Raw genomic sequence first — 72,089 nt, forward strand, 5'->3', positions numbered from 1 at the left:
ATGCATATCCTGGTAACCTCCAGGCTTGACTACTATAAAGCGCTCTACGTGGGGCTCCCTTTGTACAAAGTCCAATTGTTTTTAAGTATTTTAATTGGCTTTAAATGGGTCTAAATTGTTTTAAAATTGTGTTAATATTGTTTTAAGCAGTGTGTTTTAAATGGTGTTTGTTTTTATGTTTTTTAAACTTGTTGTACACCGCCCAGTCAGACTGGTCTCCGGGACAACACAAAGGGACCACATAATGCCGATTTTAAAAGAACTGCACTAGTTGCTGATATGTTTCCAGGCAAAATACAAAGTGTTGGTTATTACCTATAAAGCCCTTAACGGCTTATGCCCAGGGTTCTTAAGAGAGCGCCTTCTTTGTCATGAACCCTGCCACCTGTTACGATCTTCTGGAGAGGTCCGGTTACAATTGCCACAGGCTGCCCCAGGACTTTAGAATATGCTTCCTGCTTTAATAAGAGCATTTCCTCCTCTGTTTCTTTTCAGGAAGACCCTCAAGATTCACCTGTTCTCACAGGCTTTTATTAGAATTAATTTTAATTATTTGTTTTAATAAACTATTTTATGCTATTGTTTTAATTGTGTTTTGTGGATTTATAATCTGTGACATTGTTTTAAATTTTGTACATCACCTAGAGATGTACTTATCAGGCGATATAAAAATATGACAAATAAATAATCATACATAATTGCATTAAAGCCCTTCTCCTGACAGCAATTGCTCCACTGCCCTCGTAAGAGCTTTGGACCCAAACAGTATTGCATAAAGCACAATTTATGGCAATGGGGGTATGCTGAGGGGCACTATTTTTCTGTTACTCTGGGAAGGGATCATGACTTCCTAGGAGGGAGTATGTATACGAGGGAAGGCAAAGACTTCTGGGGTCTGGTCCACTATGACCAAGGATGCTCTTGCAATGGCAGACCCCAGCAAAGCAGTCCAGGAACACCCAAGCACACTCCTGCCCCTGTGTTGGCTTGCAGGCCAGGGATTTGCCCTCCCATGAGAGGGCAAGTCCACTGGGGAGGACCAGAGGCTCAGTAAGCTTTGGTCCTCTGTTGTACTGCGCTCTCATGAGTTAGGCCATCCAAATCAAAGGGACCCCATTTGTGTAGAGCCCACGTTCTGCCTGGTAAATAATCAAACTTGTACACCATAATCCCCTCCTCTCCAGGCATCCCTTTCATACTCCCAAGGAGTAGTCACTGCTCCATGTGTCCGGGCGGTGTCATGTGGGCAGACTAGGGAAACACCAAGACCAGGGATAGATCTTTACTCTCATTCAACTTTTCTGGGTTTGGACTGGCATTGAGGAATATGCAGATCGGCCACTGCAGGGAATTGCAGGAGAGAGGCACCCCAGTTATCAGCAAATCTAGGAAAGTAGGGTCACCTACATGGATATGTGCCAATGGATGACCAGACTGGTAGAGGGACTGCTTGGACTACTTCATCGCGGCAGTCGCCAAGACAGGGAAAGGTGTTGCTGTGGTTTGCTTGTGTTGAGCAACCAGGCTGGGCAGCATCTCCACATCCATGTCTCCATGGCCTTTCACTCACATGAGAGAGCAGTTCTTGTGAGAAGGGGCATCATCACACATTATTAAAAATTCTGCCCAATCCCTGTGTACCCTAGGACAGTTCTTCTCATGAGTAATGCCATAGAGTGCTGGGGCGGGGGGGGGGCCTTGCCCAATATTAATGTATAAAAAAGAGAGAGAGAAATTCAAGAATTCCTGGGTGGGGCTGCCTTTTAAAGCCGACACTGGGTATCACAATGCCCTGCCGCCATATGTTAGCTTTGCAGCAATCTGATCAGGTTGCCTGGTTTATGGTGCCACTGTGTCTGCATGTGCTTATGAACATACTTCTTTCTCTATTTATTTTTGGTGACCAAAACACAGGGGCGTAACTACCATGAGGCAGGGGGAGGCAGTCGTCTCGGGGCCCCACTGCCTTGAGGGGCCCCCCAGAGACCCCTCACCTGACTCCCCGTTGCCCCCTGCCCAGCCCCCAGACCCTTCAGCCACTGGCCCTCTTGGCCCCCTCTTCTGCTCCTCCTCCTGGTCGGCCATCCCAGCAGCAGGCAGGCTGCTTTTCTCCCGGGCGCCTCTCAGCTGATGGGCGGGTGGGCGGGGCTTGCAGGGAGGCCTCCGTGTAGGCCTCCGTGAAGCCTGGATTCGAGTAGGCTGGCAAGCCCCAGGAAGAAGGCTGGCAGTCCGAGTGGCCGCCACAGCTCTCTGCAGCAGACCCTCTTCCCAGGCCAGACAGCTCAGCCTTGGCCAGGGAGAAGAGGAATCCCTTGAGGTGGTTCCCCCCACCCCCCCACCCCCTACAGGTAGGGATCTGCTTGCCATAGGGCTTGGATGGGGGGTGGGGAGACGGAGAAGTCTCTGGATATTTCATTTAAAACTGATTGGGAAATTTGCTGGCTTAAAAAAAACCCCTCTAAAAAGTCCTATAAGTGGCTTGTTTCATGGCAGGAAATTACAAAAACTTCTGGAACAAATTTATTTATGTATTAATTAATTAATTAATTAATTAATTCATTCATTCATAAATACACTTATGTTCAAGTTGTTTTGCAACCCAGGTCTGAGTGAGAACTGAGACATGAGTGAGCAGAGGCGTAACTAGGGAAAACGGCGCCTGGGGCAAGCATTGAAATGGCGCCCCCCCCGCGCCCCCAGCATACTACATTATACTTAGGATTTTCCTCACAAGCACCCGCCGCCGCCAAGCCAGGCCACTGACTGGCCGCCAGGCGCCAGCAAAGCAATGGGGGGGGGGCGCGGGCGGCGTGGAAGGGACCGCTCGTGGGGGAGGGGGCGCCGACATGCTCCCTTGACTGCTGCAGCGCTGCTGCACTGAGCAGGAAACATTTGTATTAACAAAAAAAATTTAAAAATTAAAAAAAAAATTTTTGTCATGGCAGCGCCCCCCATGTGACCAAAAAAGATGGCGCCCGGGGCACATGCCCCGCCTGCCCCCCCTATAGTTACGCCTCTGTGAGTGAGAACTGTGACGCATGTGTTGTGCTTTTATATTTTTTCCCCTTAGGGTCAATCTGGCCAACATGTGAATGCAGTACCTCTATTCCAGAGGAGATGTGTGTTAAAGGGCTTTAAAAGCCTCTTGTGAAAAACCTCCTGCAATCAAACTTTACTGAATTGGTTCAGAATTCTGAGAAAACAAACATAGGCTCACCCTGCATGGTTGAAAGTCTCCTTTGCTAATCTGCAGCAAGGGGCCCATTTTAATAATTAGTGTTTCTAGTGTCTTCTCATTTGCTCAATTTTGTACATCTGTTTTTTTTATGTTTTGAATGAGGACAGAAATGTGAGAATAAAAGTCCCCTGCTAACTGGGCAAAGAGGCACCTTTTTCTCTTTGTAAACCGCCCTGAGCCATTTTTGGAAGGGCGGTATAGAAATCGAATTATTATTATTATTATTATTATTATTATTATTATTATTATTATTATCATCATCATCATCATCATCATCATCATCATTATCGTTATTGTTATTATTGTTATTATTAAAAAATTTCTCGGCGGGGGGGCCCATTTAAGAATCTTGTCTCAGGGCCCACTCCAACCTAGTTACGCCCCTGCCAAAACACATAGTCCCTGTTCTTCCATCCTGTTCCTTTTCTCTTCTGGTTGCCAGAGAGGGGAACAAGAGACACAGTGGAAAGCAGAAATCCCACAATGCGACTTTTCCCTTTGATAGGCTGAGAAGCTTGGGATGGGACAAAGCAGCATCCCTGTTGCCAGGCAATGGTTTGAGGAATGCGGAGACAGGCGGACAGAGCACGTGCTCAGAGAGGCAGCCATCAAAGAAAAGTGGGAAGGGAGAAAGATTTGAAAGAAGAAAGGGGCTGGGGTGTGTGGTTTTCATTTCAAAAAGATTTTTTTTTAAGGAAATGAGGGTCATCTTTTGGTGCTGTGCTTCAGGCAGCAAAACGTCACGCTGAGGCTGGCACTGAGCAAAAAGCTTTTTATCTTTGAGCAGCCTTATCCCTGCTAACTGGACAAAGACGCACCTTTTAAATGGTAACTCTTATTATATTTTGCAGGGGAACAGCAACTGCCCCTACTCAACCTAACATAGCATTCCAGGGGCTGCTACTGGTGCATTTCTTTTTGGGTTCTTTCCAGATGGCAAATAAACTGGGACCCAGGCTCAGCCACCTTTCGCAGCCTTTCTGCCTTTGCCCCCACCCTTGCTTTCAAGGTGGCAGCGGCGAGGAAGAGGAGCAGGAGGAAGTGGGGCAGGTGAACGATGGGTAACACCCGCCTGCTCGCCCACCCTCCTCACTCACTTTCATGGTGAGTGGAGGCAGCAGCAAGGACAATGGACAAGTGAGCAGGTGCTTGTCATCACCCACCCGCCCGCCCTCCTCACCACCACCAAAGCAGCGGGTAGTGGTGGCACCGGCAGAGAGGGCAGGTGCATGCTCCCCATTGCCTGCCCACCACTTCCGCCACATTAATCATGGCAGAGGCTGTGGCCAGGAGGGTGCCCGAGCAGGCGACAGGGGCGGTGGTGGGGCACCATGGTGGTTTTCACCTGGAGCGCCAGAAGGGTGCCTTAGGCCGGCCCTGGTGGCGATATTCAGTTTAAATGAAAAAGTGGGGAAAGTTCAACTCCAGCTGGTCAGAGGAAAATCTGCGAATTTATTTCCTTTATGAGAGTGTGGTTGCAGAAAACAACACATGACAGATCAGGCTGTTGACTCCTTTCCTCAGAAAACATTTATTTATCAATCAAATTTGTATCCCACCCCAAACTTCTGTTCCTGGGCAGCTGGTGGGTGCGTTTTGTTTGTTTGTTCGCTTGTTTGTTTTGCTTAGGTAATTTCAGGCCAGACAGAGATCTGGGCAGTGAATGCAAAGGCTCAATCATGCACAAGGCCAGATTAACCACAAAGCATATTTGGGTGACTGCCCAGAGGATACCTGCACCCTGGTCTCTCCACTCTTTTGTGAATCTTCCTCTCAAAAATGTGCTTATTCCATTCAAATGTGCAATCCTCCTACCTGCAATATGAAATGGTCCCATCCCAGGGATAATGGAGCACGTGCTTTATCTCAGTATGCAGAGATGCACACATTGGTCCTCTCAATTCTGTCATTTGATAGGCACACTTGTAGAGCACTTTATGTTAGGAAACAATATTCATTTCATCTAGCCAACAAAAAGTTAGAATGTATAAGAAGACTGGTGATACTTCACAGCCTGATCTTTAACATGTTTACTCTGAAGTAAGTTGCACTAAGCTGAATGGTATTTCCTCCTTATTAGGTCACAATCCTATGTACATTTTCTTAGGCATAATCTCCATAACACTGAGTAGGGTTTTCTTCAGAGTAAACATGCATAGGAATTAGGCTGAAGGTATGCTTAGAGTTTCAATCTGACAGCAGAATCCTGTGCATATTTACTCAGAAGTAAGTCCCACTAAGTCCATTGGGCTTAATTCCAAGTAACTGTACATAGAAGCCTAAGAGTCTTGCAAGCCACTGTAGAAGCAGCAACATGAGCTATAATTCAATCTTTCCTTTCATATAGCCAAAATAATATAATTCCACTTTCACACATGAACGCTCCTTATAGCTAACTAGATAAAACATGTGTAAATTAGGTATAGTCAAGCTAGTGCGAAAAGACCACTCAAGGGTCTGGCAAAATTCTTCTCAAAGTGTTCAGAATTTATTCATACCATTTAAGAAAATCCCATTAAATACAAAGTCATCTTGCAAAGTGTATTTTATAGTTTATACATCCCTTAAATACATTGGATAATAAAATAAAGCATATTAAAACTCAGTGACACTGCACAACGGCCCTGTTGACTTTAAATCAATGAAATATTATCATTGCAAGCTTAAAAAAGAGGGTCCAGGTAGTCCATGCAAGGCCTTCTGGGTAGTGTAGTTCTGAAGAGGCTTAGGAGCTGCTCAGAGCCTACTGCATTGGACAGCTGCTGGGAAATAAATTCACGGCCACTGGCAGCAGCCTCTGCAGGGTGATCCTAGTTATTCTAAGGAAAAAATATTCTACACTAGACACTCATGTTACAGAATTCCAATAACAGTGAGAGAGAGAATATGTTAATGCCACTTGGGAACAGAATAATTTTGACAATTGTGGTCAGAAGTCTTTCTTGCTGCTTGATGGTCATTTCTCAACAGTGGAGTGCTTCACTGAGCCAACAACTACCTGAAAAAATAACATGGGGTATGTATATATCTATATCTATATAATATGGGGCATACACACACACACACACACAAACGGGCGTAGCTAGCCCGCCGGCGGCCCGTGTGCGGCCACAGCGGGCACCCCAATAGCCCCGCCCCTGCATCTGACATCAGACGCAGGGGAGAGCCACGCCCCCACATCTGACGTCTGACTCAGGGGGCGTGGTCTGGCTCCCGAACGGAGCCTTGAGGCTCCGTTCGGGAGAAGCAGCTTAACTGCTGAAAGGGCCGCACGGCCCCTTCGTCAGTTAGATGAAGGCTGGTGCTGCGTTCGCAGCGCAGCCCAGGAGCGGCTCTTCCCTGCTAAACTACCACCCCCGCGTCTGACGTCAGATGCGGGGGGCGTGTCAGGGCCGCGAATGGCGGCTCCTGATTGGGCACGGCCCGGGTTCTTTGAACCCATTCGCCCAATTATAGCTCCACCCCTGCACATAAACACACACACACACACACACACACACACAGAGCTAAAAGCATGGTCTTATTTTTTATTTATTTCATTTTATATCATCCATCCTGAAACAGCCTAGGGTGGTTCACAATCTTATGGAACCAATGGGTACCATGAGGTTTGGGGAAATGACCTGGGTAGTGTGGAAATCTATTCACACCCTCCATGCATCATACCTAGCAGCAGCAGCTGGACTGGAAGACCTCTCGGCAAGGCCTAGGTTCCTCCCTGGCATCTGGACCACTGAAACAGCAGCACTCCAGGCCCCAAGGTCCCTGGGAAATATAGTTTCCCTTTGCACTTAAGAATACAATAACCCTACTGATGTCTCAGGTGCCATGAAAGATTGTATGCCCCAGGGCTCAGCAGCATCCTAGCAGCTTGCTCCACAGCATCTCAGGCACAGGGAGCCTTGGGACACAGTTTCCAGGGTGCCCAGTGGTGGTATTGAGTACAAGGTGCCATGGAAAACTACATGTCCTGAGAGACCCAGGACATGTAGTTTTCCATGGCATCCAAGTCTCCTTGCTGAGCTGCATATGCCCAGAAGCTTGGGAACATGATGCTTGATTAGTTAGGCTTCTGGGCAATACAAGCTGAAGAACCTTGTATTCTAAAATGGATTAATATGTAGACCCACCTTTAATTTCCTTACCATGCAAATTCAGCCCTCTCTCTCTTCCTCTGTCGCTGTTTCCCTCTCCTCCCTCACTTTTTTGTACTTTATCTTACTCCTATTCTCTTCTGTTTCCTGGTCACTCTTAACTTTTTAAAAATAAAAAATAAAAAAAGATAAAATGGTGGCGGTTCTTCAGTACAACCTCAAAATGCTTCTTTTCCTCCTTGGTTTATTGAACACCATTCTTCCCCCACTACTAGCCTCTGGCTTGCTTTGTTACTGCAGTGCTTTCCTTTCATCTTAGAAGGACAGCTTCACTGGCTGCTGCACGTCAGATGTCAGCATGGATCAGTGCCAAGTCTCCAACACCGGCTCTCAACAGACATGCGCGGGATGTGGCAAGACTATATAATTGACCTCAGGTCCACATTTGTGTTCTTTTCCAGTGCTGCTGATATGCCATTTGCTGTCTGATCTATTCTCCTGACAAGATCCTTGATGGAATGCTGTATAAATCTCTACGCTGGTCGAGTCATCTTGTGATATTACTGAAACAGAGGAGCATATTTCAGCCTTTAACTTTGGAGACAAGATCATGACACCACATAAAACACTTTGCAGATCAGAGCTTCAGCTTCCATTCCATGGATGGGACACGGAGGGAGTCTCCTCCGACCCCTTGATGTAAATTGGAGCAATTTCAAGGATATGCTGTAGGCTTAGGAAGACAGCAGTGGGCCATGATCAAAGCAGCCTGCTCTTACACCTTCTGGCCTCTGACTTCACTGTTCTGCAGCACTTGCATTCAAGCATAGCTGGGACATCACGCACAAAAAGCAAAAAGGGAGATACAATATTCAAGTATTGACGATATCCCTCAACAGCTGATGAGGAGTTGTTGTTTTTAAGTTTCTCTGAGCTAGAGTGTGGGCAAACTTGGTATCATGCCATGGTTAACGTGGTAAGGCTAGTGGGGCCCAGAGAAGAGGGGCTGCCAGTTGGCTTTATTACTTCCTTCGTTTAATCTATCTAATTAGAGCTTGCTGGGAGGGAGGATACATGAGAGCTGTAAAATGGTTTGTGCCCTGCAACATTGCTGCAAAAGTATTCAACATGCTGTTTTTCTCTCTTTGACCTGAATAGCAATAGGATGGTATCACCTGGGATGTAGCTACTAATGAGTTTGTGAATGATATGCTGACCTGCATATTGGGTAACAAGTCAGCCCCGGAACTGGCTCCAGATGGTCCATCTCCCTGTCCAGGCTTACACTGTCAATGTGACCATTATATTTAAATGTACAAGGTGGAAATGCTACATCATGGTGCAGCATAATTGGGCTAATGAATGGGAGCCACCATCGAACCCTGGAATAAATCCAATTGGATTAGCCATTTAATCACCTCCAAACGACTGTTCACTCATTATGGCTTGAACAAACTGGGATTATTTCCTGCTAATTGCTTAAGATTATGATTAATCACCAGTTTCTTTTAAAGCAATTTTGTATTAATTACAAAGCATAATAACAAAAGATTAAACGTTTCAAGGAGTAATAAATATCCAGCCTGAATTCCTCTGCAGTGACAAGGGAGCAGCTCCATGGATGAGATGGACTGCTAACACTCTCTGCATGAGAACAGGCTGGTTATACTCAGCACCGTTCCCCCGCAAAGCTCTCTTGTTCACAGCTTGTGCACAATTCCCATTCATTGCAATAGGATTTGTATACCAGACTCTCCTAGCAGATTTTACCCAGTATGAATAAACACTTGCCTCTTTAGCTTATATCAAACCAGGCTGAGGATGGTAGAGAAACCCGCTGATGAAAAGGAAGAGGCGGCTCTAAACCCAGGATGTTCCACAAAACATTATCTACTCAAGGTGCTTTACACAATCACACTTAGCCTGCTCTCCCCGCAGACGATCAAACAGCAGGCCTGGGCGACAGGATCGGCCACCCACATGACTGCCGGATCCGTCACGGAGCCGGCAGGGGCTACTGGGATCAGGGACCGCACGGCCCCCAGAAGTTCCAGGATGCCTCGCGTAAGCGCGCAGGGCATCCTGGAGAGACCTCCGAACCTGGAAGCCTGCTTGCAGCCTTCCGGCGGGGGTCTCCTCATGTGGACACCATGGCACAGAGCTTGGCAGCACATGATCAGGAAACCCGGGTTAGCGGAGTGCAGCACACGATCAGGAAACCCGGCACACGTGGTGGCACACAATGGCGGCACACGATCAGGAAACCCGGATTAGCGGAGTGCTTGCTTTGCTAACCTGGGCTAAGGGGAGGGCTGCTTTAGTGGGCTAGCCACCAGGGAACCACTGGACTCTCCTGCTGGTTCTCATGATGGGGAAAAACTGGCCTGGGCTTCTTTAGCCCGGTTTCCCCCCATCATGAGAAGAGCCTCCTCGATTCTTAAGAACTCTGACAGCCCCATACAATAGTTTAGTCCAAGGGTAGGCAATCTCTTCTCAGTCACAATAAATTGTGGCTGGGGATGATGTGAGTTGTCGTTCAACAACATCTGAAGAGCCAAGATTGTGTACTCCTGGTCTAATCAATATGGCCACTAGTACTCCACTGGATTTTATACCGATATAATGTTGTCTTTGCTAGTGTAATGTGCTCAGTTCAAGGGATTTAGTTGCAATCCTGTCTTTTCCCAGCTGGTGTAATTCAGCTAGGATTGTACCTTTTCAAAAGAAAAAAAATGCCTCTGATTGTATAAATTTGTGCTGTCTTCTCTTTATTTATGTGTATGGGCAACTGACAAGTGGCCAAGGAGTTTAAGAAAATAATCTTAATATTCTGTAACGGATAGAAAAAGCTTCCTGATGATGTAGAATCTCTTTCAAGTCTTGTGAAGGTGACACCCCAGCTGGAGGGAAGGGCAAAGAAAGTTTGGAGCCAATTTAGCAGTTAGAAAGAGTCAGGCAGTAAAAGTTAGCTAAAGTTAGGGGGCAACGTCCTGTGGGGCTACAGCAGTGGTTCTCTGAGTGTCTGTTTAAGGAGCAGCTGTTTTGCTGTCTGTTTTTAGAAGCCGCAAATAGGCTTCCATGCCACCTAATGGCACAGCAGGAAATGACTTGACTAGCAAGCCAGAGGTTGCCAGTTCGAATCCCCGCTTGTATGTTGCCCAGACTATGGGAAACTCCTATATTGCGCAGCAGCAATATAGGGAGGTGCTGAAAGGCATCATGTCATACTGAGCAGCAGGAGGCAATGGTAAATCCCTCCTGTATTCTACCAAAGACAACCACAGGACTCTGTGGTCGCCAGGAGTCGACACCGACTCAACGGCACATTTTATCTTTACTTTTATTTGCTTCCATTCTGTTTGCTTGCATATTTGTAAATAAAACAGTCACCAGAAGTCTCCAGGGTTCTCTCATTCAAAGAAATAGGTTGTAATCCTATACACCAGGATGGCCAACCTAAAGGTCTCCAGTTGTCATTGGACTACAACTCCCATCATCCCCAGCTGCTGCAGCAACAACAGCTAGAGAGCCTCAGGTTGGCCACCCTATACACATAAGCTTGGGAGTACTCCCCATTGAATAGAATGGGTCTTACTTCTCACCAAACACACCTAGCATTCCACTGCTCTGCATTGTCTCAGGACTTCTCATGCGTAACAGCATTATTAACCTGAGTGACAGCTTGTTCACTCAATAATTACCCTATAATTTTGAAAATAAAACATTTAATATTTTCATTGCAAAATAGCAGGATTCTTTGCCCTGAACTCTAATAATATTACTGTGGGAGGAGCGAATGCTAAATCATCCAAGGAACTGTTCATAGTCAATTGAAACACCCTCATTGGTGTTTGTTTGATGTGTTTAACACTGTTCCAGATCTTTGCCTTATTGGCATTTAGGGAAATAAACACAATCTAAACTTAATGAACCGTCTCATGACTCATCTCCATTGTACTTGGACTTAGTGAATTAACATTCATATATACAGATGCCATAGCATCCACATGGAGATTCATTCACGTTTGTAAAATGTTTTGGCTACATTATATGTGTACACACACAGACACACACGCACACAGAGGCTCAGTGCAACTCAAGTGAAGCCTTTGAAATCCCATTGACTTCAATGGAAAACACTTCAGTATGTGTTTCATTCTCACAGTGAATTCAATGGGGCGTAAAAGGTGCTTAAGCATAGCCGGATCCTTTTAAAAAACATATATCGTTGCTTTTCATTACTTTTTTGTGCATTTCTTTACAGAGTGATACATCAACACACCTAATTCAGCTCCTCACTTTAGTAAGAGGGTTTTTAGCAGAACTGGCACTCTGGATGAGATGGGCGAGGCCGGCCCCAAATTCCCATGGAAATGCTGCAGGTAAGGTCGTGGAGTCGGAAAGGGGGAACAGCAGACAGGCTTCGTAACCACCTATGGTTCAAAGCTCTGCCACCAGAACTAGCTTTCCTTTCATGAGCACAGAGCAGAGTGCACAGATTAAAATCCAATTAGCAACACTCTCACAGTATAAAAGTACAATTAACAAATTAATCTACCAATTCTGACCTAATTTAAATGAGGGTTTAATTGGGTTATACAAACACAGACAATATAGGCCAATCCCAAAAGCTTTGTAGACATACTCAAAATGCTCAGAGAAATAAATTTGCAACATGATCTCTCTATAAAAGTGTATGTAGCCTTCAGCATGAGTATAAAAGAGAATCTTAGCACCAGTAATGGATTTAATGCTCCTAATTCCCATGTGGGGCAAGGAAGCATTATCCGTTTCCTAAGGAGTGAGAATTAAAGCAAATGATTCATCAAGAGCCTTTGCCAGCAACACCAGTCTGTGGGGCAAACCAAGTTCTACTCAGTTCTTTCCCCAGTTTCTGCCTGTAGGCCATTCTCCTTTTTGTGTTTCCCAAATCTCAACATCCTGTTGATAACCTAATGATTTTGAAATAAGTGCTCATTTCCTCATTCCCACTTCCATATTTTTACCTCTTCTAATAATTTTAACACCTCCTGATAGTCTCACTTCAGAGGAAACCATCAGAGATAGCAGCAAAGGAGACCCACAGAAAAACCAGTGTCAGAACACTGATACCAGCATATCTTATGCCCTCATAATATATTGCGAATCCAGCATCACTTTATTGTGTTTGAAAATCAGGCAGCATGCTAAGCAATACATACAAACAAACCTCTTCTTTCTCAATTATTATTATCTTAGCTTATTCTTACTGCCACACTTGCTGCATTCCACTTTCCCCTCTCCAAGACAGACATCAATCTGAGCACACATCTAAGACAGGAGATGAGTCAGGATGGAAGCAGAGAGAAAGAGCGAGGTATCATATCACAGCGGCAAGGCAGACACCCTTTTCAGATATCCGGTGTAGATATGAATGTGCAGAAGTGGTGGACGGCTCTGCAGTGGCAAGCTTCGCCACTGACCTACATGTGTTCATTTCAGCGTCAGAAATGAGCCCACTTGTACCATAGGTTCATTTCGCATGTTGAAATGAGTGTGTATAGGTCAGGGGTGGATGCCACCCTCCTGCATATGCAAATTCATTTCTGTACTGGATGGATAACATCTTGAAAGGCTTAGAGACATGGCCTGTAGGGATGGAGAACAGATACTGTACATTAGTCCAACCTCAGAGACTTCAGAGGGGATACAAGGCAATCCAAAAACCAAAGCACAAACTGGATGGCAGTTCAAAGTCAGACAAGTTTCGAGAAAAATACAGGCAAGAATTCACACACAAATTATGGGGAATGCTTAAGATCAGTGGTAAAACACATGCTTTGCTTGGAGAAGGTCCCAGGTTCAACTCCTGCAATCTTCATTTAAAAGGATCTCAAGTAGCAAAGCTGGGGAGGATCTCATCCTGAGACCTTAGAGAACCATTCCAGTCAGAGGAAGTAATAATGGACTAGATTTATCAGTGGTCTGCTCTGTAGAAGGCAGCTTCATATAGTGAGATGTTCATGGAGACAGTCTATCTATTCTCCATAGAATAACTCTTAGTAATCATAGTTAAATGGAACGTCTGTATTAAAAGGCAATTTATTTACCCTTGACTATCAGGTGCTGGGGGAGAAACAATGAGGGAGAACTGTTGCCTTCATATCCTTCTCGTGGGCTTTCCAGAAGTACCAGCTGCTAGAAACAGCAGGAGGATGGACTAGATGTTCTAATCAGAAGACAAGCCTTAGTAAAGGAAATGTAAAACCAAGAATCCGCAGGGAAAATCCAAGAACTAAACAAAGTTCTTTCTTTCTTTCTTTCTTTCTTTCTTTCTTTCTTTCTTTCTTTCTTTCTTCCTTCCTTCCTTCCTTCCTTCCTTCCTTCCTTCCTTTCTCTTCTTCTTCTTCTTCTTCTTCTTTGCACTATGGTGGGGGTGGGGGTGGGGGGTGGAATTAACAGAGAAGCACAAAAATGACTTGGGCAAAGCCCCATGACATGAGGTTCTATAGGAGTGTCAGATTGCCCTCCTTGCCACCTGCCTCATCACTACAAGAGGAGGAAGCTGCCAGAGGGCAATGCCTCAGGTTTCTGTGCATTACAAGAGTGCTTAGGAGTCCGGGGGTGGGGGTGGGAGGTTTACAGCCTACTCTTTCATCCCTCCTAACTTTCATTCCTGGATTGGTTAGAAGACAACGGCCACACAGCGGAATTGGAGTGGGGGTGGAGGAAGTCTAATCTGGGGATGTGCAGCATGCCAACTCAGAAAAATGGGCAGTTGTTTAGATGAGAGGGTCATAAAAATAAGGATAAGGGATTGTGGGATTTTCAGTCCCTTCAGAATTGTTTGGAAACAGATCCATTTCTAGAAGCCATTTCTAGAACCCACACTGAGCCGCTCGGAGAAGGCAGGCTACAGATCAAATTATATTTGTTATCAATGTAACAAACAGGTCAGGCCATGGTGGTGTAGTCTTCAACAGAGTTGGGCTGTACCTTTTTGATGGAGCCACTCCTTCTCCTCACACTCTCCTCACACTCCAGAAGCCCACAGATCCTATAGTTCCTTTATTTTGTAGCATTTGAAATCAAGAAAGATTGTATGAATGCCTGATATGTCATCAGATCTTGGCACAGAGGAAGTTCTTCAAAAGTGGCCAAATAGCTTGTAGTCCAATACTGTGAAAGAATGGTCTGCACCATTTCAGACTTCAGATGAAGGATTCTAGTTTTGAAGACTCCCCCAGATTAAAAACAAAAAAACCTTCCTGAATATAGAAAACTAGCATCGTAAAAGGAAGATTCTATCAGCCCTTTGCCAGCTGTGCTGGTTTTCTATTTGGTGTTTTCACCATAGGAGAGCATTCAGAAATGTGATTCCCCACCCACCACCTGCAGTTAGAAATGGTACCTACCATCCATTCTACCACCTCAGCACTCTACCCCTTCATTTTGCTGTATGCGCAGGCCAGGCCTTAAAATTGTCAGATTCAGGCCCTGAAAGCACTCCTCTGCTAGTAAAGTAGGAAAATTCTAACAGCTGTGGCTTCTCCTGTCACATTAGCACACTAATGGAGAAAGCTACACTAGGTGAAATTCTTCTAGACCTCTCAACATCTGGACCTGACAATCCTAAGGCTAGATATTCTTTAAAAAACAACAAAAACAAAAACAAAAACACCCTACTGTTTTGGGTTATGAACTTTTTCATAACATAACATTTCAGCGTTCAGCTCTTACGGGAAGAAGGTATTACTTTAATTAACAAAACTGCAGAATTGGAGAGAAAAGTCTAGACTGTTTGTTTAAGCCAAAACGGTTGTTTCTATTGAATCTCTATGAAGTGGGTTGTCGGGATGAGGCTTGTCTTCGCCAAATCTGGTAGCGTACTGACAGACACTTACTCATACATTTGTCATTTCCTTGGAAAGGAAATGTAAGAAGCTTATTTATTTTATGATTACAGAAAGCCCTGTTTGCTTTGTGAGGGCAAAGTGCTCTGATGGTGGCTGATGGAAACCCAAGGACTAACAGACTGAGTCAGACTCATCTTTCAAAAGGCCCACAGAGTCTGGTTTGTTAGCAGTGAGAGTAAGGCAGAGATGTGCAACTTAAGCCACAAAGCATTTAGGAAGCATGTTACTCTTACTGGGGGTGGTCCTGCCTAGCTCCATGAACTTAAAAAGAAGAAGAAGAAAGAAATGCTTCCATAATCATGATCTTCAAAGATGTTAATGAGTGTTTACAACCTATAAAGCTATTAAAGCAAAAACAAAACACTCAGTTTTGTACAGCACTCCCCCCAACTTACTTGTTCATCCACTTTTTGTTCCTCACTTTTCAAACAGGGTTTATCCCTTGCCTAGCTGCATTGTTGTTTGCTTATTTGATTGCTCAAGAACATAACAAAAAAAGATACAATCAGGGTTTTTTTGCTTCAAAGGATGCAGCACATGAAGAGCAATAGAAAAGAGCCTCCACTCCTGGCTGTTCTGTTGGGACCAAGTGGCACTTGGCACAGCCTAGAGGGGCCTTATTATTATTATTTCTTGTTTACACAGTCAGACAGGTGTTGTTGACTGGTTTGTTTTATCCATACATTGAGTCCTTCCCAAGGACCCGGGATGCCAGAATTTTATTGTCAATGGTTATAGATATCGTCGCAGAATATAGGCTGTTCCCAGTAAAGCTGCTTTTTGTAATTGGCTGATGGTGATTTCTGTGGCCCCTATGGTGTTGAGGTGCTCTATTATTATTATTATTATTATTATTATTATTATTATTATTATTATTATTATTTCAATTTCTATACAGCCCTTCCAAAAATGGCTCAGGGTGGTTTACACAGAGAAATGATAGATAGATAGATAGATAGATAGATAGATAGATAGATAGATAGATAGAAAAAATGGATCCCTGTCCCCAAAGGGCTCACAATCTAAATAGATCCCTGTCCCCAAAGGGCCTTGTCATTGGCAAGGAGAAGACCACCAATGTGCGATGGGCAGTGGAAACCACTACCAGAGTGCTGGTGTTGAGAACCAGTTACTCAGGAACAGGATGCATTCAAGACCAGAGGGCTATTTACACATCACACTGTATGTGCATATGAACATTTTGTATACATTTACATGTTTCAGGTCAATGGTGTACAAGCATTCATTTATAAAGTCAACATGGGGAACTGGACTGCTCAGAAACGTACAGTGCGGGTCATGTGTACACTACATGCATTGAACAAGGAGTTTAGCCTCCTTCTTAGGTTTTACAGGGGAAGGAAGAAGATCTTAGGTGTGAGGGGACAGGGTATAGTATATACGATGAGCATATATGATGATTTGGAAACCCGTGGGGGTTTTGTGATGAAAGCAAACCACTTATGTAATTATCTTTAGAATACCTCTAAAAACAAGAAAAAAAATTTTTTGGCAGAATCTGTTCTGTTTTTAATAATCCATAATTAAAGTAGAAAGTTAATTTTTAGGTATTGCATAATGTAAAAGCAATATTCATGTCTGTTAAACCAACAGAAAAGATAATTAACCACATTTAGGCAGTGATTTAACTCCCTTTATAACATAAAAATGTAATTCAACATTATCAGAGGTTTGGGTGGGAGGAGTTGCGTGTTGCGGAAACCAGCTGAACCCCAGCTGATCATGACATTTCCCTAGTTAAGGGCTTGAGGTTGTTTTTGATGTGTACAAGTTTGTTTTAGTATAGTTTCCAATTTGTGGAGTTTTTGTGTTTCAGATACTCAGAGCTATTTAAATATTGTTGAGAATCAGGCGCGTAACAACGATAGGGCAGGGGGAGACAGTTGTCTGGGGGCCCCACTGCCTTGGGGGGCCCCCCAGAGGCACCTCATGTGACTCCCCATTGCCCCCTGCCCAGCCCCAAGGCCCCTCAGCCACTTGCCCTGTTCCCCGTCTCTCCAGCTTATTCTCCTGGCCGGCAATCGAGCAGCAGACAAGCTGCAAAGAGCTCCTTTTCTCCCGCCTCTCAGCTGATCGGCGGGTGGGCGGGGCTTCCACGGAGGCCTGGTGTAGGCCTCTGTGAAGCCTGAACTGCAGTAGGGCCCGAGCCAGCCAGGAAGGAGGAGGCAGCCAGAGAGGCCTCCACTGTTCTCTGCAGCAGAAGACCCCCTGCTGCCAGGTAGAGTGTGAACTCCTTTTTGTGGTTACCTTCCTCCCCCCCCCCCATATATAGCAATAGCAATAGCAATAGCACTTACATTTATATACCGCTCTATAGCCAGAGCTCTCTAAGCGGTTTACAATGATTTAGCATATTGCCCCCAACATTCTGGGTACTCATTTTACTGACCTCGGAAGGATGGAAGGCTGAGTCAACCTTGAGTCTCTGGTCAGGATCGAACTTGTAACCTTCTGGTTACAGGGCAGCAGTTTTACCACTGCACCACCAGGGGCTCATATAGGCATCTGCTTGCCATAGGGGCTCATATAGGCATCTGCTTGCCATAGGGCTTTGATATGGGGGGGGGAGGGACTGAGAAGTCTCTGAATATTTATTTTTAAACAGCTTGGAAAATTTGTTGGCTTTAAAAAAACTATCTAAAAAGTCCTATAAGTGGCTTGTTTCATGGCAAAAAATTACAAAAACTTCTGGAAGAAACAGTATTATATTTATTTTATTCATTCATTCATTCATAAATGCACTTATGTTCAAGTTGTTTTGCAACCCAGAAGGTCTGAGTGAGAACTGTGAAGCATGTCTTGTGCTTTTATTTTATTTTATTTTTCTTGTGTGTGAACTGCTCCCCAATAACTTGCAGGGACTTCAGGGTAAATCTCGCCAACATGTGAATGCAGCACCTCTATTCCAGAGGAGATGTGTGTTAAAGGGCTTAAAAAGCCTCCTGTGAAAAACCTCCTGGAATCGAACTTGACTGAATTTGTTCAGAATTCTGAGAAAACAAACATAGGCTCACCCTGCATGGTTGAAAGTCTCCTTTGCTAATCTGCAGCGAGGGGGCCATTTTAATCATTCATCTTTCTAGTGTGTTCTAGGCATTAAAAGTAAAACAAATGTATAGTACTCAATGTATATCACTATATATTGTGATGTGTGCGTGTGTGTATTCAGTGAAATGTATTTCCAGGCAGCATACTTATTTTGGAATATCAGACTTAAATCCTTGGGGGCCTGGGGTGTGCGGAGGCCCTGGACTTTGAGTGGGGGGGCCCATTTTAAAATCTCGTCTCTGGGCCCACTCCAACCTTGCTACGCCCCTGTTGAGAATGTTGTTCATTGATTAACAATGGAAGGCATTTCCCACCCTGAAGTTCATGGAGCTAAAGTAGCAAGATATGACAATAACTACTCCCTTTGTATCATCTTCCAGGGAGAGACAAATGAGGCATTGGTGGAGAAGCCTGTTGCTATATCCTATGAAACATTACTGAGCTTTATCAAGAAGCGTGCTCAGTATGGAGGCAAAAGTTTTCCTGAGATTAGTAGACACTGCGATGATGTCACATGGCAAGATCTTCAAGCAAAAGGATGTTTGTGGCATAGAAAATGTTATCAAGAGACTGTTCATACCAAAATTCTCAAACGTGCCAAAGAACAATATGAAAAAAAGATAAAACCAAATACTGAGGAAGACCCGATACTGTCAAGCAGTACCTTCACACAATCTTGATCATCACCTTACAAAAGGGAATTGTGTTTCTTTTGTGAGAATGGACCAGGTTAAAAGAAGAATCCTTTGCATTTAGTTGCTACAGAAAATGCTGGTCTGTCACTTAAAGATGCAGCTGAAAGAAGTGGGAATGAGAAACTGCTTGTCAAACTTTGTACATACATTGATCCTCAAGATGCACATGCTATTGACATTAAATACCACAAATGGTGCTGGGCAACACATGTAACAAATGTCAATCACTCAGCACTCAACCCACAAAAACCAAGCAAGGTGAACAGGCGCATAGCAAGTTGCCCAGCAGCGCTGGGACAATGTTCCAATCCATGCCCCCTCCATCTGTAAGGGCCTCCCCCCTTGAATTTTTTGGGGGGGTTACTCACCCCACCACTGCCCGTTGCACCACTGCTGCCCTCCGTGCCACTGCTGTCCTCCGCTGCCCTCTGCAGCCCCAATCTTCACTGCCGGGGGAAGCAGGCCACCCCCTGTGGCAGCTGCAGTGGGTGGGCTTCTCTCCTCCACTCCTGTTCAGCTCCCAGCTTCTCTCGGGCTTGTGTGCCTGCACACTCTGATTATGGATAATGCCACGTGTAGTGACATCACAACATGCAACATGATCCATAATCAGAGTGCTTAGGTGCACAGGCCCAAGAAAAGCTGAGGGCCAGCCAAGAGTAGGGAGGAGAAGTCTGCCCCCACCACAGCCACTATGGGGGGTGGCCTGCTTCTCCCGGTGGTGAAGATTATGGGCAGTATGAGTGGTGGGGCTGTGGCAGGACAGCAGCAGGTGCAGAGGACAACGGCGGTGTGGATGGCAGCAGTGGGCAACAGGGTAGTGGCGGGCACCAGCGGGCCCCCTTGTGGCCCCCCAATCAGTCCAGGCCCAGGGACATTCGCCCCCCCTTGTCCAATGGACGCTATACCCCTGAAGGTGAATGAGGTGGCAGCCAAAATTGAATTCCTTAGCTTGCTTGAGAATACATTGTTGGATGGAAATATAGTCATCATGGCTCATCTTCAAGAGGCATACACAAGAATCCTTATGGCAAATAATGTGGACAGCCATCCCAGTCACAAGAAAACAAAGCAACTTATACAGCATGATATACCAAGTGTAGAATTCCAAAAACCAAAACAAGTGAATGAATCAGTACATGTTTCTATCAAAATTTTAAGAGATGCTACAATTCAGTTAGCAGAAGAGAGCAACACTGACAGAAATGACAACATGAAAATACTCTTATGATGCTGCTAAGATTCTATGAAAACTTATTACCAAAGCAGAGAGATGGGTATTTTCTGGTTCACTTACAGAAGTTACAGATCAGAATGTTCCAAGTGAATTGTATAGCTTTTTCCGTTGGGTTCTCAAGGGAACAAAAACAAGCCCATCTACAGGGCGGGGGGGCAGCGGGGGGGAGACTGTGAAGTCAACCAGCATGTCATGAGTTTAGCTCAGACTACGGTATCTTTGTTTCTGTCCCAGGACCAGTCCAAAACAAGAAATCACAGACTCTAAGGACCACCCATGAAATGCCTCAACAACTGAGGGAAAACAAAAAGTGATCGCTGGAGAGAGTACAATTGAGCTGAAAGAAGACAGAAACCTTTTTGCTCAAATGTTATTGGTGACAAAATCCAGATCAGAAATAAATCTTGAAGACTCTATAGGGAAACACAAACTCTCGGGTGTACCAAGGTCTAGGTTTGCTGCTGATGGTACAATGCTGAAATGCCAAAACAAAAACAGTCTGATGGCTATTCTGGAAAAATTACCCACTGGGGAAGACACATTGCCTGATGATGAGGATGCAGAGCTACTAGCCATGAACAAGGAAAAAACAGAAGCCATTCACAGGGAGCCTTATCAGTCAGCTGGATTTGTGGTGGCACTTGTAGATGGGATGGCAGAACTCCAGTCACTAAGCATAATCAGCATAAAAAACTGTAGACAGCTTGCTGGACATCTTACAGATTATTTTATATCAAAATACAGAAACTATGATGAACTTCATGTGACGTTGATATGTCACTCAAGACAGCAACACGTGAAAGAAGACAAGGGCAACAACTGGTGATAGCTTACCACATCACAGATACATCAAACATAGCAAAATTAACAATGAAGCGACTTCTTTCACATGTGAACACAAAGATGGAACTAACACATTACTCGTCAAAGTAGATAATTGAAAAAGCACACACAAATGGTACAAATGTGGTAGTGGCCTGGGGATGTGAATGCAGAGCTACACACAGAGATATGAGCCATCTTCAAAGTAATCAGGAAGAAGCAGATACAAAGCTTTTTCTTCATGCTGCTGATGCAACAAACAAGGGGGCTTCCAGAATCAACATTCACTCACCAGACACTGATGTTTTTGTGCTAGCTGTTAATGATACTGCCTCGAGGGTGATCAGGGGCATATCTAGGGAAAATAGTGCCTAGGGCAAGCACTGAAATTGTGCCCCTGTCCAAACATCTAACACCCATCTTTCAGATAACTTTACCATAATATCAGCTCAAAAAAACAACTCCAGAGACTTTCAAACAGGTTGTAAGCAACACACACGAATACAAACATGCAACCACACATGTGGCACATATGTGCCAGTTGCCTTCCCAAGGAAATGCAGCACATCCATGTGCTGGGCATGCCTCCATAGAGCTAAGCAGTGAAAGCTTTCTTTAGCAAATACTCTGCCACCTCAGCACACCTCACTACAGGTTGCTGCCTCCAAGAAATTCAGGGATGGCTTTTTTTCTGCCCAAACAGCTTTTGCCTTAAAGGGAGATGGTTGTAATGGGAAAGCAACAGGCAGACTGGAGAGTAAACTTTATGTCTAGTTTATCAAATGCACTAGTCAATCAGAATCACAGCATGACTACTCAATGTGTCTTTTAAAAACAATTGTGTTCAAAGTAAAAAGGGAGTTGCATTGATTTTTTTTTTTTTAAGACATTCTAAAATATAACTTTTTTAGAAGGCAAGGAAACTTGAGCAAATCTACTCGGGATGCACAAGTACAACTCAGCTAAATTGAAGGGAATAATTTGCAGCACGTTAACCACTTATTTCAAAAGACAAGCCATTTATCAGTATGTTAAGACTGCACAACACATGGATGGCAATACATTGCAAATGCAACATTTCTGGGTGTGAATTCTTACAGCAGTGTGTTTTTTTTAAAGCACCACACAAGTGAAAGGCAGGTACTTTCCAAGTTTGAAATCTCACAAACCTTATAATCAGATCGCTTGACAAATATGCAGATAAAGATAGAGCTCTGCATAGAGAATTAAACAGCATGCAAGTGAATATTTCCATTTTATTCCTTACCTCTCCACCCCACACCCTTCAGTTTTGCCAGCTTACAAGGTATTAAACCAACATTATCTTTTTAAGGGATGTTTTGTCCACTTACTTTTGTCCCAACTATATCTGTTTTTTGAATGCTCGGGTCCATTGCATTCTTCTGACTCCCTAGATCAGGGGAAAAACTAGACTAGGGCCTCGCAGAGGCCATTTGAGCATGTGCGGTGGCCATTTTTTTAAAAAAATGACCACCGCACATGCTCAAATGGTCCCTGAAAGATCCTAGCCTTCCCAGGCCTTGCAGAGGCCTCTTGAGCATGTGCGGCGACCTCCAAAATGGCCACTGAACTGATCTTTGTAGGCCTGAAAAGGCCTGAAATCAGACCGGGATGGGCTGCGGCCGTGATCTAAGAGGCTGGTGGGGGGAGGGGAAACCTTTGCAGATTCCCCACCCCCCCACGGCCTTTAGGAAGCCCCCCGAAGGGGCTACAGGTTAAAAAAAGAATTTTTGAATTTTGTTTTTAATTCGTGAATTGGGGAGGGGGCAGTATGGTACTGGTGCCCCCCCAAGTGGTGCCTAGGGCACGTGCCCTGGCTGCCCCCCCCCCAATTTCACCTATGAGAGTGATTGCCTGTAACCCCCAGTTTGGGCGAATGTGGGGAATTTAGCTCAAAAGAGGAGACAGTTCCAATCAGCCTTAATTTGTGGAAGCATATGAACTCAAGAAAATCAGCTGGAGAAAGAGGTTTTAATTAACTCAAAAAGCAGTTTATTATAACTAAAATCAGACTAAATTACTATGTGGCCCTAGTTTAAAGGCACTACAAATATACTAAGAAACAGACTATTGGAAGATACATTTAGTTTAAAGTTCCAAATTATGTGTAAATTCCCAGGCGGGCTAGAGAGGTACTTTAAGATAGAGGGGCAAGATTTCAGAAATAAGAGAAAAGGAATGGGTTCAGCCCTGAAGAAGCCAGGCAAGAGGCTATATCACCTGTCCTGAAGAGGGGAACACCAAGGTGGTCTGCTGGAGCTTCTCTTGTTGCAGTCTGATGAGGTCCCGAGTGAGAGGCACTGAGATGTTTCGCAGTGGGAGTCCCAGGTGTAATAATACACGAGCAAGCACACTGGGTCATGGAGTTAGGGATACTTATATCCCATAACGTGCCTTGAGGGCACATTTCTTTTGTCCTCTTCTGCTGAATAGGGAGCCCAGACAACTTTTTTGGGGGGGAGGGATGCATTGTGTCTTAGTCCTTCCTGGGTAGGAATGTGTGTGAAGCGCCTATGGCATTCAAAGCTGATTGTGAGGACAACTGGAGTGTGCAGGTGCATTTAAAGAATATCCTGTGCTGGGAAGGGCTTCCCAATAATTCTATCAAGAGTTTTGATGTGCACCTCTTCAAAGTTACATCACTAACTCATCCCTATTGTAATGGAGGCTGCAGATAAGAAACTTGTCTTATCTGTCTTTTCTTACTGGCCTGATGGCCAGGTATTATCTCTCTTTGCGAGAGGAAGAGGGGAGTTTAGATTTCATTCCAAGGCTGAAATGATCCTAGATGCCAGACACTTGTAGTAGCTAGTCCTGGGAGTCTGCTTAGCCGGGCACCCCTCATAGAGAGTGTGAAGCTAATCCCCTTTCCAATTTGTGAGCCTTGCAGTCAACTCTAGAGGTGACCAGTCTACTGCCAACTAAGCAACTTGTCCCCATGTATAACATAGACTGGGAACTCACATTGTGGTGCAGCTCCTGAGCATAGCAAAAGTGCAATCTCCAAGCCTGGAGATGCAGTTGCAACCAGGGCGGCTTCTGGGAGTGAGCAGAATAAGCTCAGCTGGTAACATAGCTCTTCAACAGTACACAGAATAATGCGCTAACACGAATTTTGTTACTGGAAAAAGAGAGTTGTTCCACACTATTCCTCTGCTGCCCATATATGAAGATTTGGACCCAGCAAGGTTTCTGCTTTACCTGGCTTACATGCTATCGGTGGTGCAGACAATACTGAAGTTTTGCAGGGAAAGGCAAACTTAAGTTTCTGGAAAACTTTCAAGAATGCCAGTGATCATATTATAAGCGCCTGGGGAAGGATTTACTCCCCCGTGATGTTACATTTGCTGCCCTTGAGGAATGTATACATCAGGTTTACTTGCCTCATACACAGATCTCACAGGTTGATAGGTTAAGGTGGTGGATGTTCACCAAGAAACAAGCTCAATCTGAGAGCCTTCCACCTACAAGAGATTTATTACACCACACAATACTATGAGCACACCATCAAGCAATCATTTGGAATAATGATATGATTGTGAAGCGTGGAATCCCATCTGAAAAATATGGTTGGAAAATGGAAGGGGATGGCTGGCTACCAATAATGACCAATCAACTCCCAGCTCCAAAGGTTGTACTCCAATTGGTGAGGTGTGGATGCACCACCTCCAGATGCCAGGGAGGAAGATGGAGCTGTCGTAAAGCAGGGTTGATCTGTTGCGACATATGCTCCTCTGCATCTCAAAATACACAGAACCAAGAGGATGCTTGTGACAACATGATGGAGAATGAAGATCCAGAAGACAAGGAGCTAGAGGAAGAAGAAGACGAGGATCTCTAGGAAGAAGCAAATTAATACACATAACGTAATGTGCCAAAGTGCAAAAAACCTTTTTTTAACTATGAACATTTTTCATATGCTGTAATATTAATTAGATGTAAGGTAGTTCATTTTCGTCAACAACACAAAACCTACGCAAAACTTGTAGTAAAAGTCACTTCTGCAAAATATTTATTATCTATCGTTTAATTATTCATTAACAACTTTCACAGATCAGCACAAGAGTCAGAGCAGATTCTCAGACTACCAAATGGTTTTTTTCTCATCATTTGAGATATTTTGAAGAGAACTGTTGCAAAAGCAAAAGTGGTTTGCTTTCATCACAAAAATCCCACAGCATTGTGCACGCTCCCATTCTAGTAGGTTATTTTCTGCTTGATGTGAGAGCTTGTGCGATTGGCTATGCCTCAATACTCCATCCTGAGCCACCAGGCATAGTTGGTTCTGCTTCTTGACCCACCAGGTGCTGCCTGCATCCAGCTCAACTGAGCTCCTCCCATCCCACCAGGCTCCACCCCCTAAGCTAGAAGGCACCAACCCTTAGTTCCCAGGTGGCCCAAGTATCAGGTGCTGAGCCTTGGGGAACCTAACAATCATAGATCTAACTGTTAGGATGCTTCTCTTTAAATTTTACTGGGTACAAAAATCAGGCGTGTTTATCTTCAGTCTCCAGCATAGAATTTAGAGCTTACACACACACACACACACACACACACACACACACACACACACACACTGCTGTCAGTTATTATCAGCATCATTAATATTGAATGTGTCAATTTTCTGTCATCATGGCAGTGTTGTGTACACATACACTCTGGCTTTGAAAAATTTGCCAGGAGAACAAAAGTCCCCTAGTTTTCAGGATGCTGGCAGCATCTGCTCAAAGTAACAGAACGGAGGGTAAGTGTGTTAGCAATCATCAAAAGGGGACTGTAGCCAGTAAAAATAAAATGTGTGCAGAATTTAGCTAATCCTTCCATAAAATTAGACCCAAGTCATACAGTTGGAAAGTCTTTCAATAAAATTAAACATTGAATTGCAAATTTAGCAGCTTGAGGAGGTGATGAGGACTCCTCCACTTTCCCTGTCCAAAAGATTATTGGCACTATCAGAACTGACAGTACTGACCAATCTAAGAGGCTGGGTGAGCCAGCACAGTTCTTGGTGCCTAAAAAACCGATAGTCCTGTTTATATTAAGAAAGCAATGCTACTATAAGGTTATTGTAAGGACTACTGTGCTAGCGTGGTATAGTGGTTAGAGTGCTGGACTAGGACTGGGGAGACCCGAGTTCAAATCCCCATTCAGCCATGAGACTTGCTGGGTGACTCTGGGCCAGTCACTTCTCTCTCAGCCTAACCCACTTCACAGGGTTGTTGTGAGGAGAAACCTAAGTATGTAGTACACCGCTCTGGGCTCCTTGGAGGAAGAGCGGGAGATAACATGTAAATAAATAAATAAATAAAATACGGTGATTGTATGTATATGAAGTACGTGGAACACTATAATGTAATAAACACACTTTTCATTTGGGAAAGCCAAATTTAGGGAAGCTAAACCTTTTAGTTACTATGGTTAAACAATTTAGAATCCAAACCTTTTACAGACCTTGTACACCCATCCTGTGGCTGCTACATTGGTTATCGGGCTAGATTCAAGGAGCTGGTCTTGACCTTTAAAGCTCTACACGGCGTGGGGCTGGAGTACCTGTCAGTCCGCACTCGCCCATATAAACCTACCAGGGCCCTCCACTCAGGCCCTGCTCTTGACCCCACCACTAACAGAGATCTGATTGGTAGGGACTAGAGACAGGGCCTTTTCAGTTGTGGCCCCTCAGCTTTGGAATGCCCTCCCCGAAGAGCTTCGCCATGCTCCCTCCCTCAGTGTTTTTTTAAAAACCTATTAAAGACACATCTTTTTAAAGAGGCTTTTAAATGTTTTATCCGCTGTTTATATCTGGTAGGTTTTTTAGTTCTTACAGTTCTCAGTTTTTAGATTTTTATAAATAACTTTTAATTTGAAACATTTTTTAAAAATATAATTTTAAATGTGGTTTTAGCCAGGTCTTTAAAAATGTTTAACTTTTTTAGTCTTTTATTTAAATGTTTAACTTTTTTAGTCTTTAATTTTACATTGTATCTATTTTATTAATGTTGTGAGCTGCCCCAAGCAGTAGTGTACTAGAGGGTTGTGGTATAAATATTTTAAATAAATAATATATAATATTTCGTCCTCAGCACCGTGTTGCGGCCCTGAATTGCAAGCCTTGAGAATCGTGCTTTTTAATTGCATGATGCATGTCTCTGAATAGTTATACATACACACATAGCCAGCCATACACTTTGGCAAAGCAAGACACTTTAAAAAAACATATTCTTGATTTAGGACCTTGGTGAAGATCTCCTTTATTGTTTTTGTTCAACCTTTTTGTTCAGCTTCTTATTTGTTTCTCAAGTCTGCATCACACACAGGCCTTCTGCAGTCAATATTTGACTCTTGGCATCTGTTCATCATTTCACTTTCTGGGAGTGAATAAGAAAGTGAATAGCAATCAGCATTCCCGTTAAAAGTTTCAGAAGATAATTACAATGATGGGAAATGCACTACAGTCATGCTGTGTTTGTTGGGATACTACTAATCATATTGAATTTTCTGGTATTCATGTAAATTATACAGGCACTGTGATGGACATTCTGTATTAATCTACCCTCACTCTAACAGACATTTAAGATGTCAGCACGCACCCCCTCAAAAAAATATATAGATGGAAAATGTTCTATCTAAAACCAAGGATAACCATATTGAATTTTGATTTTCAGTCCTCATTTTGTGCCAAAGCCCTTGTTTTGAAACTCAGCTGTACAGAGCCCAGGCACTTTGCAGAAACAAGTATACATTATTTATTACTATTATTATTAATATTATTATTCTCAGCAGAGAATTCTCCCACATTCTGTGCAGTGTTGTCAGAGAGGCAGGACACTAGATCTGCTGAAGCCCAGCATGTAAGAAGGACAGGGAAGTAATTTTTGCTTCTCATCTCTCCCTGCAAAAGCCCTGTTTGCTTCCACAAATATGTCCTTGAGAGTTTCACAACTCTCGGGACATATTCCTGGGAGCAAACAAGGCTTTTGCAGAAAGGGGGGGAAAGCAAAAAATCGCTTCCCCAAACCGTTCTCTGCACACTGGGCTATGCAACAAGCCTTCAGCACAGCTAGCATCTTGGCTCCCTGAAAAGATGGAGCTCTTGCTGTTGAACTAGTCAATATACTGGCAACGCAATACGTATAATGGATCTACACAAAATTCTCTCCAGACCTTTTCATTGGGTAGATTAAAAGAAAATTAAAAACTACAAATAAAGAACAGTCATTTCGATGTACAGATGTCAACTTCAGTATTCCATGTCTCACTGTTTAAAATCCACACTCTTATATCCCAGATACTCTCCCTAAATCTAATCAGGGAACTGATTAGCATGTGGAAAAGGGGGGATAGAAATTGATGACTCACAGCTTTGCCTGCTTAACACTAACTCTGACAGAAAAACAGGGGGGAAAGAAGGGTAGGGTGTAAACTAAATTAGTGCTTACCCTTTAGTACCCTATATGCACCCCTGACCCCCAGAATTGACCCCCTGACCCTCGGATTGACCCTGTGACCCCAGAAATCGGCCAAATACTCATCACAGTTGGCAAGGGGGGTGACAGTTTGCCAGTCACGGATACTCAAATCCGCGATTGGCAAACCTGCGGTTGGCAAGGGACAACTGTACTTTAAGATTTCTTTCCATTCTTCCTTACCATTGGCTGTAAACTTGTCTAATTACAATGCTTCCCGTATCTTTCTTTTGAGCGTACACTGTTCAGATGCTTACTTTAAGAAACATTGTTTTCCCATTGTGTTTATTTTTCATATGAACTGACCATGGCCTTGCCCTATTTATATGTTTGGCATCTGCTAGGCGTTTTTTGAATCTAGCACCCAAATATCTTCCTGTTTCCCCTACATAATTTTCACCACATTCTGTACAGGTAATTTTGTAAATAACTCCTTTTTGCTTGCAGATTCCTTCCCCATTTTCACAGACTGGGCAGGCTTTTATTTTGTACTTTTTATCGTATAGTCTAGATCTTACTAACTGCTGTTTTTTTCTGGGTGGTTGTGCATACTACATATTAGCCTTGATCCCATGTGTTGATCTCAACATTGCTGACACTGCCTTAAAAAGTTGCTAGAAATAAAGGGGATCTTAAGCACGGGTAAACCTGCCACATATCTGGATCCCCCTCTTCTTCTTACGGGGAATATATACTCATTTGTTCCTGCTAGCTTCCTAGCTTTTTCTACATTCTGTCCCTTATGTTCCTGAGATTAAACTTCAGCTGCTCTTTTTACTATATTTTTCACCATTTGGACTTTGGTTGTTAAAGGGTGTGCTGCATTGCTATTTATTTCCATTCTTTTTAGCTGGTTTTCCATACCATTTAGTCTGTAGGTTATCCTTCCATAGACAAATTTCTGTTTCCAGAAAGGGTAACCACCCTTGACTATCTGGTGTTTTCTTGTCAAATTTATACTCCCTCCCCTGTTCATGCTATCAAACACCTTATCTGCTTGTTGTTTTGTTTCCGTTATGATAATTATATCATCAATGTATCTCTTATATAAGATCACATCCTGAGTGATACATTTACTTTCCAAATTATGCATGCAACTGATAGCAAACAGAGGGGCCAATCAGTTACCCATGACTCTTGCTCTTGTTGTTGTTGTTATGCCATCTATGTACATAATGGTGGACAGCTTTCCTGAAAGACAGTTTGCAGGGGGGATTCTGATGAGATTGATAGATGCGGTTTGCTTCCTTTCCCATGGCATAAAGAAGGGAACTTACTTGCACAATGCCTTCTTCTTTGTGGAGCTCTGTAGCTAGTCTGAAGCAAGCAAATCTTTCTTTCCATCCTGGCCAAGCAGCAGGATTGTCAGAGATGAAAGTTTCTGGTGCAGGAAAGTGAGCCATTTCAAACGTTGGTGGATTCAAGCTCAGACTTCTCGCACACCATGTCATGAGAGCTCAGAGCAAGGCAGCCATTATAGGCTAACCCTACTTTATTGTGTAACCGGAAGAGACCAGTTCAACAAAGGTACGGGCAGGAAGAAGGAAGGGACTCTGCCCCTCTCCCATGAAGATCACCACTAGCAAATGCTAGTGCCTCCTACGGGCTGGATATATTACAACAACGTTTCCACACAGAGTTCATGGAGACGTTTTTCAGTTAATGCAAGCTCTAGGCTTCACAAGCCCTTACTGATGCCTGCTGTAGATAAAAGGAGCCCTGGAATGCACTCTAGAACCACCCACAGAGTATAGGGCTCCACGGCAGATGTGCAAGGTTTCCTGGCCAACTGAGAGTTTCAATAGATAACTCAGGCTAACTTGGGCTGGAATTTCCTAACCTTTTCATGTTTGCAGTGCAATGGACACCATATATTCAAAAGGGCTGCAATCTGGCTAATGCAGTCATATCTCCATAAAACATTTCTGCCACAGACAGAGGAAGAGACAGAATCAGTCTTCCATTTCTTATGGCCATTTTGTAACACAAATAAGGAGCATAGAGCCACATTTCTAGGTGGGCCGTTCTCTCTCTGTCTTTCTTTTTACAGCACCAGCCAACTTTTTCCCCTCTCTCCAAGGGTAGAGCCTATCGGCAGGGATGGCATCTGATTGATGTATTTGAATCCACAAAAGGTGAAGATTGTGCACATGTTTAGGTACACGTGTTTAACTTAACAGAAACTCAGAGTCTTGTAATGACTAAGTGATATCTTAGTTAGGAGACAGAAGTCTGTGATTCATGCTGATATGGCATAGCCTGTTTAATCATTGTTGTGTGGCCAATGTTTGTATAAACTGTGTAAACTGTATACTAAAAGGTATAAAAACGTATGGAAATTGTAACCCAGCGCCCTTGCTTGGTGCGTACCAGTTGGCACTGCTCTGTCTGCAGCAGTGCAAAATTAAAGGCTTGGAAAAGTTTCTCCTGTGTCTGGTTACTCTTATACTAAGAGCCCTGAAAAGAACCCAGAAAGGTGCATTTAGGCACATCATGATGAGTCAGGGGGCAAAGCATACCTGTGCCTGGTGGCTCAGGATGCAACTGGATAGACGCGGGATGGAGTAAAGAGTTAAAGCTCTTGAGCCAAGCAAACAACAACAACAAACAACAACAACCCTGACCACTTGATTCTGTCCCCTCAGCTTTAGTCTTTCCCTTGGGAGCCCTAGAAGGAGGCTAAAAACCTCAGACTTCAGACAGGAACCTGAGGTCTCGGAATTCTAGGTAAAGTATAATTAATCTATGGAATTAATAGATATAATTAATCTATGGAAGTATAATTAATTACAGAGCATATAATCAATCTCAGGGAGGACAAGTCTATCAATGGCTACTGCCTTGATGGCTATAGGCTACCTCCAGGCTCAGAAGCAAGATGCCTCCAATTACCAGTTGCCAGAGAGCAATGGCAGGCAAGGGATCATGCCTTCATCTCCTGCTTGTGGGCTTTCCAGAGGCATCTGGTGGCCACTGTGTGTGTGTTGGGGTTTGTGATTATTTAGCAGAGTGCCAAGGAAGCTACCACTCCAGTTACAGAGCATGGGGTTTAGTGGTTGCAGCTATTTAAGGAACCCACATGGAGATCACTGTAAAGTCTAAACTAAATTGATTTATTGGTGAAATACATTAGGACAGAAAAGACCTAATCCTATCTAAAGGCTACATAATAAATAGATAGGGAGGGAGAGAGATGTTTCCATCTTCTCTCTAGGTGGGAAGAAAGAGGACTGACTCACCACTGGAAGTAGCTGAGGAGTCAGAGCAGGGATCATAGAGTAGATGCAAACAGAGACAGGTAAGGAGATCCTCACCAACTACTTCTGCTCCCAATGCCCCTAGTGGCCATTAGGATAGTCGGTGCAAACAGTCAATACACTGGAACTCCATCTCCAACAGGGTGAAGCCCAGTACCGGACTAGAAAGGACTTGGCCTGATCCAGCAGCAGGGCTGTTCTTATGCTGAGAGATGCTAAAAGGAATACGGCTGCATGGGGGGTGCCAGAGGGGACTTGGTGGCAAGTGTCCCCAAGACAAAACTCGCTTACCAGCCCTGCATTGGACCTGCATTGAATGAAAGGCACTTTTCAGATGCTTTATGCCCTGCAAAATACATTTTGCCCCTTTTGTGTTCCCTTCTCCAGTATTTGTGGTGCTGCTGCTGTTGCATGGCTGTTAGCTTTCACTTAAAACATGGCTCTCTCAGGTTCTCTTTACACACTAGTTCTTAATCCACATCAATTGTCCAAGTTCTGAAGGAATTAAGGGAAACAATGTGCAAACATTATTTGTTTCCCTTCTTTCTAGCATAAAGAGTCAATACATCTGGAACCTATGATGGACACTCTATGCGCAGCATATATTTTCCCTATGGAAAGAGATCTTAGGAAGTCCAATAGGTTGGCTGTTTAAAGCAGGGGTGGCCAACCTGAGGTTCTCCTGCTGATGTTGAACTACAGCTCCCATCATCCCCAGCTGTCATTTCTTGTGACTGGGGATGATGGGTATTGTACTCCAACAACACCTGGAGAGCCCCAGCTTGGCCCTTGACACAGTCAATGCTCCACTGAAATCTCTAGTAGGGAAATTTGAAGCAGCTTGGGATCTGTTACAGTTCCCCACAATCACTTATAAGGATAGATCACACTGTTCTGTATTGACCTCATGGCTGATGCGGGCAGTGGGCGGGAGCGGGTGGGCCTACACTTCTTCTACACTCCAGAATAGTAACCTTCAGAAAGGGCCACTGACCATGAAAAAGGAATTGAACAGCTCTGAAACTGTTGAAAAGCAAGAAGAACCCTTTTAAGCCAGGGGAGGAAAGCAGCCAAAGGTGTCCGCCATGGAGCCATAAACAGCATGTTTCTCTCAGTGTGGGATATTTAGGAAGGAAGCCCTGATAGTTCATGGCTGCTTCTCCACAATCATAAAGTTCTATCTGGCTTTGCTGGTATGTTTTTTTTTTTAAGACCTACCCTCCCACTCATGCACACACCCTATTAATTTTAATAAATGCTGCTACTAGCATCATCTGAATGTAATGGTCTTCAGATCTTCACTTTGAATCAATTAGGTCCAATCTTCCTTTGATAGTGATGGCTTCAAAGTGGTTTTAAGGATGATGAGTCAATTGCTATCTCAAAGTGTTTTCCTGTGTGAGACTTTAATGGACTTTGAGCCTTTTTTTTTTTTTTGCACTGTTTTTATGAATGCTTGATCGTTGTTGATGTGGAATATAAAGTGGAAGAGAGGCATTTGTAACACACATGAGCATTCTGGCTAATGGAGGTTTCTAGTTTTCATTACAAACCACAGGAAACAAAAAATGCACCCATGTGTCATTTGTGAACATACTGCCAGTCAAGGCCACTTATGCTGGAAATCTCTTCTCTCACAAACAGGACTGTCCTTTGAGAGCCCGGGTGGGGGGTGGGGCCTGAGGCAAATCAGCCAGTGCGGAGCCCCCTTCCAGTTTAATTCTAATGGGGATTAAAAGATCAGAGTCCAGGGCAGTCATCCTGCTTGCCCTAAGGCAGGCCTGCTCAACTTCGGCCCTCCTGCAGATGTTGGCCTACAACTCCCATAATCCCTGGCTATTGGCCCCTGTGGCTGGGGCTTATGGGAGTTGTAGTCCAAAAACAGCTGGGGGGGCCTAAGTTGAGCAGGCCTGCCCTAAGGACAGCCCTGTTCACAAAAGTAGACATGCCTAGATATTTTTTCTAAAATTCTTCAGGGAGAGCTGCCAACATCCTTGCAATTTTCAACATTCAAGCTTCCTTGGCACAGCCAAGTACTGACAGTATTTGGTTGGCAATTAAACTTTCTAGCTTTCTTCTCGTACATGGTGTCGATATATTCCAGAATCTGTAATGGAGGAGAAAGCAGAGGTAGGAAGCAGCACAAAAGGCTTGCTTTAAGTGGAGGAAATTAACTGGAATATTGCATAATAAGGACCACTTCACACCTTTACATAGGGATGGACAGAAAGACAGACAAAGATCTTACACCAGTGGCTAGAATAAGAACTGAAGAGAGAAAAATGTGAAGTTTGCTATCTGTTGGTTGTGGCGGTCTGGGCAGCTTCCTATAAATTTCTTCACATACCCTATCAGCCTGAGTTCTTGATTCAGACTAAGTTAGTCCTGAATACATACCATTGAAATAAATGAGACAAAATAGTCATGACTAATTTAAAACTCATTCATTTCAATGGGCCTTATTACTGATTACCTTTGTCTGTCTCCTGCCTACTGTAATAAGAAAGACATGAGTAACAGTACACAGAATTTACTGACCCTAACTCTAACCTCCCTAAATGCCTGCCTGGGTTGGATGAGGGATAACAAACTGTGACTGAATCCAGATAAAACAGAGGTACTTATTGTGTGGGGTCATAAATTAGGAGATGGTTTTGATCTGCCAGTTCTGGATGGGCTCACACTTCCCCGGAAGAAATAGGTACGCAGTCTGGGGGTGCTTCTGGACACAAATCTCACACTGGTGTCCCAGGTTGAGGTGGTGGACAGAAGTGGCTTCTATCAGCTTCAGCTGATATGCCAGCTGCGTCTGTTTCTTGAGATAAATGACCTCAGAACAGTGGTACATTTGCTGGTCATCTCCAGACTTGACTACTACAATGTGCTCTATGTGAGACTGCCTTTGTACGTAGTCCAGAAACTGCAGTTGGTCTAGAATGTGGCAGCCAGATTGGTCTTTGAGTCATCCCAGAGAGACCACTTCACTCCTGTCTTGCACTGATCTGCTTTCTGGTGGTAGTTTTTCATTGGTCACACTCCAAGTGGAACTGCCCCCCCCCCACTGCCCTCCCGTCCCCTCCCTCTTTCAATGTTTCAACAAACAATCCACTTCTGACTACCTTTTTATTACTTTACAACACAGTTTTTCCTTGAGTTTTATGGCATTTCATTAAAGCCGCCAGAAGGTGATACTGCCCCCTTTCCAAAAGTGAAATAAATTCAACTTTTATCGCTTCTGGAAATGCTAGAGCAGCTGTCAAGGCATTTGATGGATTTTCTCAATTACAGGACTTGTGGAGCATTTTATACTTACATCTGCACCAAAGTCTAATATAGTAGAGGAGACACTTGCTCCCCCTCTTTCCCCCCTTATCTCTGTCTTTATAAGGACTGACATATTTCCCCCCAGCTTTTCAAGCCCTTTTCCTTGGTAGAGAGGAACATTTTTTTGTTTTGACATTATATCTAAGGAGTTTTACATTTGCAGGAGAGGTTCTATTAATGATATTGGTCCCAATTTCAGAGGTACAGTCTGAATCTGAATGCCTTCCATTAGCATTAAGCTATTCACTATGATTTTATTCCACACTTGATTTTAGATTTTTTTAAAAACCTATATCAAAATTAGGGCATCCTGGGTTCTTCTAGCCATATTTTTCACATCCTGGATACATATTAAGAAGATAAAAGATCTCTGCAGGTAGCGCATTGGGCATCAACAACTAATATAATGTAACTATACTTTGTACAGGATTGCGTGTTTCATATTGCGGGTGATAAGAGCAAAGGCAATTCCATTTAGGGCTTTGAATGGGGCAGAATGCGGTGGAAGAATTCTGGAATGCACTCCCTTGCATTGCAGTGGGAGGATTAATTTTTCAATGTCCTCCATATTTAAATTGTAAAAAACTCTCTGTGCAAATGAAATACTAGTATAAGGGAGACATAGCCACCTAATGGTACAGACTATTGGAAACATCTATATCAGGCAGCAGTGATATAGGAAGATGCTGAAAGACATCATCTCATACTGTGCAGGAGGAAGCAATGGTAAACCCCTCTGTATTCTACCAAAAAAACCCCACAGAGTCGGCTTTGTGGTCGCCAGGAGTTGAAATCATCTCGATGGCACACTTTACTTTAGAAGGGAGACAAGTTCTTGCCCAGTTTATTCCATCTTGTACTAATTTTCTACTTGCAGAGAGTACTTAATACAAAAAATAATAATTACCCTCCACTTGCAGTCTGAAGCGATACATTCCTTTCTACCAGCTTTGAATTCTGGGTTCCCCCTTTTTGCTGTAGGTGTAAACAAAACCTATAGTAACTTTATTTGGAGGCTGCTTCATGCAGGATAAAGTTTTCTACATGGAAGTCCGTTTTGTTTAAGAAATTACCTGAAACCCCTGTGTACTCAATGTGCATGCATGCATTTCACCATATGCACATGCAGGAAGAAACTATTGCCAGTTATGGCTTTCTGCCATGGATATCCGCCATAAAATCAAAATGACAAACTAACACAGAATGCATACAATTTCCCTGTGCAGGCAACTAGTCTTGTGTAAAGTAGACCTGATTCTGCAAACAATCAGATGATTATCCCATGTAAGTGGATTCTCATGCACACAACCAAAAGCAACAGCATAATACAATAACTAGTGCTGTTATTTGGCCGTGTGAATACTTATCCCCACCTGGACTGACATGCCTCAGCCACAGAACATCCTCTGAGCTTGCGAAAGATTCTGTAGTACAGTCTCAGTTCACATGGGAAACCGGGTCAAAAGAGAAGTAGTGAGGAAACTGTCAGGATGCCACCTTATCAGGTTGCCTGCGTGCTGTGATCCTGTGGAATCCAGCAGAGAGTGCGGGATCCGTCCTTTTGGGGCTTCTGTCCTCCCCCAAAGGGAGTAGAAGTTAATTGGGTCCATGCTGATCCAGTCCCGATGGGGATGAGCAGGGGAGGCAGGGAGAGCTGCAGGGAACAACCTCACTGGGGCAGCCGTGTTAGGCATGGCAGGAAGTGAGAGCAGGGAGCGGGCGGGGCTTAGAGTAGGCTGCAAGCCCTGCCAGCTCCGTACTGGGGCATTTAAAGCCAAGGCAGCTGATGATGAGGGCTGCTCTTGAGCATGGGAGTTGGAAGTTCCCCTGGAGAGAGAACCAGCTGGATGCAGCAAGCTGGGAGGAGGTCTGCGGTGATGAAATAATCTCCTCCCCTGGCCTACTCTGACACTGACCTTGTCTGTTCCCATCCTGTAATTCTGGGTTCAAGAAAGGCCAGGAACAGACTTCCTCCCCCTTAGAGCCTTGCAGGCACATTAAATGTATCCCTTTCTCCCCTCCCCATAATCAAATATTTCTATATGTATTGCACTGAATTTATTTCAGTTATAGACCAGCAATTATTAGACATACAAGAATGTGTCTATATGTGAATTTGTACAGTGCCCTACAGGAACAGAGCTGAATATGTGTCTTGTGAGGACTAGAAGAAGGGCTAGCTTGGCAGACTGAACTGCTTCAAGCCACTTTGCCAGCCCTCCTCCTCAGTCCTTTACTTCTAGTGAGAAGACAGATGCAGTGACACAGTGTCTGTTTAGAACACAGTACCGGAAGAGATGCTTGTGTTTTCTCCCTGGAAAAAGCACATGGTCATCTGGAAGGTTGTGGTAATGGCTGCAGCCCCAGAAAAGACTGATTCCGAGAAGTTCTTGCACCTTTCCTTGGATGGCAAAAAGCAGAATTCAATCCTCTTCCAGCAGCAATTTTCAAACATCCCACACTGATGCAGCTCTGCCTCCCACCACTCTAAGTAGAGGAACTGAAGGAAGTACATCAGGAGGAGTGCTGGTGAAATTTGCCAAAGCAGCCCAGAGGAATGGAATAGGGCAGCATTTCATCTGAGTGAGAAGGGGCTGAATCCAGCAGCCCACTGCTTTGGTTCCAAATACCAGCCTAAAGGTTTGCTAGCCCCTAAATTAAATAGGAGTAGGAGCTGGTTGCTTTTGGCACTGTCGGGATGCCACCTTACCTGGTTGCCTGCATGGCCCTGTGGAGTCCAGCAGAGAGCCCTCCTTTGGGGCTTCTGTCTTCCCCTGAAGGGAGCAGGGGTGAAATGGCTCCAGGCTGGTCTGGTGGGGTTGAGCAGGCGAGACAGGAAACAGCTCCAGGAGGTCTGTGGTGATGAAATAATCTCCTCCCCTGGCTTACTATGAAGCTGACCTTGTCTGTTCCCATCCTGTAATTCTGGGTTCAAGAAAGGCCAGGAACACACTTCCTCCCCCTTGGGAGCCTTACAGGAACTTCAGTGCTCCCAGTCCACTTTGCAACACTAACACATTTGCATGCCTTTGTCTGCAGCATACTTTTGGCTTTCTGCTGTGTTTACCTCACAACAGCTCTTTGAGGTAGGTTTCTATTCAATCTAAACATTCAGCAAGGCACATAGAACAGACTGCACCATCTCAGAAGAGCCTGTAGGGGCTTCTTTGTATGAAGTAAAGTCGGTGTCGACTCCTGGCAACCACACAGAGCCCTGTGGTTGTCTGGTAGAATACAGAAGGGTTTACCATTGCCTCCTCTCGGGCCCGGCCGCGGCACTCTCGGTCCCGGCCGCGGCGGCACTCTCAGGGCCCGGCCGCGGAGGTAAGGCGGCGGGCCCAGCCGCAGCGCAGGCGGCGGTGGGCCCGGCCGCACTAGAGGCACAGATGCTCTGTGCCCGGGCCCACTAGTATATAGTAATCTGTACAAGGCCACACAATGAATCTGTGGCAAAGGATGAACTTGAACCCAGAGCCCTGAGATCCAAGTCTACATTTCTACAGGAATGCAAGATGAAGAGGTCCCAATCTGAGTGGGATTATTGATTTGATTTATCATATTTCTTCATCCCTAAGCAGTATACATAAGTTAAAATACAAATATAAAAAGGATAAAATTATTAAAACAATACTTATAATATTTTTTAAAAAATATTGTTTTAAGGTGTATTAACATTAATACATCTCAAAATCACCCATGGTGGCATAAAATGTTGGTTGAGTAGGCAAGGCCTCCAAGGCAAAACCATTATTTTATTCCACCACTGTTGCTACTTTTTTGAGAGGACACAGCTATGAGATGAACTAGAGCAGGGATTCTCTACATGTGGGTCCCCAGATGTTGTTGGACTTCAACTCCCATAATCCCCAACCAAAGGCCACTGGAGCTGGGAATTATGGGAGCTGAAGTCCAATAACATCGGGGGAGCCAACGTTGAGAATCCCTGAACCAGAGAATGGCTTCAGAAACGATGGACTTTTCGCACGAAGAAGCAGCACATGTGCCTCGCACATCCTATCCGTTACTGCCTCTGTCACACCCCCAAACAGCATCTCCTTTACCCAGCAGAGTCAGAGGTTCCCCTTGCAGCAGGAGCCCCATCTTCTCACTAAGTATTTGCGAAGAGAAGATGGTGGCCAGCCTGAGGCTCCCTAGCTGTGGCTAGACAACAACCCGCCTCTTCCCCAGTTGCCTGGCAATGAAGGCTGACTGGGGATACTTGGAACTGGAGAGCCTCAGCTTGCCCACCCTCCCCTGATGTAGAGAGTGTCTTAGCATCCTGCCCCAAATGAAAAGACGCCATCCCCCTTTGGCTTGCTTTCCTTGCTTTGGGTTTCAGAAATGGACTGCTGTCTGTATAATAAAGTCTCCTACAGAATATCTGGCTTCAGTGTCCCAGGAGTACTGGATGTCCATGTTTATGATTCCTAAGGTGTCTGCTTAAAATATTGCTCTTTCTCCCCCCACCCAGGGATCCAGCCAGCCCCAATGCCAATATGGGGTGGCTTCTAATCCTAACTCTTACTACCTATCGTTTTGCAAGCAGAGCAGACCCTTTGGCATGAGTTTTTGTTTATTTGTTGTCTAAATTTCTAACCTGCTTCTTGATAGACCTTGGCCCCCAAAGCAGATTACAGTATTAATAAAAGTGCAGTAAGCACACTTACCTTCCACTTCAACAAAACAAAAACAGCATCGAACCAGCTCCCTTACAGGCTGGTTAGTGAATGGCTGGCATGGGGTGGGGTGGGGTGCGGAGTCTGGCTGGAGCAAAATGGGCATGATCTGATGTCTCTGCTTCATCCTCCCTCTCTTTCTTCCTTCTCTGGACTGCTGGTGTTAGATAGCCAGGAGATGGGGTGGGAGAAGAATCTGTACTATTGACATGCCTCCTGCACCAGCTTTATTTCCTTAGAAATAAATCACATGTTTGCTGTTTGCTGCCCTGTTCTAATTTGCCTAGTTATTGATTTCATAACTCTTCTGTGTGGATGGGATAGAAAGATTTCAAAGGCAGGAATTCATCTCCATACACATTGTTATTTCATCACAGCACTATGGGATGAGAGACAGTCTAGCACTGCTTAATTTTTTTTTTTTAAGATCCTAGTGATAGATGAACATTCATCTCAGAAAGCTCCTAAGGGAGCTATTCCAATCGAAGTTCCAAGAGGAGCTATTTTTAAAGCAGTCTGTGCAAAATTGTTGTTCGGGCTCTCCCTCATGTTGTCATGTATCTGACAGACTGAATCAGCTCACACGTGGTAATGGAAATGTTCCTCCAGTTATAGAAGCATCTCTCCATGCATGCCATTCCAACAGAGAGCTTCCCAGATACCCGAGAATGGAGGGGCATGCTCTTTTTTCCTAACAGATTGTAACATTTCTTATAATATAACTACTAGGACGATGGCTTTGCGAAGTCTCTTGTTCCTTGTCCCTCTGGCACGGCACCTTCATTTTCAGATCATTCATTAGGCAGATCCAGTTCCAGAACTTGGGGTCCTTTGAGCAAAAGATTCTTGCCTAGCTCCCACTAATTTGGTCAGCCTCTGCCTGGACTGCTTGACCTCAAACTATAGGTGAGGACACACCTGAATGGATGCTCCTCTGTACAGCAGGCCGTGGCGGTGGGGGGGAACCAACCACATGGAAAAGCAGCATGGCAGAGGGAATTATTCTAGCCTAGAGTAGCTCTGGGTCAAGGATCACTCTCCAAGTGACAAATCTGATTCTTTAAGGGAAATGTAAACCCTGCCCAGGATAGGCTGTACACCCAAATCAGTATACTATTATAAATAGCTATCATGTGCCATCCCCATCCCACCGGCTTAGTCACCCTTTATCTGGATGAAAAAGTCATGTTATAGCTTTAATCTGTCCTGTTTTGGTCCCCTGGTTAATTTTGGCAGCCCCTTTCAGCACCTTTCCCAGTGCCACGATATCCTTTTATTTATTCATTCATTCATTATTGAATTTCTACACTGCCTGATATAGAAATCTCCAGGTGGTGTACAAGTTAAGACATCATATATTTTTGAGACGGGGCAGCCAGAACTGGACATACAGAACAGACTGTTTCCCTTTCACTTTTAGTTTCTCCTGCAGGTTGCTTTCTTTTTTTGAAGAAATAAAATAGGGATTCTTTTTTAAGTGCTCATTAGTACACAAACCGTGTTTCCGAAGCTGGCTGGAGACGACAAATGGCCTTAGGGTTCGTTTTCACAACCAGCTCTGACATGGCAGCAGCTGACTGTGAGCTGCTGATAACGTGCAGGGAAGCAATTGTGTGATGGTGCAGGCAGAATTCAAGTGTGCTGGTAGAGAGCTGGTGCAGCGCGGTGGCAAAGAGGCTGAGCTGCAAACCGGAACATGCCTGGACTGAACCTCACCTCTGGCTTGGCATCAGACTAGGCCGCTTTCAGCTAGCCACTTCTTCTCAACTCCCCATCTGTAGTATAGGGAGAATAATAATTACATACCTTAAACGGTTACAGTAAGGATTACCCCAAGATAACAGCTATGAAGCACTTTGCAAACTCAGAAAGCACTATGCCAGGGGTGGGGAACCTTGGCCCTCCAGCTGTTTTTGAACTACAACTCCCACCATCCCCAGCCACAATAATTGGGATGATGGGAGTCGTAGTTCAACAACAGCTGGAGGGCCAAGGTTCCCCACCCCTGCACTACACAAATGAGAAGCATTTGTATTATTCTCCAGCCATTTGGAGGGACATGCAAAAATCCAAGGCACGAGAATTCACAATCAGTTAGGAGTCTGCTATTTGGTTATGGAACGGACCTCCCTTGAAATCAGGCAGCTCAGAGCTTGGGGTTGCAGCATTTTCTTTTTCTTTTTTTGCTTTGGATGAAAGTGTGAATATAAGAAGTCCGAAAACACATTTGGTGGAAGGAAGCACCATTGAAATCAAATGGAGCAAAACTCTGAAGATTAGAAACAAACAGAAGTCTTAGCCATATGCAGCATTACTAATGTTGTGGCCTGACCATTCTGCTGGAAGGGGAGGCCAAAAGCAGATGTAGTAAAGGAACTCTGTGTTTTGCTACTGGAATCATACAGCCAAGCAAAGGGTCATCTATTATTCATTCCATTTCAATGGATGTTACATGTCTTTGAACTCAAAGCACTGTTAAAGTTCAGTCACTGGGTCCGTGGGAGGTGCAGAGCCTTTCATTTAAGGCAACCGGCAACCCCCTATTGCAAATGCCATCAGGATGATACCTTGAACTACTCGGCCTCCTCCATAGAATAAGTAAAACAACTGGCGGAGGCGGGGGTGGGGGGAGAGCGTGATTGGACTTTATATTGGAAATGTAAAACAAACACTTCATCAGACTTGTTTTTTTCCAGTAGGGTTATCAGCTTGTTGCACAGACCTGGTATCCTTAGACCTGGTATCCTTTACATCAGCATTGATATGTGAGTGTCACTGGGCTCTGATTGTTTCTGGCTTTAACAACTTCCAGAGGAGTAGCCTTGTTAGTCTGTTGCAGCAGCAGCAGCCGCAGCAGCAACAAAGAATCTTGTGGCAGCACAAATTAACAGATTTGTGCCACAAAGCCCATTGTTGGGCCTGGCTTTGAAAGTGCTGCCTTAAAGTTTATGACACAGATGTGCTGTAGAAAAAGACTCCTCTAAAGAGAGACTTATAGAGACAATCTGCAGATATCCCACCCTGAAGCAACAAAGGTCAGTGGAAGCTGGATTGTCCTACATCTGCGCCATCTTGAAGAGCTTCAGGCCTGCCAAGTGTGAAGTATTGCAGGTCAAAGGAGGGAATATAGCTGGATGGAAGGAATCATGATTCATGAAGCTGGTCCCAGGATAACTACTCAAAGATTACACTGTTGCTCAGTTGATGAAAAATCTGCCACACGGTGCGAAAAACAAAAAACAAAACCAGCCCTCATAAAGGAGTTTATTGAGAGACTCAGGACCATTATAAAGATTGAGCAGAACAGCAAAAATGTGAATCTTAAAACTGACAAGTGGATTATCCCTGCACCGTCATATACCTTTGGAATCTTGAAATGGAGAAGACGGGCTTGGGTGCGAGGGGGTGGGAGGAAATGTCTTAACTTGGTTTCCACAATTTTAATGGTAGCAATGAAACCTGGTATTAAACACATTTATTTATTAATTTGATTTCTATACCACCCTTCCAAAAATGGCTCAGGACAGTTTACACAGAGAAATAATAAATAAATAAGATGGATTCTTGTCCCCAAAGGGCTCAAAATCTAAAAGAAAAACATAAGATAGACACCAGCAAGAGTCCCGGGAGGTACTGTGCTGGGGGGTGGATAGGGCCAGTTACTCTCCCCCTGCTAAATAAAGAGAATCACCACGTTAAAAGCTGCCTCTTTGCCAAGTTAGCAGGGGTTGAGGCAGCTGAACTTGGAACACCAGAGCAAAAGTTAGGCAGACAGATTTTAAAAAGAACAAATTTAGCCACAGTACCAACGTATAGCAAAAGACAGAGAATGATACAGGGCCTGAATACTCTTGGGGTTCCTGGCCCAAGAGTTCACATGTGGGTGGGTATTTAATAATATGGCTTCTGTTTTAATTAGTCCTGGGTGAGATAATGTTCCTGGGCTTATCTGGAGATGGGGAGAAAGGGGGCATATATCCACTGATTATGGGGCGGCAATTCTGGTGGTGGTGGGGAACAGAATTAATGTTGGCAGGTCAGCAGGCCATTACAGGGGAAGCGGAATTGGAAATCTAATAGCTGTTTCCCCTTCCAGCTGTCCTGCCAGCTCTTTGACCTTGGGGAGCAGTGCCAAGCACCCTTGGAACCTCACTTTGCTCCTTTGTAATGCCAGGTCGGTCCAGAACAAATCAGAAACAATCCATGATCTGATTCTGGATGAAGGCACTGACCTGGTATGTATTACAGAGACCTGGCTGGGGGAGGCTGGTAGCCCGGTCTGGTCGCAGCTTCTCCCTTCATTTATTCTGTTTTAACTAAGGTGTTAATTTTTCTGTTGCCTTTTAGTTTTTTCACTCATGTTTTAACTTCTGTTTGTTTTTGCTTTGTTGTAAACCGCCCAGAGACATAGGTTTTGGGCCATAGCAATACAATACGAGTAATCCTGACAAAAAACCTGTAAGGTAGGTCAGTATGCTTATCCCCATACTGCAGACAGAGTGAGGAAGAGAGAAGAGTGGCTTACCTAAGGTTCAAAATATATATTACATTAAACACATCGCCCTGCTTGTTTATGTTTTAAGTTGTTGATCTCAGCTGACTGGGACCATGGTGTGTGGTAAGGGAGCGGGGTTTTTATCAGGACCATGGCACAAGGGGAAAGGGTTAAAAAAAACCTCTCCTTGCACACTAAAGTCATAGTCCAAATTCCACACCCGCTGGGAGCTACTATTACAGTTTACAAAATGTATGTGCAGGGCCAAACCACATCTCTAAAGTAAATGTGCCATTTAGCCCTAAGGTCACTTCGTGAGTTCATGGCAGAGGTGAGATTTGATTCCCAGCTAACTCTCTGAGCCCGAGCTTGCTGTGGGTGGGACAACACAAAGAACAAAAGCAACACCTCTGTGCTGAGTCCTCCCCACCCCTTCCCCCTCTGTTTGGATCAGAAGACTCGGCTCCCATAGGTGTCACATGATGCAGCCCTTGGAGATTATTCATTTACACATGGCATGTAAATGGGCAACAGGCATCTTTGTCAGATACAAAACGCTGAAGTAGGTATGAGTAGAAAAGTGAGTTAGCAAGGTGATAATTGATGGTCACATAACACATCCTGACTATTGAAACATTAAATGTATGTCTGCAGAAGGTCCCCAAATGGAAGGCAATTTCCTTTTCGTAGTGAGAGAACCACCTTATTCAAGTCCTGAAATACGTTATTAAACAGATGAAGTGTCCAGAGAGACTAAGGTGTTCTCATATGCGCCCATTTGTCCTAAAATATTCAGTTTGTAAACAAAACAAAGCTTCTCAGAGGAATGAAGTTGACAAGATCAGATCGTGTACCTGAAAGCTGGCCCAGTCGGTTTCTCATCTTTGAAGTCTTTCTTCCAAAGCTAAGGGGAGAAGCCACAATTCGAAAAGTGTAAAACCATGTGAACAGATTGCCCACACAGAAATACAGCAAGGTTACCCAGCTATCCTCCACAACATGTGTACATTAATCAAATTACCAGGGCAGGAGCAGGGCTAGCACTATGACAGTTTCGAGAGGGGAGTTATTCTCAACCACATTCACATCTGACCTGAATTCCAGCAGTTTCATAGACACAAACATATAAGTAAATCTTCAAACTCAACAATCACGTAAGACCTTTAGCTGGCAATTCTTGTCCCTTTTCTTAAGAATTATTTACATGCAGGTCCCAGAATATTTAAAATGGAAGAAAACAAACAGAAGGGACAAAGGGCAGCGAATGTCCTTTTCTCAGTCTCATCAATCATGGCAATCAAATTAGATCATTTCAGATTGAGCGACAAAAAAGCCAAGTTATAGATCCATTTTGCAACATGGCCTGACACTGCCTTTCCATTTGTGACTCTCCGAGTGGCATTACTTATTCTGAGTGCTGCTGCTCTGACAATATCTGCACTTAATGTGAAGACGTGTAAAATTACAGTAAAATGAATGAAGCCCCCAGGAAATTATGTAAAATTTCTGGTTATTTTAATACCTCATTTCAATTCCCCTCTCCTGAATTAGAATTGGAGAGATGTATCAAGTGACAGAGACTTTCCAAATCAAATGCTCTCTTCTCTTCTTGATGTATCGAAGGAATTCTTCTTAATGGCAATGTGAATTGAGGGGCAAATAGAGCCCTCCATTTACATGAGAAAAATTTGGATGCTTAAAATGTAATTCTGAAATGCATCATGTATCTCCATCTTAGAAGTGCAGCATACTTACGGAAAACACAGCTGCTCCCATGCAATTTGTCTGAGGGAAGCCATTATAGATGGCACCCCAAATCTGATTTTTCAAGCAAATGAGGCCTTGCAAAGTTTCTAAGACAGCATCTATAAATTAAGACATGGGATAAAGTTTTGGGTTGATGTGCTGCACAATGTTACATGTGCCTTGCTACGTAATGTTCACAGTTGCACAAAAGTGCTGTTGCAAGAATTGTGCAAACACAGTTGTGCAACTGACAGTCATTATTTCTAATGGCTTCTCTTGTGCAACAGAATTTGTGAAATTCTTGTGTTCAGTGCAACAGTACAAATGTTACACTGCAAGATTCACCTAACCTTGTGCAGTTATGTCAGCCTTTATCTTCCATGCTATGTGAATCACCAGTGCCTCCTTGCAAGAATATCAAGCATCCTCTTTGGGACTGCGGGGCTTGAACCGGGACCCTTGTGGGCTTGTGGGGGCCTGAGACTGGGCCCTAGACTAGTAAACTGCCATGGACTGTGCATGTTCAGACCTCAGACATTTTCAGGTGCATGGGGCCTAGAGATGCATTGCCCCCCTGACTGGTGGGTAGTAAGAAACTTCTGGGTGGGAATAAATACTGGGCAACATCCAGACTAGTTAATCATGGTTAAGCATCATTGAAATCAATGTGACAAATTGGTCATGACTAACTTGAGTCCCATTAAGGGAGTCCTCCTCCTCCACTATGCCCCATTGCAAGACTGGCCAAGAGCTCTATCACTGTGCAGTCCCTGTACCAAATATGCACAAGATGAGCATTTAGGGAAGAATTGTTGGTGGCTTTTCTATGGTTGCAAAACTTCCTTCCCAGGAGATTCGTTACAGCATATTTTTCAAAGTGCTGCAGATGCTTTCTGCTTGCTGTTGAGCATGCATCTCATGTGCAAGCAGCCTTGGATATGTAGTTCCCAGAACACCTGACATCCCTTACTGAGTATTGGGTGCCCTGGAAAATCACATGTCCCAGGGCTCCTTGCTGAGCAACATACACTCAGATGCTTGGATTATATGTGGAGAAGAACCTATCAGGGAAATGATACTCAGTTTATAAACAGCTGGAACAATTTACGTTCTGAACCATACAAATACAAGCTTTGGCAAAGTTGCTAGATTTAAGCACATGGTGCTGTAGGTTTTCATAAGAATGTATTTTGCATTGTTATATACCCTCAAGCCAAAGAAGGAAGGAAGGAAATGGCATTTTTTGATATTGACTTCTGTCTGTTTTGTGTCTTTTAAATTTACATACCACGTTTCCATCCTAGAAAAGCTCCCGAGGGAATTCCCAATGTAACTATAAGATGAATGCAAAACAATATCAAAGCCAAATTCAACAATAGTAAAAGATAAAAACAGCAGCAAAGTTTAAACAATGATAATATTATAGCTGCATTAAGATCAGCCATATACAGGTGAAACTCGGAAAATTAGAATATCGTGCAAAAGTCCATTAATTTCAGTAATGCACATTAAAAAGTGAAACTGATATATGAGACAGACACATTACATGCAAAGCGAGATAAGTCAAGCCTTAATTTGTTATAATTGTGATGATCATGGCGTACAGCTCATGAAAACCCCAAATCCACAATCCCAGAAAATTAGAATATTACATGGAACCAAGAAGACAAGGATTGTAGAATAGAACAATATCGGACCTCCGAAAAGTATACAGTGTACTGTGCTTGATTGGCCAGCAAACCCGCCTGACCTGACCCCATAGAGAATCTATGGGGCATTGCCAAGAGAAGGATGAGAGACATGAAACCAAACAATGCAGAAGAGCTGAAGGCCGCTAATGAAGCATCCTGGTCTTCCATAACACCTCATCAGTGCCACAGGCTGATAGCATCCATGCCACGCCACATTGAGGCAGTAATTGCTGCAAAAGGGGCCCAAACCAAGTACTGAATACATATGCATACTTATACTTTTCAGATGTCCGATATTGTTCTATTCTACAATCCTTGTCTTCTTGGTTCCATGTAATATTCTAATTTTCTGGGATTGTGGATTTGGGGTTTTCATGAGCTGTACGCCATGATCATCACAATTATAACAAATTAAGGCTTGACTTATCTCGCTTTGCATGTAATGCGTCTGTCTCATATATCAGTTTCACCTTTTAATTTGCATTACTGAAATTAATGGACTTTTGCACGATATTCTAATTTTCCGAGTTTCACCTGTATAATCCATCAACACCCCAGCCATTACCAAATGATGTGCAAAATCCAAAGATATTTTCTACTCCTCTACAAACCTGAAAGAAACCCCCAAAGACCCTCTATCTCTGCCCTTTCAAGAGAAAAAAACAGCCTGAGGAGGCAATTTTAAAAAGAAAAATGGCTGTCAAGGGCAGCGTTGAGTACCCATCCACCCCCAATGCTCTTCTTCTGCTCCTTATTGCTCAACTGGCTGCAAAAAGGAGCTACTTCTTTGTTACCAAAAAGTGTCAAGGGAAAGTTATTGGAATTCCTTCAGCCTCAGGACATAGGAAGCTGCCATATACTGAGTCAGACCCTTGGTCTATCTAGCTCAGTATTGTCTTCACGGACTGGCAGCAGCTTCTCCAAGGTTGCAGGCAGGAATCTCTCTCAGCCCTATCTTGGAGATGCCAGGGAGGGAACTTGGAACCTTCTGCTCTTCCGAGAACTAGATGGGATGGTCTTACCCTCCCTGTCTCTTCATGTCTGTCTCAATCACATATAAAGCAAGGGGTGGGGTCTTGCAGTAAAAAGAGGATACTGGAAAGGGGTGCTGGACCTTCTTCCCTCCCCTGCACATCACTTCCTGTTCCATTCATGGCTCCAGGCACTTTTTAAATTTATGTTTATTTATTTGGGAAATTTAGCATCCTGCCCCTTCCGTGTGAAGATTTCCAGGGTGACTTAACAGGGCGTGGGGGTAGTTTTCTCCTCTGCCAGCTCACTTCTGGTAGTGCTGGGAAGGGAACTTTGTGCCTTGAGCAACCAGCCAACTGCAGCAAGGCAAGGCAAGGGAGGAGATATAGCATTCTTCTCCCCTTTGCAGCTTTTATTATTGAAGTCAGACATTCCCTCCTCCTCCTCTTCCTTTATACATGGCCCCATCTCATCTAGTTCTGCCCTCAGAAGGTATGATGCTGTAGGTGTAAGATGTCGTGAGTCTTGAGTAAGGCTCAAAGCAGGGACAGGCAAGCTTGGCTCTCCAGCTGCTGTTGAACTACCACTTCCATCTTTTGTGGCTGGGGATGATAGGAGTTGTAGTCAGCAACAGCTGGAGAGCCAAGCTTGCCTACCGCTGGCTCAAAGCTTGGCTCCAGTTGATGGTCTGAGTGGAAGGAGTGGGAAGAGTAGGGTTCATATGGAAGAAGCCAGCCCAAACTCAGGAAGAGCCTTTGAGAAATGCCCTTGGGTCAGTTCCAGTGTATGCGCTCTCTCTCTCTATCTCTCTCTCTCTCACGATGTGCACAGAACTGGTTCGGAGTCCCTTTATGGACCTCCAAAACGGTTTGAAAGACTGGAGGTTCAGCCAGTTTGAAGGGGGGGGGGATAACTTTAAGGACACACAGACACACCTCCCCCCGCCACACACACACACTTCTCCCCCACTGGCACGGTTCTCAAATCCACCAAAGTTAGCCGATAGGCACGTCTCCATATTATTATATGTGGATGACATGGCTATTATGTCGCAGTCACCTGTAGGCCTTAAGCGTGCCCTAAGACTCTTTTCATCATTTTGTAACCAAGAGTCTATTGAAATAAATTATAGTAAGACTAAAGTCTTAGTGTTCACCAAGTGAGCTAGGCGTTATAACTGGTCCATACAAGGAAACAAGATTGAGCAGGTTAATTCCTTTAAATATCTAGGAATTACGTTTCACTCTGTTGGATCTAGAAATGCCCATTTTAACTCCATCAGACAATCTGCTCAAATGGTTGTAAATAAGATCAAATCTTATCATTTTACACATGGTGCTGCTTTTATACCTGCGACAGTGAGACTTTATACAGCCAAAGTACTGCCTTTGCTCTTATATGGAGCCCAACTGGGACCTGCAAGTAATTTTGCCCTACTGGAGGCTATCCAGACTAAGATTATTAGATCCATTTTGCAAGTTCCATGTTGTGCTCCGAATGCTGTCATCAGAAGAGAAGTTGGTCTTATTAGGGTGGAATCCTTATACTGGTGCTGTATTTTTCGATTTTGGTTAAAATTGAGTTTTGGACAGGCGGGGTTAGCCTCTTTGGCTATGAATGGTGGTTTTAATTCGAGCTGGAAACGAGCTGTGTTGAGCAAATTTTCCTCTTTTGGCCTCTCCATAGAGGATTTGCATACTGTAGGAATTGAGCAAGCCAGGAAGTTAGTTAAGCAACGTGTCCTGGATATAGAAGTTCAACAAGAAGGTGCATGGCTCAAGCAGGGTTTATACTTAGGGAGTCAAGCTATTAATCTTAAACCAGCTAAATATTTTGATGTGGTGCTTGTCCCTAAATTTAGACGAGCCCTCACTTTAGCACGTTTAAATGTTCTTCCTACCGCAGTATTGGATGGCAGGTTCAAGGGAGTTCCGCTATTTTTACGACTTTGCCCATGTGGCAAAGGGGTTATAGAATCCACCTCGCACGTTATTCTTTATTGTGATTTTTATAGGGAACCCCGTTTAAGACTTTTATCTCCTATGTTAGACAATTTGCCTGGCCGGTCTGATGAATTTTATTTAAATTATCTTTTAACTAATGAGGACACTGATATTATTTCTGTTATGGCCAGGTTTTGTTATATTATTTGTAAAATATGTACTGGTTTATTGTAAATGTTTGCTGGTCAATGACCGAATAAACTTATAACTAACTAACTAACTGTTCTCAAAAATAGTCCCACCGGGGTGGGACCTCATTGTCACCCCGGTACATCATGGCACTTCCGGCCATTTCTGGTCCGCAACGTATCGGGGTGGCAAGGAGGCATGCTGCTGCCCTCACAGGACCATTTGAGAACTGCGCTGGTGGGGGAAATGCGGCACGGGGGTAAGAGCCTCCTTCCCAGTCCTTAAAATTATTCTCCCCACCTTCAAACCAGCCAAACCGCTTTATCCTCCCCCACCTTCAAACCGGCATTTACCGGTTCCGTGCACATCACATGCACACGCGCACACACGCACACACACACACTGCTGCCTGCTGTTAGACTGAACACAGTAAAAGCCTGTGGCAGGGGTTGCTGAAGCCGTGACCATCCCTGAGCAACTGAACACGGCCACAATCAATCTGCAACCCCCAGCACAAGCCGAAGAGATACAGCCCCATCATCATAAATATCCATCTGCCTGCCATGTCACCAATCAATAACCATGTTATTGTTTGCATTATCTGCCTATAGGATTAATCAATATATCTTGCTAACAGGTAATAGGAGATAGGATTGGATTTCAGCTCAGCAAAGCAATCTGAGGACACTGTGTATCTCTGTGGTCTCAGCAGCAAGATCTCTTTTCTGTCTGACACAATGTGACTTGTATCAGGTTCTGTCAGGATGTCATGGAGAACACTGTGAATTGGGATTTTTCAAAAGTGCAGACAAGATGTGACAGGCAACCAAATACTCCGTCCACAGTGAAACTTCCTCTGCGGAATCATACTACCAGCAAGATCTCTTTACTGCCTGGGACTTTTACACGCAGCTGGTTTTACCGTGAGTTTATGGGGAGGCTTTACTGCAAACTCAAAGATGTCCCAAAAAACCGCTGCAAATAGTGGGTTTTTTTAACGCCAGATATAAATCGGGCTACACTCTAACGCACAGTGAAAAACCTGAATTGTGTGTGAACTGCTCTCCAATAACTCGCAGGGACTTTGGGGTAAATCTAGCCAATATGTGAACGCACCTCCTCCATTCTGTGGCTTGGAAATCCCCATGTGAAAAGCTTCCAGGTTGCCAAATTTTGGAACAGGCATATCCTAGCCAGAGAGACATCATTGAGGGCTGATCACCAGACTGTCCTTGGCAATTGATGTTTGAGACAATGCAGCAAAAGAGATGAAAGGAACACATGGCTGTCAGGGCAAGGGATGAAATCACATGCACACATCGCCAACATTTCACAATGGAAGCTGGGACCCGTTTGTAAACTCCGTGTTCTCAAATCTAAGATCATCGCATGAATGTTCTGTCCCCAATCCTGCCTTTACAGTGAAAGGCTCTTCTCCAACTGCAGTATGTTATATTCATTTACTACATGTTAGTTTGGCCTTCAGTGGTCTTCTGAAGCAGGGTGCCTCAGTAAACCAACCCTCTAAAACACTGGTTCCCAACCTGAGGGCCTCCAGGTGTTGCTGAACTACAACTCCCATCACCCCCAGTGACAATTTATTGGTGGGAGTTGTAGTTCAGCAACATCCAGAGGCCTCCAAGTTGGGAACCACTGTTCTAAGAGCAAGTATTGTTTCAACAGGGCTGTACAACACTTGCTCTCCGGCTGTTGTTGAACTACAACTCCCATCATCCCCAGTCACAATGACCAAGAGTCAAGGATTATGTATGGGCGTTTCAGTCCAAAAACATCTGGAGGCCAAATGTTGTACAGCCCTGATTTAACTGGATGCTTATACAAATGATCTGGTGGTACTTCTAGAAAAGCTGCAACTCAAACATACTCCACAGTTACCTGGACAGGCAGCAATGGCAGGGTGAAAGAGAAGTTGCAGACTGGCACGTGATTGTGTCACAGTGTCAGTGTGCTTGGATTTTCATTGATACGCACTACAGTCACAAATAATCTTCCCTCCCCCTTTCACAGATGTAATGACTAGAGACCTCTGTAGGGGGTTGAAACTTGGTGAACTCTAATAAATATCTGTGCATATAACGATATTCTAAATCAACACCCCCCCTTGGGCAACAAAAAGACAAATGAGGGGAAGTGATTCAGAGACAAGGACCAGAAAGTAGTAACTGTTCCTTCTAAAAGGGGATGTTGGAGTGCACAAAATCAACCAATGAGGGGAGTGAGTAATGAACAAAGACAAGCACAAGGTCAACATCTTGGGGTGCATGGCCCCCATTTAAAGCAGATTCAGACCAGAATGAGCAGTCAGCTTATGGACCAAAAGCACTATCCATGCTCTCTATTGTGAGAATGTAAAGGAAAGAGAAAGATTTTTGCTTTTTAAAACTAAATATATCTGTAGTGGGGTTATAACTTTTCTGTTGAGAGTAAAGGAATGGGGAGAGTCAGTAAACTAGGTCAGGGAATTTCATCCATTTCCAAAATGGAAAGAAAAGTGAGGGTTGCACTGAACTGATTTAGATGTCTATGTGGTTCCCCACCCATCATTTTATGGACTTGTATAAAGCCAAAGGGGGTTTATATTGGATTGATAGACCAGTTTCATGAGCTGACACCCTGACGTGAAATATTTGCACCAGTACAGCTGCCTACAAGGATAAACGTACTTACAACTCCAAAGGAATGTCATAGTTCTGGGCAACACCTGAATTAGTACTGCAGTTGGAACTCTTAACAAAAGTTCATTGCATGAATAGCAGGTTTTAGGAACCAGTAAGGTTCATCAGGATAATCCCAAAGAATATTTTCATGACTTAGGGAAGTTTCCCCATAATAGAGGTGAGACTATTTGATTACTAGTAATGCAATCCCAAAGAAATGTCGTTCTCTTATTTCTTTGATTTGCTTCCAGTGTTGTCTGTTTTTATGACTTCACCTCTATCTGTCACTGTGGGTTTAAAATGATCACCTCCGTGATTCGTGAGTAACCTCTGAGAGGTCATTCTCTATCTGCTTAAGTAACCAAGCTCCTGGCCTAATTCCAATGTTCTGTCCACTATACCCACAGGAGCTCACTTGCCTTCCAGTCTCAGTCATTCTATGGTGACCAGATCAACTCTAGTTTTCAACAAGCACTGGGCTGAAGGGTCAGTATATTGGCTCTGCTCCCACCTGTGGGCCAAGATATCACATCAACTCTCAGAAATGAGAGAGATGGTATTAAGCAAATATATAATACGTTAACATATAACAAACCTTTCCTTTTTCAAAATATTTAGGGCAGAGCAGAAAGAGAAATCAGTTTCTTTGCTTTTCTTCCTCTGCTTCAGCTCTGTAGGGTCTATTTTTACTCTATTTTGTTCTTCAAATCACTTTCAGGACCTTGGAAAGTGCCATATATTCTTAGCAAATGGGGAGAAATGCATTTATGAGGGCCATTTTCAACATCACATTTAGAAAATGCATGTAGGGAGCAAGCCAAAAAATGATCAAAGCCAAACATCTCTGGAATATGAGAGCAGTAAGAGGCAGGTGTAAGAGCTAATTCAGATGTTACATTTTTTGTACGTCTTGCATAGGTGAGAACCAGAGCCACTTCACACAGGATGTTATTCCTACACAGTGAAAGATCTAGATGTGAATTGCATTTCTTTATCTGTGAATACATCCGTTAGGAAGGCACTAATTGCAGCAGTGCCAGTTTCCTGGCCTGCAGGCTTCTGGCAAATTAAGCACTCTTAACGCATGTCACAGGTGACCATGTACACATTTTTTCTTACATAGATGTTATCTCCTGCTATAGCAGAAGTTATGTGTGAAGTAGTCCTCACTTGCTCCTCTTATGTTCACAAAAAAGAAAAAGAAACAAATGAGACAAATTTCTGACAGATATCTGTTTGCTCCTGAGTTTCTTTTATGGACAGTGATTAGACTGCAGGTGATATCATCTAAATGTCAACCATTTGGACATTAAATTTTTAGCAGAAAGGAATTGAATTAGTCAGTCTTGGTTCTTGACTACTTGTTAACATATAACATTGAGTTCATCTTTGGTGGCCTAACTATACTCCTTACCCTCCATGTGGGTAGCAAATGGGTGCATACATTTGGAACCTTGCAGGGAGAGGGAGAGGAATAATTTCTCCCCTCCCCAGAGCTGCTTCGCCACTCTCGATCACTCCCTTGTGAAGCATCCTTTCCCTACAAAAACATGGCCGTGAATTTTCAAAATGTGAGCCAGAAAATGTCGTGTCAGAAATCTTCGAATCCACAAACAAAATGGCTCTGGTTGCGGGACCGCAAGGTAGTATTTCTTCTGCCAAGAGAAATATAAGTTTCTCCCTAGCACATGCCTTCCTGCTTCTAGTGCAGGGGTCAGCAGCAACCTATGGCACGTGTGCCAAATGTGGAACACAAAATGATTTTGCATGACACTCACAGACCCAACTGCCCCAGTCTCCCACCTGGGTAGTTGGTGGCCCTGGGCAGGCCAGAGTTGACACAACCCTGCCCCTACCTTCTAAGCCTGGGCACTACTCTCAGAATGCGTTGTTGCTGGGATGCCCATGGTGGGAGGCTTTCTTGGCTTCTCCAAGCTGCCTCAGTAGCTAGCAGCAGCTGTGGGAGCAGCAGCATTCTCCTACCCTCACTTGGAAGCAAGGGTCAGAGAATGCTGATGCCATTGCCATGCACCCAGGAGGATGGGGCCAGCAGGGGTGGGAGGAAGCATCTTTTTAACTTAGGCAACCTTTTAGAAGCGGTGTTGTTCAGCACATCACTTCTGAAAGGTTTCCAGCCCCTGCTCTTGATTTGGGCCAGGAAACAGAGCAGGAATCAGCCCTTCCCAATCAATGTATTAACAAGACACTGTGAGCCCCTTTTGCTTGTTAGTGCAGAGCCTTACACGGCAACCCCATCCCCGTGTTTTTCTCAAGTTTTTGGCTTCCTCTGGGGCCTTCCCCCAGGCACCTGAAAGCATGCTGTGTGGACCCATGTAGCCTCAGTTCTCTTTTTCCTTTGATGTACTTGCCTCAGGCCGGCTGTGGACAAGACTGAGTGCCATCAAGCAAACCATCTGCCGTTGCTTTAGTTGTACTTGAAGAAGCTTAAATGGTTGTTTTATGTGACAAAGGTTCACATAAAACCTTTGTGAACCCCACTACCCAGAATGGACAGACTTGCTTTGCATCTATGTGCAGGAGACACAGTTCAACCCTGTATTATTTTAAGACTTTGATAGAATCCCTGAGGCAATTCAAGCCACTGGATAGGAGTCTAATCCCATAAATCCGTATGGCCTTCCCAGTGGGAACTGAAGTCAATGCTAATTACCATGCTAATCATGATTACTAATTATAATGTCATTAGCATGGTATAAATGGTTGCAAAATAAGTATTTTTTTATTTTTTTTGTAGCACGGCAAAATGTGTAACCAAATTTACTGCAATAGTATCTTGAAAAACCTATCATTTTTCATGATGGGATTGTGGACTGAGATCCACAGGAAAGGGGTGGAGAGAGAAAGGGAAGCAAGGGGTGCATATTCAGGAGTTCTGCAGTTCTGTATTAATAATCCCATATACTAAGAGCAGCAGATTCAGAAAATAAATTATGCAAACTGTAATAAAGTCAGCAAAGGACTTAATTTTGCAACAACGTACTGCATTAGGGATGGACAATATATGTGGGTGCCTTTGCAGAATTTGGAGTATTTTTGTTTATTCCATTAATCTGGACATGGACTATGGAAGAGGAGTGGGAATCATAAACCACTGAGGGGCAACAATAGTTATATGTAGAAGCAGAAAAACAAGCAATAAGGATGAGAACTAGGACCAATATTGAATGAAAGCCGCCTCCTCCTCCTCTTCCGATCCGCCTCTACTATTTTTCATTAAGGGGGGGGGGGTTCTCAAAGCTAATTACATAATTAAAAGAATGAGAAAATGGCTCCCTGTCCAAAATCTGAACTAATCATAATCCGAAAAGAAACACAAGAGAGACACCAGCCACTGGAGGGATGCTGTGCTGGGGTAGAATAGGGTCAGTTGCTCCCCCCGCCCCGGCTAAACATGGAAGTCAGCACTTTGAAACATGCCTCTTTGCCCAGTTGGCAAGGGTAATCCCCTCCCCAAATCATCCTTGATGCTTCACAGATCATCTCGTTTCTCACATTAGCAAAAAATGCCCATATACTTTGAAGATCTTCAATAACAAAAATTAGAAACCTGTATTTTAAAAAGAAAGAAAAGAAAAATAATACAGTTACAAGATGGCAAGAAGATATTATTATTATTATTATTATTATTATTATTATTATTATTATTATTAATTCAATTTCTATACCGCCCTTCCAAAAATGGCTCAGGGCGGTTTACAAAGAGAAATATTGAAGATATTGAAGCCCACAGTGGATATTTGGGAAATGAACATCCTCAGCTGTTCCTGTTAGGTCAGTACTGAGTCATGTCCAGATGTATACAAGGTCCCCTTGATTTTTGAATTCTGACCATTCAGTGGTCATGAATTGCTGTTCATAAGCAACAAAGTAGATAACCCTCTAATTCATGCTAAAATGTAATCTGCTTTAATCATTGCCTATAAAGATCCTTCTCAGAACAGGACTCTGACGGTAGCACAAGGTAATGTCCTCTTCTAGTGCTGGAAAGCAATCACCTCTGATGTAGGACAAAGCATTCCTAATGCTCTTGTACGTGAACAGCTCTTCCAATTAAATCAGTCCGACAGCCTCTCTTCCATTCAAATCTAGCCTGAATATATCTACTTGGGCAAGAGGTGTCCTTTAGTACAAAACAGGAGGTGAAGAATAAGGGACTGAAGCTTGTCTTTGCTCATGATGACCTCAGGAATGATTTAATTAAACTCACATTCCAATATCAATTTATATTCTGAAAAAGCACACTTACGGCAGCTGCTCCTATGTGCTGTGTTTTCCAAGAAGCTGGAATGCATTAAGTCATATTCAAATGCTGTTCTAGTTTCTACTGCTGCCATGAGATCATCCCTGATAACATATTTGGCTCTGAATTATTAGTGGTAAAATATCGCTTTGAAGAAACAAATTAATATTAAGAGACTGCAATTGGAGCCACTCCTCCCCCCCCCCACCCCTAATGATCTTTGCTAGAATACCCTTAGAGTCAGCTTACCAAAGACCATCAGGTCATGATCCAGACATCATTCAAACTTTTATTTTACCTTCACTGCAGAGGTAGGAACTTTACAAAGATATTTTCATTGCCCTAATGAATATCCATGAAAAGGCAACAAGGATAGAGAGATGTACTACTAGCATAATCACATCCCACAAGTTGCATCAACTGGTAATTAGCGGTTTACCTGCTCTGACATCACAGTCGTCCTGTGTCTGCAGCCAGGCCACCACTCTTCTGACTGTCATTGGCTTAGCTGCACTGATATCACAGAGACTCTGGGACTCTTGAGCCCTAAAAGGAATGGAAAGCCCTTTGCATTGCAGTTTGAAGGTCCATTAATAACTCTGGGCAAATTAAACTTTAAATGCATTGCCTTGAGGTCCTGGACTTTTAAATGGCAACTTGTGGGTGCAAACTAGGATCAAACGACATGCTGTTTTAAGCACACAATCGGCCCTTGAATGCTTGCTGTTTTCTTTTACTTTGCTTCACTAAATAAGAGCCATGAAAGAGCCCGCTCTAGACCAGGACCAAAGCATGAGGAAAGAGAACTTTAACCCTTTGACCCTGCCATGGTACTGATCCAGTTCCTCTCTGCATCTGCTATTTGCCCGGGTCAAATGGGCAGCAATGGGAGCTTCTTGTCCAGTCAAATAGCCAACCATGGAGGGAGGCAATCCAGATCAGGACCGTGGCAAGGGCAAATCCCCCCACCTATATGCTATGGTTCCAGTCCAGACTGGCGATTCCTATACTTGTTTGTTAACAAAAAAGAAAGAAAGAAAGAAAGAAAGAAAGAAAGAAAGAAAGAAAGAAAGAAAGAAAGAAAGAAAGGGGATCATGCAAGGATCAGTCCTGTGGTTAGAATAACATGGATCTGGAGTTAAGCAGTTTTGGAGCTTGGCAATGAAAAGAGATGGACAATGCTTGCTTCTTCAGGTAGGCGCCAGAGCTCCTTGGCAACCTTCACTCTTTTGGGTAGGAGCCAGAGCTCTTTGCATGCAGAAGGTCCCCGTTTCAGTCCCTGGCATCTTCAGGAAGGGTTAAGATAGACCCCTCTCTTCAACTCTGACTCAGCAGAAGGCAGGGCAGCTTCATATCTTATTTATGTATTATTTCTCTGTGTAAACCGCCCTGAGCCATTTTTGGAAGGGCGGTATAGAAACTGAATTAATAAAAATTGAAATTGAATTAATAATATCGTTCATTATCATGAATATATTGCCAAATATCCTGCATATTTTGGCTTTTGCAAGTTCTACATTCACATGGTTTTTTTGTTCTTGATATGCAGGACTTGATAGTTGATGTAAAATTTGGTGACTCCCTTTAAAAAACATGGCAGCCTTACTGAACACTGGTGCCCCATGGCTACATTGAGTCAGTGTGAAAGCTTCCCTCACCTCAGTCACAAGTCACTAGGTGGCCTTAAGCAAGCCAGCGTCCTCCCAGTGTAAACCCCCACACTTGCAATGTGCGGATGATATTGGTCTACCTTTCAGAATGGAAAGTATTAAAGATGAGTGAAATAATGTATGTGGAACACTTTGAACACTCTGATTGATTGATTGATTGATTAAGTGCCATCAAGTTGGTGTCGACTCTTAGCAACCACATAGTGCTGAACACTCTACAGCACTGTATACATGCTAAGCATGATTGCACTGCTTTTTGGTGTGGGGTGGACCTATCACAACCCTGCCCATCCAGGAGGAGAGAACCCTCACTGGTCCCCTGTATATCCATCCAGTCACGAGGATCCATGAGAACTGCAGAGTTGGCTTCCCTGCTTCCTGTGCACAGATATGTCTGAGAAAAGGGCTCTCCTTTTTCCAAGAGCACTTTCACACTTCCAGTCCTTCCTGCACCGGGTTTGTGGGCAGTAGTTCCAGGAAAATGCTTTCATCCTTTCCAGCTGGACCAGGTATCTGGAAGTGAAGTTCTCCAAATTCAAACTGAACTCACCAGTTGCTCTGTTTACTTTGCCACATGCAGTGTTCCTCTCAGAATATACCCAAGTTGTGGGACACTGCTTCTTGGGTCAAATGGTTCAGTTCATAACTGTCCACCCAGAAACATAGTTCGTTCTCAGGCAGCTTTTTAAATTTTGCCCTGTCTACCTGCACTCTAGGTATAACCCCTTGAACAACTAGAATGGGGACAATAAAAAATATTATCTGTATCATTTTGATGGGGGTCAAACAGCAGCTTACTTTAAATGCTTAGTTTGAAGCTACCGACCGTTGTCCGTTCTGAAAGAAAAAATAGCATGTGTTGGGGCCCAAACCAGATTGATACCACAGTGTGTGGGGAGGAGGCTTTAACTCCTTTCCCTCACCACAAACCTGATCAGGCACAGGCCTCCCTGTTCATGCTATTTACTCTGGGAGGAAACTCCCACTGGCACATGTTATTTTCATTTAAGGAACCAACAAGCATGGACATTCAAAAAATGTGTTTAAAATTACATGTCGTTTGACCCTTAGAGCTCAGGGTTTACGTCTCCACCACTTAAAGTCAGCCAGGAAGAACCAGCAGCTCAGCAACTATTTGCACATCCAACTACTCTTCTGCTTTCAGGCCCCACCCCTTTATAATTCCCAGCATCCCAAAGCTTGCCCCATAGTACCAACCAATCACAAAATATACTGGATGTGTTTAGCATTGAGAAAACCAGATTAAAGGAGGACATGATAATGATTCACAACTATCAAAAAGGCTCACAGCTGTTTATCTGGGCTACTGAGAGGAAGATAAAAAATAATGGGTTGAAGCTGCTGTGAATGATGACTGGCAAGGGAATAAGCTGACCAGGAAAATTACAAAATTACCTTCCCTGGAGAACTTTTAAAAGGAAACTGTATGCACATCTGTCATGTCATCATGGGGACTTAGGCAAGATGACTTTGCAGAATCCTGCCACCTTGGAAATTCTATGTAATAGAGCTGAAACATCATCTGATACAGCCTTGCTGGCATGGTACCATTTCAAACTGCAGGTAGAAAATTTCATGTCTGAATGGTTCCCATATTTTTTAAAAAACCAAAAAAACACTTCCTTGCTCATCAAAAACTAGTGTGCCAGGGAGAGGACTAGGCTAGAACCTTTTTCCTAGAGAAAAGACTAAGCTAAAACCCTTTTACCATGGGCAAAACTATGTTTACAAAAAAACCAAGTTGTTCTAGTAAGAACTAATCAGCCTACTTTCCTTTCACTGTCTCTACAACTGGACTAAGCTTGGTTCAAATCGAGGTCCACAAGTTAGATCTCTTGCACCTCAAATGTTCATGTGTCCGCCATCTTGGATTGGAGTGGATGACATCATTACAAAAGACATAATTGAGGTGTCCCTATGTGTCACTCACTACAACTGTACCAAATTTGGTTCAAATCAGACAGTCCTCAAGTTAGTGCACTTGTGCCTCAAAAGTTCACACATCCACCATATTGGATTGGGGTGGATGACATCATCACAAACTACACCATTGGGACATCCCTATGTGTCCCTACACCTGTAGCAAATTTGGTTCAAATCACTTAAGCGGTTCACAAGTTAGCCCACTTGCACCTCCAAAGTTTACACTTCTGCCATCTTAAAGCAGTGTGGATGACATAATCACAAACTATGCCACTGAGGTGTCCCTGTGTGTCACTCACTGCAACTGTACCCAATTTAGTTCAAATGGCATAGTCTACAAAGTGCAAAAATTAGTGCACTTGCACCTCAAAAGTTCATGCGACCATCATCTTGGATTGGGGTGGATGACATCATCACAAACTATGCTGTTGAGGTGTCCCGAGGTGTCCCTACACCTGTACCAAATTTGGTTCAAATTGGTTACGCGGTTTACAAGTTAGCCCACTTGCACCTCAAATGTTTATATGTCTGCCATCTTGAATTGGGGTGGATGACATCATCACAAACTACGCCATTAAGGTTTCCTTATGTGTCCCCACAGCTGCAGCAATTTTGGTTCAAATCGGTTAAGTGGTTCACATTAGCCCACTTGTGCCTCAAATGTTTACATGTCCATCATCTTGAATTGGTGTGGACGACATCATCACAAACTATGCCATTGAGGTGTCCTTGTGTGTCACTCACTGCAGCTGTACCAAATTTGGTTCAAATGGGTTAGCAGTCCACAAAAAAGCCCATTTGTGCCTCAGATGTTCACATGGCTGCCATCTTGAATTGGAGTGGACGGCATCATCACACACCACACCATTTGGGCATCCCTATGTGTCCCTACAGCTGTAGCAAATTTGGTTCAAATCAGTTAGGCGGTTCACAAGTTAGCCCACTTGTGCCTCAAAGGTCACCTCAAACGTGACCGCCATCTTGGATCGGGGTGGATGATATCATCACAAACTACGCTGTTGAGGTGTCCCTATGTGTCCCTACAACTGTACCTGGTTTGGTTCATATTGGTTCAGGAGTTGCTAAGTTGATGGGGGACACACACATGGACACATGGTCACACAAACACACAAAATACCAGGTGATCTTATAAGCCTATTGGAAAGTAGGCTAAAACAACAACAACCCTCCCCCCCCGCCACATACACACAGGGAAATATTTCCCTATATAGGCTGTGGCATGTCCACAGACTAATGTTCTGTGGACATGCCAAGTTTTTCAATTGCATGAGAGGAGAGGGGCAATTTTTAGCTATTTGCCTTTTCCCTCTGCAGCCACCTGTTCCTCTTGAAACTATTTCCCTGGTGGGCCTCCAGTTCTCAGGGACATAATCTTGGGAGACACAAGCAGCTGCAGAGGGAAAGGAAAGTTGCCAAAATCGTCCCTCCCCACTTTGCACAACAGAAAAACCTAGCACATCTGTGGAAGGTTAGTCTGGAAGTCAGCCACAATCTCACTGCAGTCTGAAGTGATAAGAGTCCCAACAGAGCTATACCACATGATTATTCTGAATGTAGACTTCTATTTGCTCAACTCTGAGCTATAACAGATCATCACTAACCCACATCCTAAATTCCACATTGTCGGATGGGTTGTACTTCTTCTTCCACAACTTTATATGAGCAGAACAAAGAGCTTAAAGGGGTGATGACATGCTGCAGCAGGAAACAAGGAAGAAGCTATTCACTGTAAATTAGTAACAGAGTCCTGGCTATCTGAAAAAGAAAGGCAAGCTTTTACAGTGAATCTGTAATGCTTCTGAGTAATAGCTGGCACAGCTTCCTACAATCCACTGTTCTTTATACAATATGCATAGTCTGCCCTTTAGTGTTCACTGGCAGAAGTGCAGGGACCAACAGTACTTGAAACCTAGGGTCCTAATTAGAGCTATAATACTATCATTCCATGGAGTCAATAAAACCACACAATGTGTCAATAATCCCTGCATCCTCCTTACAAAGAGCAGCAAGACAATAATGGTTCTTGCATCTCAGTCCTATGCATAGGAACATAGGAAGCTGCCATATACTGAGTCAGACCATTGGTCTATCTAGCTCAGTATTGTCTTCACAGACTGGCAGCAGTTTCTCCAAGGTTGCAGGCAGGAATCTCTCTCAGCCCTGTCTTGGAGAAGCCAGGGAGAGAACTTGAAACCTTCTGCTCTTCCCAGAGCAGCGGCTCCATCCCCTAAGGGGAATATCTTACAGTGCTCACACTTCTAGTCTCCCATTCATATGCAACCAGGGCAGACCCTGCTTAGCTAAGGGGACAAGTCATGCTTGGTACCACAAGACCAGCTCTCCTCAAATGTTTACTCAAAAGTCAGTCCTACTGTTTTCAATGGGTCTGTTTTATAGCTGTTTCCCTCAAAAAACACAAAATAATCTTTAAAAGATTTAACTAAGAGTTCATTCAGAAACAGCTCAATTTTCTCCTTCTCCTATCCCTCCCTTTTCCTCCCTGACTCCACCCCCCATACTCTCTATGGGATCCCAACAGGGACAAACCTCTAAACATAAAAGATACTGGATAGAATACAACACATCCCTCCCCTTTATAACAACAAGAATTGAATTCATTTAAAAATCAGTGACAAAGTCTTGAAGTCTTTGAGGTGGTCTCCTCTCCCGCACACTATTCTTGGGTTCTCTGGCATGGGAACTGTTAGTGATGTTCTTTCTGGTAAAGAGGATTGTCCATCATTTTCATCAGCCTCCTTTGTGAGGTCAAAACTGGAGGCAAGATCAAAGTCCTCTGCAGTTCCTCTCTTGAAACCAGACTCCCTTCCCTCTTGTCTCATAGTATGCATGCTGGAAAGTCTCAAACTGTTGGTTTCCATCATCCAATCTCCTTGGATTTCAATTATTTGTCTTTGTCCAAAATATCTCACTTTGTCCTTTCTCACTTTATAAGGCAGCTGTACTCAAACAAAGTCCCTCACCTGAAATGTTTACTGTTTCACACCCCATTTCTGATCCATATGCAATTTGTATTTTTGTTGCTTTTCCCTAACCCAATCACAAATCTCTACATCTTCAGGGTGAGATGGCATGAAAAGCCCTATCAGTTGTTGATATTGGGTAAGTTTGGTGGTATCTTTGCATCATCTCAGCAGTTCAAAAGGTTATTTTTCTGTAGTGGAATGAGGAGTAGTTCGATAAACAAATAGAGTTTCAGATTGCCTCTTTCTAGGATTGTTGTTGTGTAGTAGCCAATTGTAAACTTTCTTTCACTAATCTGTTGATTCTTCCTGCTAAGCCATTCCCTCATGGATGATACAAGGAAATAGTCTTGTGTTTTATCCCATGGTTATGCAAATACTGCTCTGTTTCAAATGAGGTAAACTTTGTCCCATTGTCAATCACTAGTTCTTTAGGAAGACCTTCTCTCACAAAAACTGCAGCCATGAATTGGATCACCTTGTTTGTAGTAGTGTTGTCAACAAATGAAACTTCTGGCCATCTGGAATAGTAATCCACCACCACTATAAAAATAATTGTTTGATTTGTGGGTTGGTTATCAAAAGGCCCCATTATATCCAGAGCACATTTTTCCCAGGGACCATTGGGATACTCTACTGGAGACAAGGGGGTGGCAAAAGTCTTCTGTGTCTTGTCAGATACAACACAAGCCATACAGTGCCTACATTTTCAATGTGTCCATACCTGGCCACCAAAAACTTTCTCTGGTTCGCCTTTTAGTCAAGATCATGCCCAGGTGACCTTCATGGACAATTTTGATCACTCTTGCTTGTAAGGAGGTTGGCACCATCAAATGATTAGTCCTCAGCACCAGCTCATTGAGAAGAGACAGATTACTTTTTACGTTCATTTATAGTTGAAGATGTTCAGGTACGTCGTTTTTGCGAGGCCATCCATTCATTATGTAAGGTTTAAGTTTAGTAAGTAATTGATCAGTACTGAGGGCCACTCTCCATTCAAAAGATGTGATCACTCCATGAGTGGATGAAGCTATTTGCACAATTACATCTCCTTCATCCTCGTCTTTGGGATCTCCTCTTGGCCTGGAAATCAAAATCCATAGGTCTGGTGATTCATTTGGCTATTCTTGGGGTTGCTCGACTTGATCCCCGAGTGGTAAATAAAGTAGATATAGGTTTATGGTCTGACCATAACATGAATTTTATGCCTCACAAGTAAGTCCTGAAGTGCCTCATTGCCCAGAAACATACTAGAACTCCTTTTTCAATAACAGAATAAATCTTCTCTGATGCAGTAAGCACCCTGGAAGCAAAAGCAACTGTAACCTTCCTGTCCCCCTTTTGCTGAGTCAAAACAGCACTCAAACCATATTCAGAAGCATCAGTGGTTACAATAGTGTGCCTGTTGGTGTCAAAAGAAGTGAGAGCAGGGCTTTCAGCAATGGCCAATTTTGAGAGTCTGAAAACTAGCCTTGCAAGATGCATCCCAGTTAAATGCTACATTCTTTTTTTTAGAAGAAGATGCAATGGAGCAACTTTGGAGGCAGAATGTCTAACAATTTTCAAATGACACTCACAGAGTCCTAAAAATGAGCTAAGTGCATCTTTGTTGTGTGGCTTTGGTGCTTCCCAAATATCTTTCACCAAGTCTGTTTTGGGATATACGCCACTCTGAGATACTGTGGGTCACAGGTATGTCACCAAGTGTGTGCAAAACTGAGATTATCTGCAGAGATAGTAAGTCTGTGTTGGGGTTTTCTTAAGACTTCTGTCAGTTTAGCATCATGCTTCTCAGTGGTTTTGCCATACACTAAAATGTCATCCTGAAAGTAAGTGATGCCATTCATAGTCCCAAAAATTTCTGGGAAGATAATCTGTAGTTTTGGACACAGTTGTTAAAGCATTTTTTTATTTTTAATAATCATTGTTGTTTGTGTGCATATTTCTTTTAAGAAAAATAAAAAATGAAGTACAGATTTAAAGTGAACACAAATTACTGCTTCTTCTTCACACTGCTACTATTGCTTAATCCACTAATTTCATTTAATTTATTTTTCAGGCAAGATGGGATGTAATTTTATCGTAGTTGATGGTTTTATGAAGTATTTTGTGTTCAACTGAGGTTCTACCTTGTGGTTTGAGCTCACATGATTATATTATTTGGTAGGTAATTTATAGAACTTCAATCAAAACAGAACTTTGAAAATTTTACCATTTGTATCCTGATCACTCTGTTGGGCTGAGTGGAGTGTTGCCAAAATATCCCTTAATAATATGTGTTGTCCAAGAAAAATAGATGGGCGCTACTAAAGTGGAGGGTGGTATTCTGTGAGTTTTAAGATAAATTATGTGCCCAGCCCAGTTATTGAGGCCTACAATGCTATTAGTCTGGAGACGCATGGGCAGTAACTTCTGTCAAACCAGGCTTAAGATGCTAGAGTATCATCCAAAGAATACTGATCAAAATCAGCAGTTTCTCAATAGAAAGGAAAATGTATCCTCCACTTACAGAGAGAGCTTCTATAGTGGAGAAAGCTCCTACCAAACAACCTTTCCTTATGCCACAATTTTGTCAATATACTTAAGATGAGGGAGTTGTTTCAGCATTTTAACATTATAAGCCCTAAATAGTTTCTTTTTTTATTTTCAGTTCTTTTTAAACATATTTTATACCACCCAAAACTTAGATCTCTGGGTAGTTTACAACAAAAAATGACATCAGAAAAGTTAAAACGTTAGTTAAAACAAAATAAATGACAACAGAGAAATTAAAACATTGGTTAAAATAAATGACAGCAAAAGTTAAAACATTACAATTTAAAAATTTAAAACAATATTTTAAAACAATGTTAAAACTATTAAAACGGTATCTATTTAAAAGCCGGGGTGAACAGATCAGTCTTTAAAGATTTTTTTTTTTTAATTGTCAGAGATGGGGAAGCTCTTATTTCAGCAGGGAGTGCGTTCCAAAGCTTTGGGGCAGCAGCAGAGAAGGCCCGTCCCCGAGTAGCCACCAGACAAGCCAGTGGCAACTGCAGACGGACCTCTCCTGATGATCTCAATGGACGGTGGGGTTCATGATGAAGAAGACATTCTCTTAAATACCCAGGGCCCAAGCCATTTGGGGCTGTATAGGTTATAACCAGCACCTTGTATTTTGCCTGGAAACCTATTGGCAGCCAATGTAACTCCATCAGTGAAGGAGTAATGTGGTCTCTCCAAGATGACCCAGAGACCAACCTGGCTGACGCATTCTGAACCAGCTGTACTTTCCGGACTACATACAAAGGCAGCCCCACATACAGCACATTGCAGTAATCCAGTCTGGAGGTGACCAGCAGATGTACCACTCTTCTGAGGCCATTTATCTCAAGAAACGGACACAGCTGGTGTATCAGCAGAAGCTGATAGAAGTCACCTCTGGCCACCACCTCAACCTGGGACACCAGCAGGGGCGTAGCTATAATTGAATGAAAGGGTTCAAAGAACATGGGCCCCCAGCTCCTGAGGGCCCTCCAGTTCCATCCCTCCCTATTTTCTTCATTCTCCCTCATTCTGGGGGGCCGCCCGAGAGAGGGATGAACACGGGCCCCCTCTCCCCTAGCTATGCCCCTGGACACCAGGGAGAGGCTCGGATCCAGAAGTACCTCCAGATCTCTTGGTGATAAAATCTAAATTCTCTGCCCTTTCTGCCTGAAAGCTTGCAGGCATCAACTAGGGGACACCACCCTTTCAGAGCTGGTGCAGAGAGTTGCTAAGATGCAGCAAAAGTGACCCTTAAACTAGAAAACAAGTGTTGGCTACTAGGGCAGTTCATTAGGCACTGCAATCCCAATGAACCTATGGCATCTCCCTGGGGCTGCTTCCATCAGTGCCATCTCTGGTGCAGCCCATTTCATTCCCGATACTGGGAGAGTTTCTTCTTCTTGGAGCTGAGAATTCACACAGGGACATTGGGCAAGCATGTGGGGACATCTAGGAAGTTTACTTCCTCCCAGCACTATTTCCATGGCTACGGTGGAATAGTGTATGGACTTGTGAAGGAATGCAAGGAGATGGCAATGGATTGTGGAAGAGAACTCAAGCTAGGGTGAATGCTTATGAGGGAGCACATGCTGGTGGCAAGGTAACAGGGGTCCTCACAAGCTATATGAGGCAGTGGGAGCAGGGTGGCAAACAGATTTGTGAAGGCACATATGGCAGCAGTGAGGTGGCATTCGTACTCACCAGACAGTGCAAGGCAGAGGTGAGATGACCAGGGCCTTGCAGTGGCATTTAAGGTGCTGTTAGAGTACCTTTGAACACAATCTACCGAACACAGGTTTTGCATCTATTTTTATGTCCAAATATGGAAAGACTCCACTCAACCAGTATGGGTAAGCCCTTCTCCATAGTGTGGCTGCCCCCTGCCACCCCAGAGTGGTGCTGTTTGTATTAAGCAGCCGGGCTCTCTGTTTGCCCAGCTGCATTTGCTTAGAAACAGGAAGTTTGTTGTTGCCAGCAGGAAATGGCATGTGCGGACACCAACTTGAGTGGTCAGAACAGAACAGATTGCTTAATACAAACTGCCACTCAGGCAGGGGAGCAGCAAAGATGTAAGAGAGCAGCAGGTAAGACCTGCCTTCCTCCCTTTTCCTCCTCATCCCCAGGAGTTTCCCCACACATAGCTTCCAGCTCTTGGGATAAATGCTGAGCAAAGCTACTTCGAGTTACATTCGCAGCATGAGGAAAGCAGCCCCTCCCCTCTGCTCTGGGGTTTTATTTTTGTGCAGCTTCACATTGCATGCCTCTGTGTTTTCCTTGTAGCCAATGGGGAAGAGAGAGAGAGAGAGAGAGAGAGAGTGTGTGTGTGTGTGTGTGTGTGTGTGTGTGTGTGTGTGTGTGTTTGAGAGCTCCATGGGGAGGAACACAGTGTTGCCTTCAAAACTTCATATCCTAGTCTGGGAGCATTTGTATACACGAACAGATTTCTTCTCTTTTTTCCAACACATGCGTGGCGTGCTTTATATCAGTTTTGAAACCTCTTTTTTACCCAGGAAAACCTTAAGCAAGCAGACTAATATTGTTCAAAAAAGGTCCATTTGAGCATACACATATGTTTTGTAACTATAACTGCATGATCCCCACTGCACGTTAAGGTCATCTGTCTCCAGTTACCACCGGTACATCTGGTGGTGACTCAGAGGTGGGCCTTCTCTGTAGCTGCTTCTGGGCTGTGGAATGCACTCCCAGCAGAAATCCGTAATCTGAGTTCATTGTTGGCCTTCAGGAGAGCCCTCAAAGGCCCCTGGCCTTCCAGAGTTTTTAAATTGTTGTAAATGTTTTTAACTTCCTGTGACCTGGTTTTCCAGGGCAAGGCAAGGTTCTTTATTTGCAACCCAAGGTCAGCATAACATAACGTAAACAAAACATCTCATAACATAGAAAGATACAATTGGAAAAAAGAGATCTGTAAATATGGATAAATATCCACGAATAAATAATCAGTAAAATTTTAAAATTAATCAAAGACAAGCTCGCTGCCATAACAATACTGCAATAGAACAGAATTTGGCCACCTTAAAGGTGATATCTAAAGTTCTATCCACAAGAAGATAGGAAACATAAAAATCTCCTGAACAACGTGGGAAGGGTGTCAGAAGAGGAGTTAATAAGGAACATCTTAAATCTCTATATAATGGACAGCACAACAAAACATGTTGGGTGGATTAAACTGGGAGCAGTTTAAAACTGTTGGCGATTAAACTGGGAGCAGTGGAAGATCTTCCCGCTAGTGAACACTGTCTTCGGTCTAGGTTGAAGCATGATCCCACCCTGATCTCTAGGTCATGTGGGGGTAAGCAACCCCCCTCTAATAACCGGCTGAATGGAGGGGCCTTGGTTGTTGATCGGAATATAGTTGCTCTTAGCAGGCTGGCGCTAATGGAGAATAACCAAATTCAACCCAACAATCTCCAGGGTTTTTTGACAGACCCCCACTTTACCTCAGCAGCCAGTCTCCTTGTTAACAATGATACAAGGCTGTTTTCTTGTGCAGAGGATGTACCCCCCTTCAGCCATTGACAGCGACTGGATCCTCGAGAACTACCTTGCTGCACATGGAATGTGGCTGGCTGGCTGGCTCTCTAAGTCAGATGACGGCGCTGTGGCCCAATTCATCTCCAGTTTTGACATCCTTCTCTTACAAGAGACCTGGGCAATGGGGGATATTGTCCTGGAAGGTTTTCAGGTAGTTTGTAATCCAGCTACCCCGAGTGAAAAAGGGGGATGGGTGAAAGGAGGTTTGGCAGTTTTGGTAGCCTCCTCCTTACATGTTACACTGACCCCCCTACCCTCTCCTGCCCCTTGGGTGTTGGCGGTTCTCCTGCAGTTTGGTTTTCCAGGGTTTTTTAACTGTTTTGAATGTTTTAACTGTTAATTCTTTTATGGTGTTTTATAGTCTCTATTTTTAACTGTTAATTGAAGGGCAGTATAGAAATTTTTGGGAGGGTGGTATAGAAATCGAATAAACAAACAAACAAATTTTCAAAGAGTTTGCTTCCTGAAAACTGGGTTTTCCATTCTTCACATCTAAGCAAGGCAGTTCTAACTGCATTTCTAAAGAGTGCTTTCTTCTTGTCATGTTAATGATTATGTAAATATTCTAGTCAGTACCTCTCCCTCCTGGCATTTGCTGAGGTGTTTTAAGAAAAACTCGCTTAAAACCAGGATCTTTAAAACCTGGAAATACCTCGAGACAAGCTAGAATTTGGAAGACAAAGCCCGATTTGTGTGTGGGGTACTTCCAAAGGTCTCTAATGGACTTAAGTCTGGCCAGTGTGTGAATGCACACATTCTTTTCCAAAGGAGATTCACAGTAACAGCCCTGTGTGGAAATGCTCCAGCCGAAACAATTCAGCTGGGGCAGCTTGAAACATTTCGGCACCTGGAAATAGGGGTGCCGAAACGCTTTGAGCACATCCATAGTCTTTACAGCTTATATGGTCTGGAAGTTAAAAGGGGCACCTAAACTTGAAATTTCCTCATCTCAGAACAAAGGTTTTTGGTTTACTGAATTTTAAGATACATGTGTTCCAGATTAAGAATACAACTTTCTGCTGTTATATAAATAATAATTGGGCTCCAGTCATCCCACATAGTTTTGTATTGTAACGGTGGCTGACATCCTGACTACATTTACTCAAGGAAGTCCCACTGAAAGTAAAAGCACAAGTTAGGCACATTTAACTTCTCCTTTTAATTTCAGTGTTCTGAACTGCAATGGGGCTTCCTCAAGTAAATTTAAGTAAGTTCCTTGATAGGAAGTTTAACCAGTTTAACCATCTGTTTAACCAGGATAATATCTATTATATATTTTGAATAAAGTCATACTTCCCGATTACTTACATATACCAAATTTTACATAACAATCCTGCCACTGAAAGTAACTGAATGCACTACTTTTTACACTGGACTATGCTGGGGGAAGGTTTTATTTTTATTTTGTATTTTCTAGAAGAAATTCTGGACATAATCAACAGATTTTAACCGTTATTGTTCTCAACAGATTTTTAACACTCAATAATCAGATCAGTAATTCAAAAACAACATCATGCCCAAGAGAGGCACAAGATCTTTCTCAGATTCAGATCTACTATGTCAGATTTACCATTTATAGTAATTATTCAGTTAAATGAATAATGTTTGGATTTGAAATCCTACACGTCA

At 43.6% G+C, this 72,089-nt stretch overlaps 1 long non-coding RNA gene across 2 annotated transcripts; it reads right to left on the reverse strand.

The window, feature by feature from the left end:
* Positions 1 to 5,765: 5,765 nt before the first annotated feature.
* Positions 5,766 to 30,084, reverse strand: LOC128339373 (uncharacterized). Of its 2 annotated transcripts, none has more exons than XR_008313013.1 (5): positions 29,812 to 30,084; positions 27,303 to 27,436; positions 13,422 to 13,736; positions 7,369 to 7,895; positions 5,766 to 6,236 (listed from the first exon to the last, which is right to left on the reverse strand). It is a non-coding gene; the product is annotated as an uncharacterized LOC128339373 (long non-coding RNA). The 2 variants fall into 2 exon arrangements; XR_008313012.1 differs by having other exon boundaries at positions 7,384 to 7,895; positions 29,812 to 30,083.
* Between the last annotated feature and the right edge of the window lie 42,005 nt (positions 30,085 to 72,089).

Source organism: Hemicordylus capensis, chromosome 1 (assembly GCF_027244095.1).
Source record: "Hemicordylus capensis ecotype Gifberg chromosome 1, rHemCap1.1.pri, whole genome shotgun sequence".
Lineage (NCBI taxonomy): Eukaryota > Metazoa > Chordata > Lepidosauria > Squamata > Cordylidae > Hemicordylus > Hemicordylus capensis.